At 40.7% G+C, this 63,199-nt stretch overlaps 1 protein-coding gene and 1 long non-coding RNA gene across 2 annotated transcripts; one reads left to right on the top strand and one right to left on the bottom strand.

Moving 5' to 3' along the window:
- Positions 1–5,013: 5,013 nt before the first annotated feature.
- LOC126957097 (uncharacterized) lies at positions 5,014–6,210 on the bottom strand. Its single transcript, XR_007726643.1, has 2 exons — positions 6,087–6,210; positions 5,014–5,273 (listed from the first exon to the last, which is right to left on the bottom strand). It is a non-coding gene; the product is annotated as an uncharacterized LOC126957097 (long non-coding RNA).
- A 137-nt stretch (positions 6,211–6,347) lies between these two features.
- Positions 6,348–42,898, top strand: CAPSL (calcyphosine like). The gene is made up of 5 exons (XM_050794529.1): positions 6,348–6,470; positions 29,803–29,939; positions 36,721–36,898; positions 37,193–37,402; positions 42,614–42,898. The coding sequence occupies exons 2-5, from the start codon at positions 29,803–29,805 to the stop codon at positions 42,713–42,715; spliced, it is 627 nt and encodes a 208-aa protein (XP_050650486.1). The 5' UTR covers positions 6,348–6,470; the 3' UTR covers positions 42,716–42,898.
- Positions 42,899–63,199: the final 20,301 nt, after the last annotated feature.

Below are 63,199 nucleotides of genomic sequence, written 5' to 3'. Positions count from 1 at the left end.
TTTGACTTCTTCTTTTCCTAACTGAATACCCTTGATTTCTTTCTCTTGCCTGATTGCCCTAGCCAGAACTTCCAACACTATGTTGAATAGGAGTGGTGAGAGAGGGCATCCCTGTCTTGTGCCAGTTTTCAAAGGGAATTTTTCCAGTTTTTGCCCATTCAGTATGATATTGGCTGTGGGTTTCTCATAAATAGCTCTTATGATTTTGAGGTACGTTCCATCAATACCGAATTTATTGAGCGTTTTTAGCATGAAGGGCTGTTGAATTTTGTCAAAAGCCTTTTCTGCATCAATTGAGATAATCATGTGGTTCTTGTCTTTGGTTCTGTTTATATGCTGGATTATGTTTATTGATTTGCGAATGTTGAACCAGCCTTGCATCCCAGAGATGAAGCCCACTTGATCATGGTGGATAAGCTTTTTGATGTGTTGCTGAATCCGGTTTGCCAGTATTTTATTGAGGATTTTTGCATCGATGTTCATCAGGGATATTGGTCTATAATTCTCTTTTTTTGTTGTGGCCTTGCCAGGCTTTGGTATCAGGATGATATTGGCCTCATAAAATGAGTTAGGGAGGATTCCCTCTTTTTCTATTGATTGGAATAGTTTCAGAAGGAATGGTACCAACTCCTCCTTGTACCTCTGGTAGAATTCAGCTGTGAATCCATCTGGTCCTGGACTTTTTTTGGTTGGTAGGCTATTAATTGTTGCCTCAATTTCAGAGCCTGCTATTGGTCTATTCAGGGATTCAACTTCTTCCTGGTTTAGTCTTGGAAGAGTGTAAGTGTCCAGGAAATTATCCATTTCTTCTAGATTTTCCAGTTTATTTGCGTAGAGGTGTTTATAGTATTCTCTGATGGTAGTTTGTATTTCTGTGGGGTCGGTGGTGATATCCCCTTTATCATTTTTAATTGCGTCGATTTGATTCTTCTCTCTTTTCTTCTTTATTAGTCTGGCTAGTGGTCTGTCAATTTTGTTGATCTTTTCAAAAAACCAACTCCTGGATTCATTGATTTTTTGGAGGGTTTTTTGTGTCTCTATCTCCTTCAGTTCTGCTCTGATCTTAGTTATTTCTTGCCTTCTGCTAGCTTTCGAATGTGTTTGCTCTTGCTTCTCTAGTTCTTTTAATTGCGATGTTAGAGTGTCAATTTTAGATCTTTCCTGCTTTCTCTTGTGGGCATTTAGTGCTATAAATTTCCCTCTACACACTGCTTTAAATGTGTCCCAGAGATTCTGGTATGTTGTATCTTTGTTCTCATTGGTTTCAAAGAACATCTTTATTTCTGCCTTCATTTCGTTATGTACCCAGTAGTCATTCAGGAGCAGGTTGTTCAGTTTCCATGTAGTTGAGCGGTTTTGAGTGAGTTTCTTAGTCCTGAGTTCTAGTTTGATTGCACTGTGGTCTGAGAGACAGTTTGTTATAATTTCTGTTCTTGTACATTTGCTGAGGAGTGCTTTACTTCCAATTACGTGGTCAATTTTGGAGTAAGTATGATGTGGTGCTGAGAAGAATGTATATTCTGTTGATTTGGGGTGGAGAGTTCTATAGATGTCTATTAGGTCTGCTTGCTGCAGAGATGAGTTCAATTCCTGGATATCCTTGTTAACTTTCTGTCTCGTTGATCTGTCTAATGTTGACAGTGGAGTGTTGAAGTCTCCCATTATTATTGTATGGGAGTCTAAGTCTCTTTGTAAGTCTCTAAGGACTTGCTTTATGAATCTGGGTGCTCCTGTATTGGGTGCATATATATTTAGGATAGTTAGCTCTTCCTGTTGAATTGATCCCTTTACCATTATGTAATGGCCTTCTTTGTCTCTTTTGATCTTTGATGGTTTAAAGTCTGTTTTATCAGAGACTAGTATTGCAACCCCTGCTTTTTTTTGTTCTCCATTTGCTTGGTAAATCTTCCTCCATCCCTTTATTTTGAGCCTATGTATGTCTCTGCATGTGAGATGGGTCTCCTGAATACAGCAGACTGATGGGTCTTGACTCTTTATCCAGTTTGCCAGTCTGTGTCTTTTAATTGGAGCATTTAGTCCATTTACATTGAAGTTTAATATTGTTATGTGTGAACTTGATCCTGCCATTATGATATTAACTGGTTATTTTGCTCATTAGTTGATGCAGTTTCTTCCTAGCCTCAATGGTCTTTACATTTTGGCATGTTTTTGCAATGGCTGGTACCGGTTGTTCCTTTCCATGTTGAGTGCTTCCTTCAGGGTCTCTTGTAAGGCAGGCCTAGTGGTGACAAAATCTCTAAGCATTTGCTTATCTGTAAAGGATTTTATTTCTCCTTCACTTATGAAACTTAGTTTGGCTGGATATGAAATTCTGGGTTTAAAATTCTTTTCTTTAAGAATGTTGAATATTGGCCCCCACTCTCTTCTGGCTTGGAGAGTTTCTGCCAAGAGATCTGCTGTTAGTCTGATGGGCTTCCCTTTGTGGGTAACACGACCTTTCTCTCTGGCTGCCCTTAAGATTTTTTCCTTCATTTCAACTTTGGTGAATCTGGCAATTACGTGTCTTAGAGTTGCTCTTCTTGAGGAGTATCTTTGTGGCGTTCTCTGTATTTCCTGGATTTGAATGTTGGCCTGCCCTACTAGGTTGGGGAAGTTCTCCTGGATGATATCCTGAAGAGTGTTTTCCAACTTGGTTCCATTTTCCCCTCACTTTCAGGCACCCCAATCAGACGTAGATTTGGTCTTTTTACATAATCCCATACTTCTTGCAGGCTTTGTTCATTTCTTTTTCTTCTTTTTTCTTTTGGTTTCTCTTCTCGCTTCATTTCATTCATTTGATCCTCAATCACAGATACTCTTTCTTCCAGTTGATCGAGTCGGTTACTGAAGCTTGTGCATTTGTCACGTATTTCTCGTGTCATGGTTTTCATCTCTTTCATTTCGTTTAGGACCTTCTCTGCATTAATTACTCTAGCCATCAATTCTTCCACTTTTTTTTCAAGATTTTTAGTTTCTTTGCGCTGGCTACGTAATTCCTCCTTTAGCTCTGAGAAATTTGATGGACTGAAGCCTTCTTCTCTCATCTCGTCAAAGTCATTCTCCGTCCAGCTTTGATCCGTTGGTGGCGATGAGCTGCGCTCCTTTGCCGGGTGAGATGTGCTCTTATTTTTTGAATTTCCAGCTTTTCTGCCCTGCTTTTTCCCCATCTTTGTGGTTTTATCTGCCTCTGGTCTTTGATGATGGTGATGTACTGATGGGGTTTTGGTGGAGGTGTCCTTCCTGTTTGATAGTTTTCCTTCTAACAGTCAGGACCCTCAGCTGTAGGTCTGTTGGAGATTGCTTGAGGTCCACTCCAGACCGTGTTTGCCTGGGTATCAGCAGCAGAGGCTGCAGAAGATAGAATATTTCTGAACAGCGAGTGTACCTGTCTGATTCTTGCTTTGGAAGCTTCCTCTCAGGGGTGTACTCCTCCTTGTGAGGTGTGGGGTGTCAGACTGCCCCTAGTGGGGGATGTCTCCCAGTTAGGCTACTCAGGGGTCAGGGACCCACTTGAGCAGGGAGTCTGTCCCTTCTCAGATCTCAACCTCCGTGTTGGGAGATCCACTGCTCTCTTCAAAGCTGTCAGACAGAGTCGTTTGCGTGTGTGCAGAGGTGTCTGTGTGTCTTAGTTTACTGTGCCCTGTCCCCAGAGGTGGAGTCTACAGAGACAGGCAGGTTTCCTTGAGCTGCTGTGAGCTCCACCCAGTTCGAGCTTCCCAGCAGCTTTGTTTACCTACTTAAGCCTCAGCAATGGCGGGCGCCCCTCCCCCAGCCTCGCTGCTGCCTTGCCGGTAGATCACAGACTGCTGCGCTAGCAATGAGGGAGGCTCCGTGGGTGTGGGACCCTCCCGGCCAGGTGTGGGATATGATCTCCTGTTGTGCCTGTTTCCTAAAGCGCAGTATTGGGGTGGGAGTTACCCGATTTTCCAGGTGTTGTGTGTCTCAGTTCCCCTGGCTGGGAAAAGGGACTCCCTTCCCCCTTGCGCTTCCCAGGTGAGGCAATGCCTCGCCCTGCTTCAGCTCTCGCTGGTCAGGCTGCAGCAGCTGACCAGCACCGATCGTCCGGCACTCCCCAGTGAGATGAACCCAGTACCTCAGTTGAAAATGCAGAAATCAACGGTCTTCTGTGTCGCTCGCGCTGGGAGTTGGAGACTGGAGCTGCTCCTATTCGGCCATCTTGCTCCGCCCCGGTGGAAGTAGATTCTGAGGATAATCAGCAGTGTCTTCCAATTAAAATACTTCAGAGGTGCTAGTACACTTTCCTTTGAAAAATCAGGATGAACCTTCTCAGACATGAATAGCAGGGTTGCTCCTACTGGCAAAGAAGATGCAGGAGAATTCAGAGGTTAAGTATCCTCAGCTTCATCAGGATCTACCCTACATGTTTCATTCCAATTTTCAGAATCTCATTCCTTCCCAATCAATTCCCTCAGTTTAGCAGAAGATACTTTGCCTGTTTGGGAATTCAATTTGCACTGTAATTCTGCCACTCTCAGGATGAGACTCTAGATTTGATTCTCTGAAACCTCAGGCTGATGACAATGGGAGATAAATACATTCCTCTGGGAAGACATAGAAGGTTTCAGATCATTTATGTGGAACTTGAACTTGGAATTTCAAGCCCTGAGTTCATCCTTTTTCTTTACTTCGTCTACCACAGTTAGGAGCAGTCATCCTCATTACATTTATTAGTTTGACTAAAATATTTTAAGGTATCACAATTACTCAGAGATTTGCCTTTTATGAATATTTGATTAGGAATCCAGTAGTAATATTTTACAAATCTTTTTACCACATTGCACCATAGACTATCATTGTCTTCTTTACCACTGGAAAGAATACTTATGCCTTAAAATATAATCAATCATGTCAGAAACCCAATACCACAAACCCAGATCTAGTTTTTTGAACTGGATCTAGTAGATACTATCTCTACACATGGTGAAACCCTTGGAATTACACCAGTTGCTAGCAGTAGAAACAAGCAAAAACGTTGCTTAAGTACTCCAGAGATTTTGTTCTTTTTACTTTATTTGACAGCCTAGAGGCAGACTATTGAGGGCTTGCACGATGGCTCCATAATACTGTCCGTCGTCCCCATTTTCCTGTTTCTTTTTTATCTTTATTGCCCCAAACTTGCTCTCTGGTAGGTGGCTTTCAAGAAAAACTTAATATTTAAATGTTTGTACCCTCATATTTGCTTTTGCATTCGCAGATGGAATTAAGTTTCTTCTTAAAAGTTTAAAATGCACGATATCTTGTGGGTTAAACCACTGAAAAGAAAACATTAGATATCTGAGGTCACCCTGGAGGAACCATAGTTCTAATTGCTTAATTCTGGGACAATTCTTCAGACAATTCAGATAAAAGGATGAAATAGCTACTATGCATACTCCCTGCAGATACAGGAAAGGACCCAGACCCTTGTCAAATCCGTGAAAGAACTTGCCTGGTAGTCTGTAGAGCTGGGTGCCTGGCATCTACTCAGTTCTGTGAGTTCTCATACTGCAAGGATGCTGCACACAGCCAGGATTATGTTATATACAGAGGGGTGTGTGTGTGTGTGTGTGTGTGTGTGTGTGACAGAGAGAGAGAGAGAGAGAGAGAGAAAGAGAGAGAGAAAGAGAGAAGTGTAAGGTCTGAATCACCAGTAATTATACCTGCCTGCTCCTGAGAGCAGGATGTGCAGGAGTGGGAATGGCAAGGATAGGGTGGATGTCATAGACACACAATGAAAGAGAGCATAATGTAGATATTTTCCTCTAACTAAGCCACAAGGTTTCTTCTTATCTGGCAAAGTAACTGCTAGGGAACATGTGAAAAACAGAAGTAAAAAGAGACAAAAAGAGAAAAGAAGAGAATAAACCAAGGATGAAAACAGCAGAAATGTCATCCTCTGCAAATGCAGAGAAGGAGGGAGAACCTTGAATCACCTATAATTACTCCTGCCTGCTCCCAAGAGTTGTGGTTTTAAGTTTCACCTAGTAATGAGGCACCCTAGCAGTAAGGTTTCTGGGGACAACAGAAGGACAGGTCTTCTTTCTTTTAGCTGCCTAAAAGAAAGAAGACCATGTGCTGAATACTACCTTACAAAACATGGGAGACAAGTTTTGATGCTGTTCTAGAAACCAAACTATTGCCAGCAAAACTTCCTGCTTGCTTCTCTCCCAGTGCAAATGGCTTGAGCTTTCACAGTCACTGAGATTTCCTAGGCAACAGGAGTGTAAACTTGAGAAAAGGCAGAACCAGAGTAGAGATTGACAGTGAGCTGAGCCAATCAGGCTGTGAGTCTGCAGCAGTGATCCCAGGCCGTCCAATTAATACTAAGAGATTGGACCAGGGCCTCTGAGGAAGACAGGTAAGAGGGAGGAGGCTAAGGTGGCTTGGGAGGAACCAGTTTTCCTAGATGCAGGAGAGAGCGTCCATAGTTTCAGTTTGAAGCAACTGGTGGCAAAAGGTTAGCATTTAAGGTAAATCAATTTTTTTAAAAATCTATTCTGTGATTTGATGTTTGGTTTATTTCTTCTTGGTGTGTCTTAGCCAAGAAAAGAAGACAGTAGATGTTACTCTCTAAAAAGAAAACCTAAAAGTCTTTGAGAGTTCTTGGACTAACGAAGCCATCACTAGGCTGTCAGTGAAAACAGGAAAGAGCTTGGTACTGGGAAAGATTTTTGTAATCTTTGCAAAAAAATGCTTAGATAAACATGTACAAAAACCAATCTCATTCAGTAAAGGGGAAGGAAGTAGACATTACTGAGCAGTCACTAAGTACTAGGTATTTGAGCGTGAAGGGTTTGGGTGAATTGCTCTAACGATCCTGATGACCACTGATAAAACTGAGTTTCAGAGAGGTTCAGCATTTCCAAGGCACAGAACAATAAAACATTTCAACTTTCATTCAGACCTTGCTTTGTCTGATACTTAAACTTATGATATTTCTGCTATACACTGATAACTGAGAATCAGAATAAAAATTAGAATGCTTATTAAAGTGTACTTACATGGCTTGTTCAAAATTATATCAAATATTTTATTTGATTCATCAGAGACTTGAGTGGGTCCTTCTTTACGTTCTCAGTATAGGACACCACCAATGACCCAGGCAGCCATCTCTATTGCCTTCAGTCTGAGGAGTATTTAAGCCATATTAAGTAGATGAAATTCTTTCCTTTTTTTTTTTTGACTTATTTTTTCCTCAAACCCTACAACCACAAAAATCTATTTTGTTATTGAAAGTTTTAAATATTGAGATTTGAATTTCATGCATACATTTGTATTTACATTCTGATAGCAATTACCCAATAGTAATGGCGATGATAAATTCTGATAGCAATATAATAGCATCCTGCTAAGCCCTGATGATATGATGATAGGAAACACAAAGGATACAGCCCTTGCTCGTAAGGACCTTATAGTCTGTCTAGCAAGGCAAGCAATTCTGAAAACAAATTACATTGTCGTGCAATGTGAATGCTATTTGGACTTCACCACATGATTATGGAAGGATGGGTGGGACTTCTCTGGGCCAACAGGAAAAAGAAGGTGTACCTGAAAGTATGACAACATGTACAAAGGCACAGAGATATAGAATGCTATGGTGTGTTTGGGGAAAGTGAGTGAGTAGAGATGCAGGATAGATTTTGAATGGATGGAGAATTACTAGAAATGGCTAGAGACATAGGAAGGGTCATTGCATGAATTCAATGCTAAGAACTTTCATTTTACCTGTATACAATGTGGAACCATCAAAAAGTCTTAAACTAGATCGTGAAGTTCATGTTTTCATTTTCTAAAGATTGCTCAGTCTTCTGAAAGACAAAGCAGAGAGGGCAAAGCTAGGAGCAGGAAACCAGCTAGTAGACAGTTGCAATGGTGGAAATGAGAGGTTACCATGTCCTGGGCTGAGTCAGTATCCGTGGCAATGGAGGTGAAGGAATGGAAATGCAGGATGTGTCAAGGTAGTGAAACTCTATAGGACTTAGCTGCCAATTGGATGTAAAGGGAGAGGAAGAGTCTAGGATGATAGTCAGTTAGTGATCTGGGTAAATGGTATTGCTGTTTCCTGAAGCAAGGAGTAAGGAAGATAGGTAATGAATTTGGCTCTGGAACCTTAAACTGAAAGTGTCTGTAGGTCATCCAAGTGCACATGTTTTGTGAGAAATCTGGCTCCAGAGAGTGCCCACATTAGAATAAAGGTTTGGTAGTCATCATTTTATCAGGGGATATGGCTGAGATTGCCATAGGATAGTGGAATAGTGAGAAGAGAATAGATAACTGAAGCCTGAGAAACAGCACTTAAGAAGCAGGTGAAGACAAGGAAGAAACAAAAATAGGACAGATCCAAGAGGGAGGAGGAGAGACAGGAAATTAGATTTATAGCCATTGACAGAAAGGGTGTTAAAAAGGAAGAATGACCAATAGTCAACTCTTGGGAGACGTGAACTAAGGGCTAATGACTGTTGAAGTTGGCAAACAGTTTAGCAATGACTTATTGGAGAGTATATTTGTTGGAATGATAGAGTGAAGACCATACTGAAATGGACCGAAGTATGAATGGGGCATGAGAAAGTGGAAAGTCTGGACATTCTTTCAAATAGTTTGACTTTGAGGGGTGATAGCTAGAGGGAGTCCAGGATTGAGGGACAACAGCGGATTCATGAACTAAAGGAAGGAGCTGGTGGAGAGGAGGAAAAGGGCATAACTGATGGCTGAGAGTCTTAGAGGGTTAGGCTTCTGTGTTGCAGGTAGAGAGGGCATCCTTAGATGGGAGGAAGTTCAGAACTCTCTTGGGGGAGGGAGGATGAAGCCAGGATGCCCTAATAGCTCTATATTTTTTATAGATTTGGAGGAGGGTGATGTGAATTTGTTCATAACTTGTGGCTCCATTTTTTTTCTGGGTCTTTCAAGGCAAGGTCTGGAGTGGCAAAGATTTGGATTAGCCTTTGAGGAGACTGGAATAAGAACCTGACCAACATCATATAAAAGTAGAGTTGTGTGTTGCAGAAGGCCTAGCTGTGGTTAAGGAAGAATTGCAGTGACACCTGTCCCTGCTGGTATGTGGGTTTATTCAGCTACACTTCAGTCTGCCTTTAAGTACGTGGAGCATGGGCAAATTGAACCAAGTTAGCTATTATTTTGAGAGGGTGGGAGATTGACAAATGAGAGTCAAGAAGGAAGGCACTGGTACCGGATGGTCAGAAAGATGCACACAGTGTGTAAAATGGATAAGAAAGGAAGTGAATCCAGAAGAGAGAATGAGGTAGGTAATGTCTGGGGTGAAAATGTAGGGCCAAAAGACTGGAGGTCCCATAAGGTCAGAAGCAAGTTGGAGTAATGGAACTGAACAGTGCAGAGAAAGTCAATCTTGAATTTTGAACTTTCAGTCTGGGCATAGTGGCTTATATCTGTAATCTCAGCATTTTGGAAGGCCAAGTTGGGAGGATTACTTGAGCTTAGGAATTCAAGACCAGCCTGGGCAACATAGCAAGATCCTGTCTCTACTAAAAAGAAGAAAACATTAGTTGGGTGCTGTGGTGCACACCTGTAGTCCTAGCTACTTGGGAGGCTTTGGTGGGAGGATCACTTGTGCCCAGGAGATTGAGGCTGCAGTGAGCTACGATGGCACCACTGTGCTCCAGCCTGGGCTACAGAGTGAGATCCTGTCTCAAAAAAAAAAAAGAAAAAAAAAAAAGAATTTTGGACTTTCAGAGGAGACCAGATTTGGTTGAGAGAGAATGCTGAGACAACAAACAGATAGAGTTGAGTTGGTAGAAAGCAAGGAGCTCCAGGAACTTCATAGCTGCCTGTTGGATGGATTGCCTAGATGAGCTCCGGGTTTTCCCAGATTGATGACACCATTTGAAATGGAGAGGACATCTCTGAGGCAACATTCAAAGTCTCAGTGATTTATAAACTGACAGAACCAAAGAGGAATATAGGAAGTCTGTCCAGCTAGGCTGTGCTTCAAAGAAGGATGTGGGTATAGGTCATGACGTGGAGTTGACAGGCTGCATCTTAAAATTTGTGAGGTTCCTTAATACCTAGAATTTGGGGTAAGAGGTGCTTTCATCTGAGAAGACTGCAAGAGGGGTAGGGTTCCTTAGGCAAAATCAGATACCATCCAGGATAAAGACATTGTACCAATCAGTGTCTTGGCAGGAAATTGATGGCACATTCAAAAGTAGTAACAGAAAAGAGTTTAATGAAGGACAATTTACAGAAGTGTGGGTAGGGCTAAGCAATATAGAGAAAGCATAATGAGACACCCAGCAATGCCACAGTCAGAAGGGACAAGAAAGGTGTTATCCATAGCCCTAAGGGGGCAAAAGGAGGAGTGGTTTTCATATCTCAATCAAAGCATTTCTGTAGGGAGGGCTGCCTTTGGTGAAGGATATGGTCACTCAAAAACTGTGGCTTGGCAGAGTGGAAGTTGGGGAAATAAATACTCCAACCTCTATCTCCTCCTCTCCTCTGATCTGCTGATGTCTCCAAATGGTGGAACACAGCTGGAAGCCAGCGAGCAAGGAAGTGTGGTTAACACAGTTTATGGAGGTCAACCTCTTGTAGCACCGATGTGGGTAGGGAACGGATCAGGAGAAGCACACGGACAAACAATATTCATCTCGTCAGTGACGACTGCTGTTCAGAGGTTGATCAAGATGAGGAGGCTTATAATTGAATAAGGAATAGAGGAAAATCTGGGTGTCTCTGGATGGAAGGTGTGCTTGGTGCCAAGAGGGCCAATCTCTGCTCGTAACTTGTGGAGGTGGTGGTGAGGTGCTCGAGAGCAAGGAGTGGGAGTGTTTAGCTCGTAGAATAACACTTTTGGCTTCAACTGTTGCTTTAATCACTTGGTGAATGAAATAAGAATTTTCCTTGTAAAATGTTGCTCTTTATTCTGATATCAGACAGCTTTGTATAAAGAAAACATATCAAGGTTCAAAAGAGCAGTTTTCTGTATTTCAGAAATCAACAGATTGGCATTTGGGAGAAGATGGCATTACAAGACACTGAAATGTAGAAATGGCCACGAGTTGGCTTCTCACAGGGTTCCTAATGCCCATGAACATTTGTTCAATTAATGATATTCTTTGGAAAAGATTGTCTCCCACATTTTTAGCCATAATTCCATTGCCACTCAACATCTTGCTTTTCCTGCAGTCTGAGAATAATTTTAAAATTCTTGTATATTTTCTTCTAAACTGAAGTCAAATAGAATTAAAATTTCCCAAACTAAAAAGTACAGTTTGAGACAGCAGGACAGTCTTTGGTTGAGAGGTGGATGACAGCTCTTCTTACTTTCTTTGGAAGCTCTGCTTAGTGTGTGTCCCCTCTGCAGTTACCCCTCTAGCATAGACAGGAGTTCTTCACGCCTAGGGAGGAGCAGGCAAACACTCTTCAGTAACAAACAGCATCAGTCCTTCTTACTTAGTGTACTTTGGACTCAATATTGCTAATAAGCCTGACCCAGTTTTATAAATGAGTGCCCTGTGAGAAATGCAAATCAAAACCACAATGAGATACCATCTCACACCAGTTAGAATGGTGATCATAAAAAAGTCAGGAAACAATAGGTGCTGGAGAGGATGTGGAGAAATAGGAACACTTTTACACTGTTGGTGGGACTGTAAACTAGTTCAGCCATTGTGGAGGACGGTGTGGCGATTCCTTAAGGATCTAAAACTAGAAATACCATTTGACCCAGCCATCCCATTACTGGGTATATACGCAAAGGATTATAAATCATGCTGCTATAAAGACATATGCACACGTATGTTTACTGCGGCACTATTCACAATAGCAAAGACTTGGAACCAACCCAAATGTCCATCAATGATGGACTGGATTAAGAAAATGTGGCACATATACACCATGGAATACTATGCAGCCATAAAAAAGGATGAGCTCATGTCCTTTGTAGGGACATGGATGCAGCTGGAAACCATTGTTCTCAGCAAACTATCGCAAGGGCAGAAAGCCAAACACTGCATGTTCTCACTCATAGGTGGGAATTGAACAATGAGATCACTTGGACACAGGGTGGGGAACATCACACACCAGAGCCTGTCATGGGGTGGGGGTAGGGGGTAGGGATAGCATTAAGAGATATACCTAATGTAAATGACGAGTTAACGGGTGCAGCGCACCAACATGGCACATGCATACATACATATGTAACAAACCTGCACATTGTGCACATGTACCTTAGAACTTAAAGTATCATTTAAAAAAATGAGTGTCCTGTGGTGACTATAGGGGTTTCCTGTTTTAAAAAATGAACATTTTCTGAGATACACCAGGTCAGGGGCCAAATTTGGCCCACGGGGTGTGGTCTGATGTCCCGGGCCTAGATTATTTTAGATTATGTTTGCCTGCACTGACGACATCCTTCCTAACTGCCCATGCAAAAGTGAGTCTTATTTGCTTTGGGTGAACGGAGGTGAAAAGGGAGAAGTCATCAATGTGTTGATGTCTGCCCTTAGGGCTTTCCTTAGTCTTCTGCATCAGAGTGACCTGGTTGCTCCACATGTTTAGAAAGCTTCATGCTCCACACGGTTTTGTGAAATAAGCTGATTTAGACATGCTCGCACTCTTACTTTTTGGAATAACAATATTTCTTCTGGCAACTGAGGCAGAAACTGTAAGTTGCCTACTCAATAGCCACTGTCTTCTTTTTTATAAACAGAACCTTGTGGGTGGCAAAGTATCCAGTCAAAAATCAGGTTTCCCAGACTCATTTGGAGTGGCTGATGAGATTTACATAGAAGGAACTGGGCGAATCTTCTGGGAACCAGTTCAGAAAGGGCTGATTTCATTGAGAAGAGCATCCTTCTTGCCTTTTTTCCTTTTTCTTTTCTTTTGCTTGGAGTGTGGAGGTAATAGCTGGAGCTGCTATGGCTATTATGTATGAATATTATATACCTTTAGGCAACTTTGAGTATAAAAACTACGCTAGGGTAGAAAGATAGGAGAGTCTGGAAACATTGATGACGACTTGAAGCACTTCCAGACTTCTTTTACGTGAAAGTAAAGTAAATCTCTATCATTTTCAGAGACAGGACCTACTTCTATTATGAGTTGCTGGACACAATTCATAACTGATATGCTGATCTACACTGATGTTGGCACTATGACATTGGATTTCTTTTTTTTTTTTTTCTTTTTGGGACAGAGTTTCACTCTTGTTTCCCAGGCTGGAGTGCAATGTTGTGATCTCAGCTCACAGCAACCTCTGCCTCCCGGGTTCAAGCCATTCTCCTGCCTCAGCCTCTGGAGTAGATGGGATTACCGACATGCGCCACCATGCCCTGCTAATTTTGTATTTTTAGTAGAGATGAGTTTCTCCATGTTGGTCAGGCTGGTCTCAAACTCCGGACCTCAGGTGATCCACCCGCCTCAGCCTCCCAAAGGGCTGGGATTACAGGTGTGAGCCACCGCGCCTGACCTGACATTGGATTTTTATCCCTTAACACTTTTTGGTTTTCTAGAAGTATCAGTTAAGAACAACTAGGATACAAATAATTGACTAGATTTCTAAGTGGTCATAAAATAAACATTAAAATAGACAAATGACTCCAAAAGAAGCATTCATTCTAACGGACTGCAAGATAGTTACTAAGTGATTTTGATGACTAATGGCTGCAAAAGGGCAAATGTCCGCCAGAGCTGTGGCTTTACCTGCATCTAAAAGGGTGATAGAAGATGTACCAGTTGGGCTTTGTCCTTGCAGTGGGTTTGAAATAATTTTCTGAGGTCACGACTTCATAGCAAAAATGGAATATTTGAAAGTTACCTGGTTGATCTTAAGAGCATAACCATTGAAATCAACAGAAGTTTTATTTTTCTTTTGTCTTGGTTTTATTTATTTGTTTATTTATTTCTCTATTTTGCAATTCAGCTAAATCTTTGCTTACCTTCGCATAGTTTAGGTAGCTTCTTATTCTGTTTCTTTAAGATGTTGCATCGAGCAGGTTGACCTAACTCAGAATAGACTGTAAGCTATTTCTTGGTAAAAACCCTAGAGACTCAAGGCACAGCAAAGGGAAAAGCAAGATGGAGAAGACAGCAAGGAGAGAGCTATTAGGAGAGTGCATGCCCCTGACATTCCCAGTGGGTGCTTATTATGACAAGGACCCTGTAACCTTGGGGCCTCTGTATTTTATTAAACCTGGGTTTCTTTTTTTTTTTTTTTTTTTTTTTTAACCACATTGTGTCAGTTACATGGGTTCTTGAATATTATGCCAAGCTGTTTATTTTGTTCTCTTTCATAGTCAAAAGTGCTGGAGAGGCTGCTACTTGACAAAATTCTGCTGAGAGAAGTGGTTATAATGGAGTGACTTTCTCTCTCGTCATGATTCTCAGGGGTGAATCTCTTCTCACACTGGATTGCTAGTTATTTTACCCAGCTAAAGGTCACTATTTACGGTCAGTCCAAACATAGCAGGAATAAGCTTTTTGCCGTCTGTATCAGTTAGGAATAATTTGACTGCAAGTGACTGAAGACCTGACCAACAGCCTATTAAACAGATAATGCAAAGAGATTTATGTTTCTTACAAGACAGGAGTGTGAAGTCAAGAAATTGCCAACATTGGTGCAGCAGCTCGATGATGTCAGGGCTCTAAATTGGTATGGATATGATTCCCTTGGCCCTTCCCTCATGATTGCGTAGAGGCTGCCACAGTTCCAGACATTACATCCTCACTCAAGGCATGAGGAAAGCAAAAGAGATGAGAGAGATATTCCAGAGCTCTCAGCACTTTCCTTTGGGTCCCTTTGGCCAGAACTGGTTCCTATGCCTACCCAGTAGAAAGTGGAATACAGCAGAGAAAAAGGGGAATAGAATGACTTTCGCTCAGCCAGGTGGCAGTGTCTAAAAAACTAGCTGTAATTCAAATTTAATCAAGTTAAAACTACTTCTAGGAATGTAAACTTCCAAGGGTTGGAAGCTTGGCTGTCTCATCCATTCCTCTTGTATGGCACATAATAGGTGTTTAATAAACATGTGTTAATGCAGAACCAAGACTACAGTGAGGCAAGGTAGGTGTTTAGGGTGCACTATTTAAGGAGACACTCATTCTCAGGCTTGGGCAAGTGTATGGTTAACATTTGCATGATTCTGAGACTGTGTGCCTCTTTAAACATTATGCCTTTTTCTTACTTAGCCCTACCCCCAACCCTGGTTCAGTGAATAAAATGAAATACGAATATGTATGAAGTAAACACTTTATCACAATGATATTTATAAAATATTATTTTTAAAATGTACCATATCACAAACATTAAAATAAGGACTGAATTCACATCTCGAAGATCAATAGAAAGAAGTAAAGACTAGTTTACAATCCCACCAACAGTGTAAAAGTGTTCCTATTTCTCCACATCCTCTCCAGCACCTGTTGTTTCCTGACTTTTTAATGATCGCCATTCTAACTGGTGTGAGATGGTATCTCATTGTGGTTTTGATTTGCATTTCTCTGATGGCCAGTGACGATGAGCATTTTTTTGTGTCTGTTGGCTGTATGAATGTCTTCTTTTGAGAAATGTCTGCTCATATCCTTTGCCCACTTTTTGATGGGGTGGTTTGTTTTTTTCTTGTAAATTTGTTTGAGTTCTTTGTAGGTTCTGGATATTAGCCCTTTGTCAGATGAGTAGATTGCAAAAATTTTCTCCCATTCTGTAGGTTGCCTGTTCACTCTGATGGTAGTTTCTTTTATTCACAATAGCAAAGACTTGGAATCAACCCAAATGTCCATCAGTGACAGATTGGATTAAGAAAATGTGGCACATATACACCATGGAATACTATGCAGCCATCAAAAAGGATGAGTTTGTGTCCTTTGTAGAGACATGGATGCAGCTGGAAACCATCATTCTTAGCAAACTATCACAAGAACAGAAAACCAAACACCGCATGTTCTCACTCATAGGTGGGAACTGAACAATGAGATCACTTGGACTCAGAAAGGGGAACATCACACACCGGGGCCTATCATGGGGAGGGGGGCGGGGGGAGGGATTGCACTGGGAGTTATACCTGATGTAAATGATGAGTTGATGGGTGCAGCACACCAACATGGCACAAGTATACATATGTAACAAACCTGCACGTTATGCACATGTACCCGACAACTTAAAGTATAATAATAATAAATAAATTTAAAAAAAAAAAAAAAGAAAGAAGTAAAGACTGGTTTAGCATAAATGGGCTCTACACAAACCTGCCTATTGAGAGTGGCTGCAACATGCATTTTAAGCATTTTGAGAAAATTTATTTTGATGCACAGAAAAACTGGTAAGATGCCAGACCTCAGTGACATCTTATTTCCACAGTATGCTATTTCACTTAAGTATAGATGAAATGCCGTCATACTTTATGTGGTATGTGGAAGTTGGCAATCCAAACAAAAACCAGATGTTTCATATATTCATACATTTTAGAAAAAATTTTAAAAATAAATTGTGGGAAAATAGTAAATGATATGAAGGTAATCAGTGCAGAAGTTTTGAGTTTGATTTAAAAATCCTCACACATCTTTTTTTTTTCTTTTTTATTGTACTTTAAGTTCTAGGGTACATGTGCACAACATGCAGGTTTGTTACATATGTATACATGCGCCATGTTGGTGTCCTGCACCCATTAACTCATCCTTTACATTAGGTATATCTCCTAATGTTATCCCTCCCCCCTCCCCCCATCCCACAACAGGCCCCAGTGTGTGATGTTCCCCACCCTGTGTCCAGGTGTTCTCATTGTTCAATTCCCACCTATGAGTGAGAATATGTGGTGTTTGGTTTTCTGCCCTTGCGATAGTTTGCTGGGAATGATGGTTTCCAGCTGCATCCATGCCCCTACAAAGGGCATGAACTTATCCTTTTTTATGGCTGCATAATATTCCATGGTGTATATATGCCACATTTTCTTAATCCAGTCTGTCATTGATGAACATTTAGATTGGTTCCAAGTCTTTGCTATTGTGAATAGTGCCGCAATAAACATATGTGTGCATGTGTCTTTATAGCAGCATGATTTATAATCCTTTGCATATACACCCAGTAAGGGGATGGCTGGGTCAAATGGTATTTCTAGTTCTAGATCCTTGAGGAATTGCCACACTGTCTTCCACAATGGTTGAACTAGTTTACAGTTCCACCAATAGTGTAAAAGTGTTTCTATTTCTCCACATCCTCTCCAGCACCTGCTGTTTCCTGACTTTTTAATGATCACCATTCTAACTGGTGTGAGAGGGTATTTCATTGTGGTTTTGATTTGCATTTCTCTGATGGCTAGTGATGATGAGCATTTTTTCATGTGTCTGTTGGCTGCATAAACGTCTTCTTTTGAGAAGTGCCTGTTCATATCCTTTGCTCACTTTTTGATGGGGTTGTTTGTTTTTTTCTTGTAAATTTGTTTGAGTCCTTTGTAGGTTCTGGATATTAGCCCTTTGTCAGAAGAGTAGATTGCAAAAATTTTCTCCCATTCTGTAGGTTGCCTGTTCACTCTGATGGTAGTTTCTTTTGCTGTGCAGAAGCTCTTTAGTTTAATTAGATCCCATTTGTCAATTTTGGCTTTTGTTGCCATTGCTTTTGGTATTTTAGACATGAAATCCTTGCCCATGCCTATGTCCTGAATGGTATTCCCTAGGTTTTCTTCTAGGGTTTTTATGGTTTTAGGTCTAACATTTAAGTCTCTAATCCATCTTGAATTAATTTTTATGTAAAGTGTAAGGAAGGGATCCAGTTTCAACTTTCTACTTATGGCTAGCCAGTTTTCCCAGCACCATTTATTAAATAGGGAATCCTTTCCCCATTTCTTGTTTTTGTCAGGTTTGTCAAAGATCAGATGGCTGTAGATGTGTGGTATTATTTCTGAGGGCTCTGTTCTGTTCCATTGGTCTATATTTCTGTTTTGGTACCAGTACCATGCTGTTTTGGTTAGCGTAGCCTTGTAGTACAGTTTGAAGTCAGGTAGTGTGATGCCTCAAGCTTTGTTTGGCTTAGGACTGTCTTGGCAATGCAGGCTCTTTTTTGGTTCCATATGAACTTTAAATTAGTTTTTTCCAATTCTGTGAAGAAAGTCATTGGTAGCTTAATGGGGATGACATTGAATCTATAAATTACCTTGGGCAGTATGGCCATTTTCACGATATTGATTCTTCCTATCCATAAGTATGGAATGTTCTTACATTTATTTGTGTCCTCTTTTATTTCACTGATCAGTGGTTTGTAGTTCTCCTTGAAGACGTCCTTCATATCCCTTGTAAGGGATTCACTGATTTTTTGTAGGGTTTTTTGTGTCTCTATCTCCTTCAGTTCTGCTCTGATCTTAGTTATTTCTCGCCTTCTGTTAGCTTTTGAATGTGTTTGCTCTTGCTTCTCTAGTTCTTTTAATTGTGATGTTAGGGTGTGAATTTTAGATCTTTCCTGCTTTCTCTTGTGGGCATTTAGTGCTATAAATTTCCCTCTACTTTAAATGTGTCCCAGAGATTCTGGTATGTTGTATCTTTTTCTCTTGGTTTCAAAGAACATCTTTATTTCTGCCTTCATTTTGTTATGTACCCAGTAGTCAGGTTGTTCAGTTTCCATGTAGTTGAGCAGTTTTGATTGAGTTTCTTAATCCTGAGTTCTAGTTTGATTACACTGTGGTCTGAGAGACAGTTTGTTATAATTTCTGTTCTTTTGCGTTTGCTGAGGAGTGCTTTACTTCCGACTATGTGGTCAATTTTGGAATAAGTGTGATGTGGTGCTGAGAAGAATGTATATTCTGTTGATTTGGGGTGGAAAGTTCTGTAGATGTCTATTAGATCTGCTTTGTGCAGAGTTGAGTTCAATTCTTGGATATCCTTGTTAACTTTCTGTCTCGTTGATCTGTCTAATGTTGACAGTGGGGTGTTAAAGTCTCCCATTATTATTGTGTGGGAGTCGAAGTCTCTTTGTCAGTCTCTAAGTACTTGCTTTATGAATCTAGGTGGTCCTGTATTGGGTGCATATATATTTAGGATAGTTAGCTCTTCTTGTTGAATTGATCCCTTTACCATTATATAATGGCCTTCTTTGTCTCTTTTGATCTTTGTTCGTTTAAACTCTGTTTTATCAGAGACTAGGGATTGCAACACCTGCCTTTTTTTGTTTTCCATTTGTTTGGTAGATCTTCCTCCATCCCTTTATTTTGAGCCTATGTGTGTCTCTGCATGTGAGATGGGTCTCCTGGATACAGGAAATTGATAGGACTTGACTCTTTATTCAATTTTGCCAGCCTGTGTCTTTTAATTGGAGCATTTAGTCCATTTACATTTAAGGTTAATATTGTTATGTGTGAACTTGATCCTGTCATTATGATGTTAGCTGGTTATTTTACTTGTTAGTTGATGCAGTTTCTTCCTAGCATTGATGGTCTTTACAATTTGGCATGTTTTTGCAGTGGCTGGTTCCTGTTATTCCTTTCCATGTGTAGTACTTCCTTCAGGAGCTCTTGTAGGGCAGGCCTGGTGGTGACAAAATCTCACAGCATTTGCTTGTCCGTAAAGGATTTTATTTGTCCTTCACTTATGAAACTTAGTTTGGCTGGCTATGAAATTCTGGGTTGAAAATTTTTTTCTTTATGAATGTTGAATATTGGACCCCACTCTCTTCTGGCTTGTAGAGTTTCTGCTGAGAGATCTGCTGTTAGTCTGATGGGCTTCCCTTTGTGGGTAACCCGACCTTTCTCTCTGGCTGCCCTTAACATTTTTTCCTTCATTTCAACTTTGGTGAATCTGACAATTTTGTGTCTTAGAGTTGCTCTTCTCAAGGAATGTCTTTGTGGCGTTCTCTGTATTTCCTGAATTTGAATGTTGGCCTGCCTTGCTAGGTTGGGGAAGTTCTCCTGGATAATATCCTGCAGAGTGTTTTCCAACTTGGTTCCATTCTCCCCATCACTTTCAGGTACACCAATCAGATGTAGATTTGTTCTTTTCACATAGTCCCATATTTCTTGGAGGCTTTGTTCATTTCATTTTACTCTTTTTTCTCTAAACTTCTCTTCTCATTTCATTTCATTCATTTGACCTTCAATCACTGATACCCTTTCTTCCAGTTGATCGAGTCAGTTACTGAATCTTGTGCATTTGTCATGTAGTTCTTGTGTCATGGTTTTCATCTCTATCAGTTCGTTTAAGGACTTCTCTACATTGGTTTTTCTAGTTAGCCATTCATCAAATTTTTTTCCAAGGTTTTTAGTTTCTTTGCACTGGGTTCATAATTCCTCCTTTAGCTTGGAGAAGTTGGATTGTCTGAAGTCTTCTCTCAACTCGTCAAAGTCATTCTCCATCCAGTTTTGTTCTGTTGCTGGCAAGGACCTGCATTCCTTTGGAGGGTAAGAGTCTCTCTGATTTTTAGAATTTCCGGCTTTTCCATACTGTTTTTTCCCCATCTTTGTGGTTTTATCTACCTTTGGTCTTTGATGATGCTGATGTACAGATGAGGTTTTGATGTGGATGTCCTTTCTCTTTGTTATTTTTCCTTCTAACAGTCAGGACCTTCAGCTGCAGGTCTGTTGGAGTTTGCTCGAGGTCCACTCCAGACCCTGTTTGCCTGGCTATTCGCAGCGGAGGCTGCAGAAGAGTGAATATTGCTGAACAGAAAATGTTGCTGTCTGATCGTTCCTCTGGAAGCTTTGTCTCAGAGGTGTACCCGGCCATGTGAGGTGTGAGGTGTCAGTGTGCCCCTAGTGGGGGATGTCTCCCAGTTAGGCTACTCGGGGGTCAGGGACCCACTTGAGCAGACAGTCTGTCCATTCTCAGATCTCCAACTGCATGCTGGGAAAACCACTACTCTCTTCAATGCTACATCTGCAGAGGTTTCTGCTGTCTTTTGTTTGGCTATGCCCTGTTCCCAGAGGTCAAGTCTACAGAGGCAGGCAGGTCTCCTTGAGTTGCGGTGGGTTCCACCCAGTTTGAGCTCCACCCAGTTTGGCTACTTTGTTTACCTACTTAAACCTCAGCAATGGCGGGCGCCCCTCCCCGAGCCTCACTGCCCCCTTGCAGTTAGATCTCAGACTGCTGTGCTAGCAATGAGGGAGGCTTCATGGGTGTGGGACCCTCCGAGCCAGGCACGGGATATAATCTCCTGGTGTTCCATTTGCTAAGACCCTTGGTAAAGCACAGTATTAGGGTGGGAGTGACCCAATTTTCCAGGTGTTGTGTGTCATGGTTTCCGTTGGCTAGGAAAGGGAATTCCTTTCCCCCTTGCGCTTCGCGGGTGAGGTGATGCTTCGCCCTGCTTCGGCTCTTGCTCGTTGGGCTGCACCCACTGTCCTGCACCCACTGTCCGACATGCCCCAGTGAGATGAACCCGGTACCTCAGTTGGAAATGCAGAAATCACCTGTCTTCTGTGTCGCTCACGCTGGTAGCAGGAGGCTAGAGCTGTTCCTATTCGTCTATGTTGGAGCCTAATCCCATACATCATTTTAATTAAAACAAACAGAGAAAAAAATAGCTGCTGCAACAGGAAGAGGCTAAGTAAAACTTTTCATCTTAACCAGAAGGGATTTACACTGAGCCTTAAGGACTTGAAAACCCAAGCAAGGACTTGAGATGGGAGAAGGGGTCATGTTTAGGGACTGTGAGTGGCCCAGCTTTGCTCTGTACTGCCATCCTCACTCTCTGCTGGTATGAAATCCAGCAGCACTCCAAAGCATTCTTTTCCCTGAAGTTTTTCTTTTCCTGCATCTCTTATTTCAGGAACCTTCTCTGAGTCCCCAAAGCAATTAATCAGTTTTAAGCAACATCATGGTGTAGCTGTTGCATGAAGTGACTTAGAACTGTTTTCAAGGCCGGGCATGGTGGCTCACGCCCATAATCCCAGCACGGGGGGGCCAAGGTGGGTGGATCACAAGGTCAGGAGTTCGAGACCAGCCTGGCCAACATGGTGAAACCCTGTCTTTTCTAAAAATACAAAAATTAGCTGGGCATGGTGGCAGGCATCTGTAATCCCAGCTACTTGGGGGGCTGAGGCAAGAGAATCACTTGAACCCAGGAGGTGGAGGTTGCAGTGAGCTGAGAACACACCACTGCACTCCAGCCTGGGGGACAGAGCAAGACTCTGTCTCAGGAAAAAAAAAACAAAAAAAAACAAAAAAAAAAAAAAACAAAAACAAAAACAACTGTTTTCAGCCCTGGCTCTGCTACTCCCTAGTGACACATTCTCAGACAAGTGACCTGGGTTCTTCAGGTCTCTGCTGACTTCCTGTAATAGGGCAGCAGTATTTGATAGAATCCACCACATGAGGCAATATGTGGATGTATGTAAAGTCCTTAGCCAAGGGCTTGGCCCCCAGCATAGTTACAACTGTATTACTACATGTTCTCTTCATGCCTTTATCTTGCCCTGTGTTGTGTTATAATAAGGCTTTACTCCTCTTACTAGAGGGTGACCTTGTAATTCCTATAGCTTATGTTCTCAAATTTAGGGATACATAAAAACCAACTAAAAACAATAAAATGCCCAGCCACAGCATCTATACCAAGAGAGTCTAATTTACTGCACTTGGTGAGTGCTGTGGGCATCTTTGTTTTTCAACAGCACCCACAGTGGTCCCAGGTCTTTCCCTATTGCAGGACTTCTCAACATCAGTACTGCGGACATCTCTGACTGGTAATTCTTTGTTGCTAGGGGCCATCTTGTGTATCTTGTGTAGGATGTGTAGCAGCATCCCTGGCCTCCACCCATTAGATGCCAATACACTCTACCCTACTTCCATTGCAACAACCAAAAATGTCTTGCAGGAGGCATTATCAAATGTCTCCTGGGGTTGGGGAGGCATCATACCCAGTTGAGAAGCACTTCTCTATAATTATCGCCTGAAGAGTTAGCACAGTGTCTTGCATAGCTAGTGGTGCTAAGGGTATGTTCAGTTGATTCAAACTCAAATGGGCTCCGTGAAGTAACTCTCACGATGTCAACAACACTGACAAACATTCTTGTCTGAGGCTTCTGTGTACTGCAAAAGCCACGTATTCAAACTGTCAGAGTCTTCAATTTCAGTCTCTTTGGGAGGACATCACTATTTATTCCTTTCCTAGCCACCTACTAGGCTATACTCAACACCTAGTGCTATGATTTGAATGTTTGAAATTCATGTTAAAACTGAATCCCCAATACAATAGTATTAAGTGGTGTGGTCTTTAGGAGTTGGTTAGGTCACAAGAACCCCTCCCTCATGATTATAAAAGTGACTTTGCAAATTGTTCAGCCCTTTTTTGCCCTTCTGTCTCTTCTGCCATGTGAAGACACAGCATTTGTCCCCTCTGGAGGACCCCGAGTTCAAGGCACCATCTTAAAGGCAGAGAGAATAGTCCTTGCCAGGCACTAAATCTGCTGATACCTTGATCTTGAACTTTCCAGCCTCCAAAACTAAGAAATAAATTTCTCTTGTTTATAAATTACCCAGTCTATGGTATTTTGTTCTAGCAGCACAACTGTACTAAGACATCTGAAATGCAATATATATTTCAGAAGGGCATTTTCTAAGGGGAAACTTATTGAGGAACTATGGGTTTTTGCCATCTACCATGTAGTAATATCTAGTTTATTGAATAGACTAAAGTCAGTGCAGATGGTTTAATTTTTTTCCGTTAATTGCCTTCAGACATGGTCTGTTGTATCTCTCTTCTCATACTGAGATGACGTTTCAAGTATTGAAAGGTCCACTGAGTCTTAATCAAAATTTCACCCTTATACTCAGTTTCCAAGTACAGAGAGAAAGAGCAAAAACCATATCAAGTTCCCCATCTCTGTGGGGGACTAGTCTCAGTGCTCAGGATCAAGCCTGAGCTAGCAGAAATAGGAAATGTTTTGTCTTGGATGAGAATTTAAAAGAAGGCAAATGTTTTCCACCTTCTCGGAACTAGCTTGATGCCCTACAAGCTTCATCAGTAGCTGCTTACTGTATACATTTCTCCTTTCTTCTCTTCTCATCGTAGAATGTTTTAAAAGCACATGGAACCATTGTAGCAACCCCAGGTTCCTTGCTATTGAAAATAGCTAATGTACTTGCACAGGCATCTAACCATTACAGAAATGCCTACAAATGTTCGTAAGGCAAAAATAATGACATGGCCTGGCTGTGGGGAAAACGGGCTCAACAGCATCAAGAGGTGGGACAGGTGCTGGGAACAATTGGACTGCAGATGGCTGCTGTTGTCACAAGGTTGGACCTGCAGGACTTCCTCAACAGGACAGCTTCCTCACAGTACCTGCTGTTCCAAGCAGTGGGGTGCAAAAGAAGACTGTCCAGGAAACATATGGTCCAGCCATCACAACTGCACATCCCTGTCAGCGGGGAAGCCTCCTTTTCCTCCTCAAACACATCTCGCCTCTGTCCCCTACACCACATTTACTGTCCCTTTCTATTTATCTAATTCTGTCCCTCCCTCTCCACTTTAAGACAGGTTAACCCTGCTCTTCTCTAAAGTTCATCCGAGCTGACTAAACCTGCTTCAGTTCCCTTTCAAGGAACTATATTTCCCTGTAAAAGGAAAACCAGGAATGTACTGTCAGAGAAGTCAAAGGAGGGAGGGTTTCTTGAGGGTGAGGTGAGAATTTTCCATTGGATTTTGCAACAAAGAGGATGTAAAAGCCTTGGTGTCTTATGGTGTCTGGATCAATGATCTCTAGGGTTGCCTCTTTAGCAATAAGATCCCCTTCTGTGTTTGCAGGTGGAGAGGAACAGAGAAAGAGGGAGAGAGAGATGTAATTCAGCTTACTGCCACCAGGGAGCACCGAAGACAAGTCAATAGATGCGGGCTAGGGCTAGAGCGGTTCCCTCTTCTAAGGGTCCACTTCAATCTGTCTCCGAACCTTATAGAGGGAACCGTGAAGATATAGACCCCACGCATTTTCCGCTTTCCACATCCTTCCTACAATAATTCGCAAAATCCAGGCCGACAGAGAGTTTGGCGTGGCAGTCGGTTGTGCACCGGGAGAGTGGAATGAGATAGCCTTAATGGGACCACTGCTACTGTGGCTCCACTCTGCCTCTGCCCCAAATCTCCAGGCTTCTGTGAATATCCTCCCTTGCCACCAGCCACTGGAGGGTGGAGGTGGAGAGTGCAAGCAACAGCTCTGGATGCCAGCCCCGAGTCCGCCCTCTCCCTCAAACTGCACGTTCTGCCACTGGCCATCTTGTATCTCTTCCTCTCTCTCCATCCACACCGTCCAGGCAGCATAGCTGGAAACAACAGTCTCCCACTGGCTAGCCTTATGTCCCACCTTCCTATCCATTCTTTTCACTGTACAATGCAAACGGCCTTTCCCTTTTTAAGAAGACTTTGTGGTTTCCTGTTGCTCTCAGGACAAAGTCCAAACCTCACCCTGGCACCCCAGGCTCTTTGGGATCTGATGGCTGCCCGCCTGCTCAGTGTCATCTTTACCCCAAATTCCTCCGAATCTCCACGACTGTTCATCTCCCCCTGCCACCCATACATCTATTCTCCAACCATACTGAAATACTTGTACTTTCCTAATTATATTGGTTTCCCTCTTACCTTGGTCTAACAGTTGGTACACCTGCTCTCTAAAATATCCTTCTATCCCCACGTCCCCAGCCTCGATAACTACCACCTTCCATTAGGATGAAAGCTCAGACATCACCTCCTCTGAGAGGTCCTCAAAAAGCCCCACTCCCAGGCCAGGTAAGCAGCCCTCCCTCTTGTGATTGCATTCTCCACTCAACCCCCAGGCTGTAAGCGTTGTCTTGGTCCCGCTTTCATACTACCCCTGGCACACTGCGTGGCGCTTCCTGAGCTCTTAGTAGACCTGCGTGGAAGGCAGACTGAACCGCACGCCTGGCCGGGGGACTGCGCAGACGCCTGAGAACACGTGGTGGCGCTGCGGCCAAGTGGGTCGGGAGTGCAACCTCTTCTCCGCCTTGCACAGGGATGCGCTCTGTTGTCACCACGCCGGATCTTTAAGGTTCAGTCTTCTGCAGGCAGGGACACTTTATGTACTGCTGTGAAGTCGGTGACATATGTTTGGATACTGACTCTTGGCCTGGTGCCTGGCGCCTTTATTGAAACTTCAACGCTGAGGAGCTCCCTTCTTCACTTGAGATCCTGTGCAATCCTGCCTTCCTTAAAAGCCCCGGTGCTTAATAAACTTTTTGTTTTCCGTTCTGGTTAAATATAGGAGATCAGGATTCAAACTAATGAAGACTCTAGGCTATTCAAGGGCTTGGTTCTCTGAATAATTCCTCACACTCCCGCACTCTGTTCCTGCATAGTGCCTTGAAAAAGTACACAATACAATTAGCTAGTGGTTGGTGAACTGGGTGATTCAATGATTAAAAAGGATTGTTACTATGGGCATTTCAAGCTTCATGGTAGGATAGTAGGAGAGAATGGACTTTTTTTTCCCCTTGAATTTATTAAAGACTCCAGATAAAAACTGCCCACGTCATCCCTGGGTAGGGTCAGCCACAAGAGGTGGGACAGCCTGGAGTACTGGGCTGGCTGTTTCTTGCCTTCCTGGACTTGATCCCACTTTCCTATGAGAAAGCACCATCAAACTGTGCTTTGAGATCCTTATATTTTATTTCATAAACCACAAACATGATGAAGCAGAAAGAGCCCTGCTTGGGAATCAGAAGCCCTCTGTTTTGGTCTTGGTCAGGACTTTTGAGCAAGTCACTTTGCCAACCCAAGCCTTCGTTTCCAAGTTTGCAAAATGAGGTTGCACCAGAGGATCTTCAAGGGTCATACAATTCTAACAGCGTGTGGATTACTGTGAGCCACGTTTCCGTGTGACTTGGGCAAGTTACCTGATTTCTCTACATCCTAATTTCTTTATCTGTGAAATACCAATAATAGTAGTAACTAGCTCATGGGCTTGTTTTACTTTTTTAACTTTCGCTAATTTACCAAGATGACCACATGCCCAGCACACTTTAAAATTTATTTTTTAAATTGACAGATAAAGTTGTATTTACCTTGTATAACATGATGTTTTGAAGTATGTATAATTGTGAAATGACTAAATCAAACTAGTAACATCTGTGCTTGGGTTTTATTTTATTGAGATGAATACACATAACATAAATTAGCAATTTTAAAGTGTATATTACATTCACAATGTTGACAAACCACCATCTATATCAAGTTCCAAAACATTTTTATTACCCCTGAAGGAAACTTTACACTCATTAAGCAGTCACTCCCCACTGGCCTTCTCACCCCAGCCCCTTGCAACCACTAATTTGCTTTCTGTCTCTATGAATTTGCCTATTCTGAATATTTCACATAAATTAAATCGTACAATGTGTGACATTTTGGGTCTGGCTTCTTGTACTTAGCATAATGTGGCCAAGGTTTATCCACATTGTGGCATCTGTCGGTACTGTGTTCCTTTTTATGGCTGAAGAGTGTTTCATTGTATGGCTACACCACAATTTGTTTATCCACTTATCCATGGATGGACATTTGGTTTGTGTCTACCTTTTGGCTGTTGTGAATAATGCTGCTATAAACATGGGTATATGTGCACTGGTTTGAGTTCCTGTTTTCAGTTCGGCTCACGGGGTTGTTGTGGGAACTGGACACATGGTTACTACCTAGTCGGGGCATGGGGGCACCACTGATGCCTTTAATATTATTCTGAAGGTGTGCAAAGAGGGTCCTACTGGGGATCTGTCCCAGATCCAGGAGCCAGATTGCACTTTCTCTCCATGACTGGTTTTTAGTCTCTGTTTCTCTTCATTCTCACTTACTGTCATGGATGGCAGAGAAAAACCAGAGCAAAATGAATAAACTGGACAAGGTAGGGGAGATGTCATGGGAAATGAGAATGGGAGGTGTATGGCTGGGGACAGCCATTGGGAAAGTATCATGAAGCAAGGTCGAGGGTCAGGAAAGATGGTGGTGGTCCTGGGAAGGATCAAGACTCTGAGATGGGTTTGGAGAATGAGAAGTGCATGTTGTCGACACCTGTTCCTGCTTCCATAGGGGTTGGGGTGGGGATGGGGCACATGCCACTGGCAGAATATGGTCAGGGCAAGGGAATGGCTCAGGCAAGGATGAGTAAGGCAGCAGAAGATTGCTAGATGAGTGAATTGGTGGTTTTGTCCGTGACTCAGGATTCTGGCTGTTAATGAGGGGAGAGTTAGTGCTGAAGCTGGGAATGAGCTCTGGGAATTGTCAGCGTGAGGTCGGGTGACAAAATAGTAATAAGCAAACACCAGTTATTAGAAAGCTAAAGCTGCCAGGAAGGGCATGGTCTTAGCTGCAGGTGTCCCTGTTGGATGAGAATTGGAACATGCTCCTTGTGTGTGCCTGGCAAGAACGGAAGCCTCTAAGCGCAGGGTGTGCCACCGTCTTGAGTTCCAGGGAAACTCTGCTTAGGTGCCAGAGGAAGCAGAGGAAGACTGTGTAGCTTTAGACAAAGCAAGTTTTTCCTAACGTGGAGTAAAGCAGCTGAGACCTAGATAGGTTTCCTTCTTGACCCGAGGTTCAAGAGAACTGAAAGGAATTGCTCCCATCTTCACCCACATACTGGGAATCTGGATACAGGGCAAGAAGGTGGGATCCTGTACGTTGGTTCAGTTGAGGCTGCAAGAAAGTGGCCATGTCAAGTGTGTGCATCCCTGAATTGTCTATTCTGGCCTCAGTTATTGGTTTGATGAGATTCCCTTTCCCAAAAGTCAAATAAGGAGTACCCTGTGTGGGAGACCTTTCAGGGTGTATAGGAGAACAACAGTCTTGGCATAGACGAGGTTGTGAATCTGCAGGTTGCTCTCTTTGATGAAACTAATTCCGTCCTAACGTAGCACTTAGGGGAAGTGCCAGAATTTGACTAGGCAGGGAGCCTTGAAGCCAGGGCGGAACCACATTCTAATACTATTTTTTTTCTGCACATTGCATGCTGTCCTTTGCACATCCTTCAAGACTCTTGCCTCTCATTCTTTTTATTTCACAACTCACAAGTAACTTATAGAGCCTCCTGAGAGCACCCATGAGAATTAGTGTTTTTTGAAGCTGGAATGGAATTTAAAGACCATCTTATCCAATCCTCCCATTTAACAGAGGAGGAAACACAGGCTGTGAGATTCACTCACAGGGAGGTTACCAGGCAGATGGGGGTGAGGAGTAGGGGGAGTTGTGGGGTGGGGATTGAAGAGTTAGGACTATAACCCAGGTCTCCAGGCTCCCAGCCCAGTGCTCTTCCCACTGTTGTGCAAGCTTTGAGAGCTCATGTGTGGTTACAGGAGTTTGTACGTCCCTTGGGGACCACTCAGGAGACAGCACTTCACTGCACCCATCCTAAGAACCTTGTTAGGTGTTAGTGGACACTAACTTGTGAATCAAGGAGACCACACCCATTACTAGTAAGAATCATTAAGGATCAAGTGCTGAAAATCACATTCAAGACAGAAGCAACAAAATCGGAGGAGAACATTAAATGTCAGGGTCAAGGGAATATGGAAAATTCTACATAAAATAATGTGGCATATAAGGTTGGTTCAAAAAAGAGTATAGAGAAACTGGACTTCTTTTATGGATGGAGGAGGGCCTCAGAAAGACCACAGCATCTTGGGAAATGGTGATATATTTAAGATTATTGTCTGGGCTGGAGAAACCAGATGTCCTCAGGACTAGATAAGTAAGTTATAAATATGCCAGGCACACAGTTGGCATAGAGAAAAATGGGAAATTTTGAGAGGTTTCCTGACAGAGAAGGCTGTAGATTTCCTTCTCAGTGAGGCTGCTGTCACCCTGCCCAGCCAGAGGCAGTGGCAAGGCCTGGACTCTGCTAACATGCTATGGCTTCCCCTCAGATGGCAGGGACAGCGCGCCATGACCGAGAGATGGCAATCCAGGCCAAGAAAAAGCTCACCACGGCCACCGACCCCATTGAAAGACTCCGACTGCAGTGCCTGGCCAGGGGCTCTGCTGGGATCAAAGGACTTGGCAGGTAGGACTCAGCTACGGGTAGCAGGGAATGGAGTGGGAAGGAACGACTCGGCGAGGTGAGGCTAATGTTGGCCACGTGGTCTTGGGCAAGTCATTTCCTTCTAGGGCTCAGTTCCTTATTTGTAAAATGTGGAGTGTAGAAGAGTTGATCTATGAAGTCCCTCATAGTTTTTGGATCTTAGTCCCAGATTCAGCAAGACTCATATCTGCTACAAGACAGTGCAGCTCTGGGAAAATATGAGGTACGGAGATGCCTACCAGGACAATGAAAGGAACTCTCTCTGCAGCTGTGATAATAAAGTCCAGGGTGGAAGAGGGAGGAAGGAACAGCCATTTAGCCCTAATTGCAGAATTTGGAGTTTTGCTCTCAGGCAATCATTTCTCCATCACTTCGAGGGACACTGGTATTGCTTGTCAGATAACTGACGGCTCACTGCCAATGAGGTTCTATCAGCTGGGTAGCTCCTGTTCTCCCACCCTCTGTCCTCTGAGTGTGAATAGTTTTAAGGACTGAGAAACCCAAGGGGAAAGAAGATTGTGAGCCTCCTGAGGGCAGGTCCTGTGCATCATAACAAACTCCATCAAGAGCCTGCCATGGGCCAGGCATTGGACACATCTCAGGGACCCTTGGGTGAACAAGGCTTCTTAAGCCCCCATGGAGGACTAAGACTATGGAGTACATGAGTGATCTAAATGTATCTCAGTGGTGTGAGAAGTTGTATATTAGAGAGTACAGGATGCCAATGGGAGGGAAATCCAGCCTTGCACCCAGATGATGTGAAAGGCTTCACTTCCAGCAAGGTACTGAGTGTCTGGGAGACAACTCTGAACAGTCCCAAGTCTCAGACTAAGCCCAGATCTGTCAGAAGGCCAGGCAGTGGGGATATGGACCCTGGTGGCCAGGCTGCCCCAGTCCAATGGGAAGACCAGTCCCCATGCCCTCAATATTGTGTCACTTCAACCTCTACCCTGTTCATAATGGGTCCACATCATTGTCCTTAGTGCAAACCCTTGAGGAATCCCCTCTTCCACTCTCTGGTTCACTCAGTGGAATCCCTCCTGCTGCCTGTGCAGTCTTCATCCCATACCCACACTGCACACTGTGTCTCTACCAGCCTTTCCACTGGGAACCAGTCTACGGTGAACAGACACCATTCCATCCTAGGCCTTTTGCAGAATGTGCCGTCTGCCTGCCTTACTGACTTTGGCCTTCTCTAAGTACCTCCTAACTCAAGTGGAAGCTGCCCCTTCTCCTCCACTCCTACCTTAGGATCAGTTGAAGACTAAATACTCTCCTTCAGTCTAACTCCAAATCCCAGGTCATATTCACCCCTTTGTTCATTTATTTCTTTCCCATAAATCCTGTCTCAGAAGGGCATCTCTTCAGGTTAGACTCTGCCATCTTCCCACCTGCACAACATTTAGCATTCTGTGAAGTGTTGGCTCCTGGCACCATCTTTCCACCCTGTCTGAGTCTTTACCCTGACCAAGATCAAGATGACTTTATCATTTATAACCTTGACACCTTCATTTTTTGACATGAAATTCTCGTGGTTTTCAACAGTATATGTTCTTTCTTAGTAATTTCCAATTGCTTGTAAATGTAGATACTTCTCTAGTATCTAAATTTTCAAGACTCTTTTGCCAGTATCCTTAATTTATCAGACACCTTGGCTACTCCTGAGTTAGCACATCTCTACTCTGGCCCCTTGCCACATTCTTGGAATGATATCCGTTCCTGAGATACAAACTAATTTCACCATATATATATATATATACACATATACATGTGTGTGTGTATATATATATAAAATCAGGAAAGATATAGCTAATTAGCCAACTAACCAGTGAATATCTCTGTGTGGTTGCCTTACAGAGTATCTAATCCAAACAAAACAAAAGTCTTTTTTTTTTTTTTTTTTTTTTTTTTTTTTTGCAAATACAGCTTCTTCTGCAGCCCCTGCTGTCTTCGTGGTATTACTACTCTTCCAGGTCCTTGGGTTGAAAACTTTAGAATTACCTTCATTAGCCCACCATATTGACTCCTTTATTTTTATAATATCTTGAAATCTTTCTTTTTTAATTTTCATTCCAATTGCTCAAGTATAGACACTCAACATTTTTTCACTGGACTCTTACGATAGTATTCTTACTGGTTCCTTTGCTTCTAAGTTTTCAGTCCTCCAATTCATTCAACCCACTGTTGCTAGAGTTCTCTTAGTTCTCCTATTGCTAAAGTTCTCATTATTTTGATAATGTCACTTCAAGTCAACCATTTAATGACTTTAAAAATGACTTGCTAATAAAGTTCAAACTTTTTAGCATGTAAGGACATTTAAAAGTCTTTAGATTCTGATTACTTCAACTTTCCATCTTTTAAAAAGATTATTCTTTAATTGCTGGGATACATGGGCAGAATGTGCAGGTTTGTTACATAGGTATATACGTGCCATGGTGGTTTGCCACACCCATCAACCTGTCATCTACATTAGGTATTTCTCCTAATGCTATCCCTCCCCTAGTCCCCCACCCCTGACGTTCGTGTTCCCATGTGTGATGTTCCCCTCCCTGTGTCCATGTGATCTCATTGTTCAACGATCATGTGATGTTTGGTTTTCTGTTCCTGTATTACTTTGCTGAGAATGATGGTCTTTTAATTGGGGCATTTAGCCCATTTACATTTAAGGTTAATATGATTACATGTGAATTTGATCCTGTCATTATGCTGCTAGCAGGTTATTTTGGCCGTTAGTTGATGCAGTTTCTTCATAGTGTCGATGGTCTTTACAATTTGGTATGTTTTTGCAGTGGCTGGTACCAGTTTTTCCTATCCATGTTTAGTGCTTCCTTCAGAAGTTCTTGTAAGGCAGGCCTGGTGGTGACAAAATCTCTCAGCGTTTGCTTGTCTGTAAAGGATTTTATTTCTCCTTCGCTTATGAAGCTTAGTTTGGCTGGATATGAAATTCTGGGTTGAAAATTCTTTTCTTTAAGAATATTGAATATTGGCCCTCATTCTCTTCTGGCTTGTAGGGTTTCTGCAGAGAGATCCACTGTTAGTCTCATGGGCTTCCCATGGTGGGTAACCCAAACTTTCTCTCTGGCTGCCCTTAACATTTTTTCCTTCATTTGAACCTTGGTGAATCTGATGATTATGTGTCTTTGGGTTGCTTTTCTTGAGGAGTTTCATTGTGGTGTTCTCTGTATTTCCTGATTTTGAATGTTGGCCTGTCTTGCTACATTGGGGAAGTTCTCCTGGATAATATCCTGAAGAGTGTTTTCCAGCTTGGTTCCATTCTCCCTGTCATTTTCAGGTACACCCATCAAATGTAGGTTTGGTCTTTTCACATAGTTCTATATTTTTTGGAGGTTTTGTTCGTGATTTTTTATTCTTTTTCTCTAATCTTATCTTCACGCTTTATTTCATTAAGTTGATCTTCAATCTCTTATATCCTTTCTTCCACTTGATCGAATCAGCTATTGATAGTTGTGTATGCTTCACGAAGTTCTCATGCTGTGTTTCTCAGCTCCATCAGGTCATTTATGTTCTTCTCTAAACTGGTTATTCTAGTTAGTAATTCCTCTAACCTTTTTTCAAGGTTCTTAGCTTCCTTGCGTTAGGTTAGTACATACTCTGTTAGCTCAGAGGAGTTTGTTATTATCCACCTTCTGAAGCCTACTTCTGTCAATTTGTCAAACTCATTCTCCATCCAGTTTTGTTCCCTTGCTGGCAAGGATTTGTGATCCTTTGGAGGAGAAGAGACATTCTGGTTTTTGGAATTTTCAGCCTTTTTGTGCTGGTTTTTCCTCATCTTTGTGGATTTATCTACCTTTGGTCTTTGATGTTAGTGACCTTTGGATGGGGTTTTTGTGTAGACGTCATTTTTGTTGATGTTGGTGCTATTCCTTTCTGTTTGTTAGTTTTCCTTCTAACTCTCTGCTGCAGGTGTGCTGGAGTTTGCTGGAGGTCCACTCCAGACCCTGTTTGCCTGGGTATCCCCAGTGGAGGGTGCAGAACAGCAAATATTGCTCCCTGTTCCTTCCTCTGGAAGCTTCATCCCAGAAGGGCACCCACCAGATGCCAGCTAGAGCTCTCCTGTATGAGGTGTCTGTTTACCCCTGCTGGGAGGTGTCTCTCAGTCAGTATGCATGGGGTTCAGGGACCCACTTGAGGAGACAGCCTTTCCTTTAGCAGAGCTTGAGCACTGTGCTGGGAGATCCGCTGCTGTCTTCAGAGCCAGCAGGCAGGAACTTTTAAGTCTACTGAAGCTGTGCCCACAGCCGCCCCTTCCCCAGGTGCTCTGTCCCAGGGAGATGGGAGTTTTATCTATAAGCCCCTGACTGGGGCTGCTGCCTTTCTTTCAGAGATGCCCTGCCCAGAGAGGAGGAATCAAGAGGGGCAGTCTGGCTACAGTGGCTTTGCTGAACTGCACTGGGCTCCACACAGTTCAAACTTCCTGGTGGCTTTGTTTACACTATGAGGGGAAAACTGTCTACTCAAACCTCAGTAATGGTGGCCCCCCTCCCTTCACCAAGCTCGAGCATCCCAGATCAATTTCAGACTGCTGTGCTGGCAGCAAGAATTTCAAGCCATTGGATCTTAGATTGCTGGGCTCTGTGGGAGTGGGATCCACTGAGCTAGACCACTTGGCTCCCTGGCTTTAGCACCCTTTCCAGGGGAGTGAAGTGTTCTGTCTCACTGGCCTTCCAGGTGCCACTGGGGTATGAAAAAAAACTCCTGTAGCTTTTTTTTTGGTGTCTCCCCAAGTGGCCACCCAGTTTTGTGCTTGAAACCCAGGTCTCTGGGCATGTAGGCACCTGAAGGAATCTCCTGGTCTGTGGGTTGCAAAGACCATGGGAAAAGCATAGTATCTGGGCCAGAATGCACCATTCCTCATGGCACAGTCCCTCACAGCTTCCCTTGGCTAGGGCAGGGAGTTCCCCAACCCTCTGTGCTTACCGGGTGAGGTGATGCCCCACCCTGCTTCTGGTCACCCTCCATGGGCTGCACCCACTGTCTAACCAGTTTCAGTGAGATGAGCCTTGTACCTCAGTTGCAGATGAAGAAATCACCTGCCTTCTGCGTTGATCTTGCTGGGAGCTGCAGACCGGAGCTGTTCCTATTGGCCATCTTGCTCAGATCACCCAACTTTCTATCTTAATTTCATTATTTCTTCCTTCAGAGCTGTCCTCTAGCTTTCTGAGATGCCCCAAGAATACTCTAGAAACAGCCATTGCTCTGAAATGCATCCTTTCTCCCTTCACTTAAAACCACTAATTGTCCTTTTTAGTGTTTCTCTTTCAATAACTTCTTACGACCAGAGACTGCATCTCGTTCACCTTTTTATTCCTCTTTACAGGGCTTAGTGCAAAGTTTCATGCATTATAAATTCCTAAGCAGCGAATTTTATTGAATAACACATGGTGGCTTAATAATACATAATTAATTTCAGATTTATTTATGTTTTACAAAGAAACTGATAAGTTCACTTTCTGTAGCACTGCTGTCTGTTCATTAATTAGTTATATGTGCTTATTGTTACTGGAACATTATTATTTCTAGGTCTTCTTGGCTGACAAAACAAAGAAATATGTGTGTGTATAGTAATCTGCATATAAACATTTTTTGTTTATTTGTTTATTTTTAAAAGACAGAGTCTTGCTCTGTCACCCAGGCTGGAGTGCAGTGGTGTGATCTTGGCTCACTGCAACCTCTGCCTCCCAGGTTCTAGCGATTCTCCTGCCTCAGCCTCCTGAGTAGCTGGGATTATAGAAGCATGCCCATGCCTGGCTGATTTATTGTATTTTAGTAGAGATGGAGTTTCACTGTGTTGCCCAGGCTGGCCTCGAACACCTCAGCTCAGGCATTCTATCTGCCTCGGCCTCCCAAAGTGCTAGGATTACAGGCATGAGCCACCACGCTTGGCCTAAATATTTTCATATGTAATGATTTATGTCTATATTAAGCTAAACATGAGTTCACACTGATGTCTCCAACTCTAATCCATGCCTGTTTTCCTATCTTATCTCTAAATTCTCACTTCCACTTTGAGAAACCTGGCTTCCATCTTTGTTATCCATTTACTTGATGGTTCAACTTCAGTATACATGTATATCAGTGTCAGAATTGTTAACCTGTATCCCTGTGGGAAACAACTTTATCAACTAGAGTACAGTAAATTGTGTGCAGTTCCTGTGTTCTTACAGACTCTACTCATTTTCAAAATACTTAAATCAGCACCTTTCTCTCTTATCCCTTTACCCCTTTTGGGGATGTTTTGTTCTTTCGTAATACAGTGAGATTTTCTTGTCACAGTTTGCATTCCTTCCTGTGATTTTCTGACTTCCTAAATCATTTTTTTAAAAATTCATATGCATTAAGGTTTACGCCTTGTTTTATAAAGTTCTATGGGTTTTAACAAATGCATAATGTCATGTATCCACCATCATAGTATTATAAAGGATAGTTTCATTGACCTAAAAATCCCATGTTTCACCAATTCAATTATTTCCTCTCCCTTTCATCTTTTTACTGTCTCCACAGTTTTGTCTTTTTCAGAATGTCATGTAATTAGAATTATACTTTGTGTATGTGTGCGTGTGTGTGGGGGGTGGGGTGGGAAGAGGATCTTTAGTTTTGGAAGGGAGGGTGCAGAGAAGAATTTAAGACTTTTGTATTTTTATTTGACGAAACTCTGAGTGTGGATTTTTTTTTTAAAAAAATCTTTACACTTACACCTGTTCTTTGTAAAATTCTTCTTAATTTTTGTGTGTATTTTCTTCAGAGTGTTTAGAATTATGGATGACGATAATAATCGAACCCTTGATTTTAAAGAATTTATGAAAGGGTTAAATGATTATGCTGTGGTAATGGAAAGGGAAGAGGTGGAAGAGCTTTTCCGGAGGTTTGATAAAGATGGAAATGGAACAATAGACTTCAATGAATTTCTTCTCACATTAAGAGTAAGTGGCCCCATTAATCAGTATATCTGGTGAGTTTGGCTTTCACGTGGTTTGGGTTGGCTACCTTGAGGTTTTGTTTTCACAAGTTGTTAGTACACTGTGGGGAGGGGGATGAGCAGAAGACTGTGAACAGACTTAAGAACTTTTTGGAGCAATCATAGTGCTGCTTATTATATAATAGCACACAAATACTATTTCACATCATTGAGGGGAATAAGATATTTTGTCACATAGGATACCAAAAAATCTCATTTGCTTATGTATGTCTCTGCATGTATTCTTCTATTTTTGTAGCCTCCAATGTCCAGAGCCAGAAAAGAGGTAATCATGCAAGCTTTTAGAAAGTTAGACAAGACTGGAGATGGCGTTATAACAATCGAAGACCTTCGTGAGGTGTATAATGCAAAACACCATCCAAAGTACCAGAATGGGGAATGGAGTGAGGAGCAAGTATTTAGGAAATTTCTGGATAACTTTGATTCACCCTATGACAAAGATGGATTGGTAAGTAAAACAGTCTAATCCAGGGGAAATTTCTTCAATTTGAAATTGTAAGTGGGAAATAGGTTCAAACCCTTAAAAATTTTAACACGTGGATATATATTTGTAGTAAATAGAAGTAAACTATTTCCCTAGGAACCATCTAGAAACTTCCCCATTGCCAGAGGAAACTTTCATGTTACTTCAGTTGAAAACTAATATATGTATGTGCACACACACACTCATAGACATATATTGACATATATTGGTAAGGGATCCACATAAGTGATGACCTGTCATCTGGGGAATGTGATGTTTTGATTAAACATGCCATTTTATGGTTATTATATTTATCATACTCAGCTAGTTGCATTCCAATGAACTATAATAAAACATTTAACTTTGAAATGAGATCGTAATTTAATTTTGGGAAACAGATTTACAAGGCTTTTCAGGATGTTTTAGTGCCTTCACACTCATCCTTATGAGCCTTATTTGTCATCACACTTTGTTATGTGGAAATGCCATTTGAAGGTAGTTTTTGGTAAAGGGGATGTCAAATAACAGAATTTACTCTGATTTATTCTTTAGTGTGCTTTGAGATTAACTTACATTTCTAAACTGCACTGAATTTGAAAACAAAATCAACCGCCCCATCTCCATTAACTTTTATCTTCAAGTTACAAATGCATAGCTTGGTAGGGTAAGGAATTATATAGCTCCATGACTGTGTCTAGGCTGAAATGAAAATGTCATCTGTCCTTTATCAACAGCCATAAATGGACTTTTTAGAAAAAAAAAAAAAAAAAAACCAGAGCCAGTTCTGTTCTTAGGTGACCTAAGGATTTTGGTGATAAGGAAAGGGGGTTATCCCCTGGATAACAGTCAGCAGCAGCACAACCCCAGGGTTCATTGTCTCTTAAGCCCTTTACAGCACAGGAAAAGATTAGTGGCCCAGTGGACAAGAAGACGGTGGTTAAGGGAAGAAGAAATAAACCTTCCTCTTCTGAAGTGAATGTCCTCCAACTTTTTAAATGAAACTTTGTGATGAGTCTCATTAGCAAGGGGTGGGGGATAGGAAAGTGACCTTTCTGTCCTTCCTGCTGCCATTTCCCAGTCAGGGATGGAGATATACCCTCTATTTCAGGCTGAGGATTGTGGAGACAGGTTTACAAAAGGGCCAAAATTCAATAGGGCAGCCAAAATCTTAGGGACAGAAATAAAAACTATATGTTTTCTTCCAGTATTGCTGGCCTTGATCAGTGAGATGTCAGTGGAAAAATAGCCAACTGCCATTTCCCCAAATTAGCCCACCCCTTTGTGGAACCCAGAGTGTGTCTGCTTCCTCTCTGCAGGTGGTTCCTTCTCATTGCCAGGGGAAACCTCAGCTACCCTTTTCTCAACAAAAGTCAAAATCGCCAGTTGTGATTCGGCTGATTCAAGTCTGCACACAACCCTTTTTGATATTTATCTTAAGAAGCCACATTAAGCTCTCAAAAGCTCATAAAGGTTATTGAGGTTTTTAGCAGTTATAGCACTTGATGTCATCTGAATGCTACAGACCCTGTATTGATACCCAACTCTGGCTGTTCATAATCATCACCAAGAGGGTTTATTAATAATGTAGATTGCTAGCTGTACTGCAGAACCACAGAATCTGATTTTTTGGAGGGTGGAGTCCAAGGCTTCACATTTTAATGTGTATCAGATGACTCTTACACTCATGCGTATTTGTGATCCTTAGCTCTAAAAGGTTCAGAAATGACTGTTTTAAAATTACTAAATATAATATGCACATGATACCATTTAGCATAATAATGAATCTGGGCAACATTTTTGAGCACATATCAACTGGACATTTGCTAACGGCTTACCAGGGATACCTCATTTAATAGACATAATAAAAGTTTTCTGAGAAGTGATGTGTAATTCAAACTTTTGCACGCTGAATTGTATTTTAAATGCACAAGAAATTGTTGATGTAGAGGAACTCCATGGTAAAGTCTTTTATGAGGAGAATAATTAGCTTCTAATTTACCTCTTGCAAGTTGAATTATTTTGCATATGAAGATTTTTTGTGTTGAAGCATAGCTCTACTTGAAGCCAGTGTGCTCATTTATGGTTAAAAACATCCCATATGAGGCAAAATTTAAAATAATGCAAAAAATTCAGCATAGCTCCTAGTTAAGGATATTGTTTAAACCTGATAATCTAGGCTAAACTCTCAAATACCCAAAAAGGTTGCTGGAGTTTGCAGCAGTCATGGAATTTGATGTCATAAATCTTGCACTAATACCCTACTGGACTCCCATAGCAGCTGGAAGCCATTTGGATGGAGGTGTGAAGCAATCAGATAACCTGTGAAACAAACTTTCCTTACCCCTTTTCTATCACTAAACCCCACCCCAATTTGGTGAGACATTTACTTCTTATTTTTTAATATCTAAGTTTTGAATTCTTCATGTGTATATATGACTTTATAATCACCATATTTTTAAAAAGCCTCTTAGGACTTAAGCCCTTCAGGGAATATCAGTCTATTACCTCATCCATCTCATAAAAATTTTTTAAATAATTAAAAACATGTTAGGTCTATTACTGAGTGTATGTATTAATAGTAACCTAGATTTGTTTTAGGATTTTTCTGATGAATTTAGAGCTGAGGAAAAGGGATTGTATTGTGACTTCCATTATCCCCATCTGGGACCTTCCCCTGTATATATGATTTATACCTTGTCACATAAATGTAGCCTAGTCAAGAGGCCTGCTAAAAGTGGGAGTGCCCAGTCTCTCATTTTTTCTAATATCAAATAAAATGAATAAGGATAGTAATTATTGCTAACCAGCAATTTACTGTGATGAGGGCAAATTTACAGGAGATTAGAGAATTTGCGATTCAGGCCATTCCCAATATAAGTTGAGTCTCAGAAAACAAGCAAACACCTAGCCAAGAGTAACTGATGGCTTTTTCTGAAATGATCAAATACATTAGCTCTGACCTCTGGTTTGACGTCATCTGACTTCCAAGTGAGATTTAATGCTTCCTTTATCTTTTGCTCATCTTGGATTCCTTCTCCATTCTCCATCAGAGCCAGCTCAACTCAGGTCACCCCATCCCATTGGGGGAGTTTGGGATGGAAGCATGGGGGTTTCGATACCAGTCTCAATCATGTATTGGTGTTTCAGTTAGGGTTTGCTTTCAATCCAAGAAATAGGAAATCTTATTAAACATTGGAATACACAAAGTAGGTTTTTTTAAATTCTACTTGATGTTCTCGCTTAAGTGGCTTAAAGAGAACACAGCTGAGGTCTTTGTGATTTTCCTGGCCTTTCCTTCATGATCTCAAGATGGTTGCCTAACTTCAGCCAGCACATCTGAGTTTCAGGCAGCAGGACAAAGGAGGGAGAAGGAGGGAATGAGAAAGGGCTAGAGCCTGCATAAGGAAAGCAAAAGCTTCCCTAGAAATTCATGTCAGATTTCTGTTGTATCTTATTGGTGAGAACTCTATCACTTGGCCATCCCAAACTGCAGCTGCAGGGGAGTCTGGGAAAGTGAGTTTTGAGTCCTTCAACTTTCATGGGAGAGAAAAGCTAGGGACAGGAGTATTACAGTGGATTTGGAGGGAGTCTCACTCAATGGCTGTCACCCCTGGTCGACCAATAGACAATAGAAACAACAAAGTAAAAATATTAGGAGTTTGGTAATTTTAATTAAAAAATAATTAGCTGTAAAAATGTTCCTCAAACTGTCACAGTAAAGTGCACAGTCAAAATGGCTCAGGGTCTCGTGTATAACGCTTATACTTTACTTGCTATTTGCTGTTAAAATGATCCAGTTACTTTGTTGGAGTATTTCACCCCTGAGGCCTTTTTGAGGACTAAGACTTTGTCTTAATTATCTTTGATATTCCCTGTTAAATTATTGTAGTGTGCACAACAATTAACTGGGATGTTTAGATTTTTAAGTAGTAAATTCCACAACCACTTGCTTCCGAGATTCTGATTTAGCAGGTCCATGTAGGGTAGAGCCTGGGGACCTAGGCTTATGACAGGCACCCCAGGTGGTCCTGATGTAGGTGGTATGTATCCACACTGATAAACATTTCCCTGGAACCTCACAGAACATGAGAAAGATAGAGAGAGGGCAATAATGATGTGTGAAACTAAATGTAATCCCTTAATGAGGGAATTGAAAACAGAGGCTGAGGAATCCAAAGGAGGAGAGGAATAAAGAAGTTCAAGAAAGGGGGACGCAAATGGTATCCTAATTTTGACAGAGGCTGTATGCATGTATTGTAGATGTGTATTTACAGTTCAACTATGAGTTGAGTTCAAATGCCTTTCTTTCTACTGCCCTTCCTTATGTTTTTAGTGGGAAGGGGTGGTATGAGAGAGAATTATGGATCCTGTGACTTTTCTTTCTGTTCACTTATAATTTCAGCAAACAGGAGAAGGGGGTCAGTCGTCTCTTATGATTCCTGGAAGGCATAAGTATGTCCCCAACTCATCATGTCAACCGACATGGTTAGAGTGTACATATTATCTAGACCTGTCAAAAATAAGACTAATAACTGTTTTTTCTTCTTCTCCAAAGGAAAGTAATATAAAATCCCAGCATAGATAAACACATTAGTCGATATTTCAAAGAGATGGTCATGGGTGTAGAGTGGAGAGAAGCCAGGATGGGTGGGAGGCATGAAGCAGGCGTAAGCTTTTTAGTCACCCTGGGCCTTGAATGAGTTATTTATGTGTTAGAAAAGCTTGCAACCCAGGAGTGTTTAACTAGAAATCTGTTTCTTCACCCACAGGAGAGAACTCCATTTCTGGAAAGGAAAACATCGCTTATCCTGACACAAGGACATGAAATGTTATTTCTGACGTGTCACAGAAAGACAGAAATAACTACAGTTGCAGAGCACTTCCTTCTTACTCTGAGTTTCAGTCTCCCTTATCTGAACTGAGGGCTCCCATCCTTAGAGAAAAGATGACAACCTGCGTCACTTTCCATTTAGGTTGGCTTAGAAACTTTCAAGACTTTCTTTCTCTCTTCCTAGGTGCTGTTCTCACACCATCCTCAACTTCACTTGTTCTTTTGTTTTAGATCAGTTCCTCAGCCATGATCACACACACAAAGAAATCCTCTATTTCTCTTCTATTTACAGGTGCACAAGGTGGGCCCCCATTGACAGAGTGAGAAGCAAAGTTTTGTTTTTGTTTCTAACTTTTCCACTGCAGGTGACCCCCGAAGAGTTCATGAACTACTATGCAGGCGTGAGCGCATCCATTGACACTGATGTGTACTTCATCGTCATGATGAGAACCGCCTGGAAGCTTTAAGCACGTGACCTGGGGACCAGGCCTTGGGACAGCCATGTGGCTCCAAATGACTAAACCTCAGTTCAAAAACCAGAATCATATTTGATTTCACACTCATCCTAATGTTTTTTTCTGTGTCAAAATACTGCATTTTCTGGGGCCAAAACCAGGCAGAAATAAAAGACATCGAGTAGCCAACTGTGAGCTTGCCTTCCCTGAGACTGTTTCCTTTGCTCTAAAATAGAACTTAAATAAAATGAGCTCTGTAAATCTCCTAGTGCTGTGCTGATACATGCAGGTGCCTAATCAACTTTAGGTTTTATCCCTTGGCTATTAATGAAAGCTTGAGTATTTTAATTAAAACGCTCACCCATGGACCCATAGTTTTTTTTTTTTTTTTACCTCTTTTGAGATGATCCGTTTCTAGGTGAGATGACAATTTATCTCTTTTTATGACTGATTGAAAGTCTTTAAGTGTTTCAGTGTCATTTGGGGACCAGAAGAAGACCACGTGTTAGCCTCAATTTCTACAAGAAAATCTTGAGTTTCACTGCCTAGGGTTTAGGGAAGCCACAGTTTGACAAATAGATTTAAAATGATTTATTTAAATAGTCATTTTAAAGACTAGTGTGAGAGAGGAGGCCATTTCTTTGAGCAGTAGATCCACGACTGTTCACAGTACTCCTGTGGCTAAAGTTTTGAAACTGGACTGGGCGCCCAGATTTTATGTGGGACATCTTGCCCTGTGTGTGGGCAGGCTATCCCAGAAAGCCTTCACCTGGTGGAATGTTTACCTCTTCTCTCTCTGCTTTCTGCCAATTATGTTGAAATTCCCACCAGCGAGGGCTGGGTGCAGTGGCTCATGCCTGCAATCCCAGCACTTTGGGAGGCTGAGGCGAGTAGATCACCTGAGGTCAGGAATTCGAGGCCAGCCTGTGCAACATGGTGAAAACACTGTCTCTACTAAAAATAAAAAAAATTAGCTGGGCTTGGTGGCACATGCCCGTAACCCCAGCTACTCCAGAGGCTGAGACATGAGAATTGCTTGAACCCGGGAGGCAGGAGCTGCAGTGAACTGAGATCATGCCAATGCACTCCAACCTAGAGCAAGACCCTGTCTCAAAAAAAAAAAAAAAAAATTCCCACTAGCAAAAGGAGATTGCGTGTGACACAGACTAGGATCACAATAATATTCCAAAGCAGGTTTTCCATCTTGACGCTTCACAGCTTAACGCCTCCTCCTCCCAGCACTAAGCTTTGGCTTCATATCGTTAATGTGTAGGACTCTGTCCATGAAAGGCTACTAGAAGCAAAGACAGCCCAGAGGCTGGAAAATAGATAAGGAAACTACAGCTCTCCTTCTGTGTATTCTGCATCTGGGGCCAGAGATAAAAGCACAGTGACTGGTCTCTGGTTATGGTGCTAGAGACAATGTCCACCCACCTTGCTGCTAGGTGAAATACCTCCTTTTGCCTCTGTCCTTAGCTGTACTCATCCCCCAGTTTGGAGACATAGACTGGGTTAATAGTCCTCTTTAAGATCTTATATATTTAATTGGCTCTGGATTCAGGGTTTGAACACACTTGCCATATTTTGTATCAATTCACTGTTTAGGTTTTATTTCATAGGCTTGGAAGTTGAGATTCGGATATGTATTGATTTAAAACATGTGAAAACCAGTGTTGCTACATAAGCATTATAGCAGTTATTAAATAACTTGCTGAGATGCTCAACTTCTTCTTGAGGATGGGTGCATCCCTGTATTACCAGAAACTAGTTTTTTTTTTTCTTGATTGCACAAGTCTAATTTTGTATTGGATTTATTATCTCTGCTCATAGAGAGATTGGTTGGGCCAAAGATATCAAGTGTTATGAAGAAATGTGTAGAATTATGGAGAAAAGCAGAAGAAATGGTGAAGAAATGTATAGAAAAAAAATCCATGTATTTTTGCAGCCTGCACCTTGCAGATTGTGGCTAAGGAGAGGTCCCCTGTTTCCTGGGGATGGTGGGTTTCAAGCCTTTTGCTCTAGAAAGATTCTTGTCTTTGATTCTGGGTATGACTCATGCCTCAGCTTAACTGGGGCTATAGAGTGAGCATGTGATTCTGAGCAAGGACTAGGTTGCAGCTATCAGCTTAGCCTTCTCCGGTGATACTTTGCTTCCTGTCTAATGGGGGCACAGGGCACAGCTATCCAATTTCAGAAAACCCCTACCTCATAGTGTATTTGGTCACATTTAGTTGCTTCTCTTCTAGCGCTTTGGGTTCTGGGCCCATGAGCAAGGTTCCACCAAGGCCCTTTCGCCCTCTGGAAACAAAGTCTGCTAATAACCTAATGGTCAAGGGTCACTGCACTCCAATTCTCATTCTCCTCTATGGCTTCTGGCACAGTCAGGAATTGTGCATTATTTAGCTCTACTCCTAGTAGAAGTGGGAGGAACATAGAAGAGACATTTAAAGAAATCATTTGCTAACACTCTTCTGGATATATTTTTGGTTATTTAACTTACAGATTTTAAAGCTTACTCTGTTTACAATTTTAAAAATAAGCCCTTAGTTCAGAAGATAAAACACAATAAAAAATTGTCAAAACATCCCCCAGGAAAACCTCACCTGTTGGATCTGGTCCTCAGATGGAAAATTAAACAAGCCAAAGAAAAGAGAATGAAATTAGCGACTTTTTATGAGACAAGAATGATGTATGCAAACATTCTGAGCATGAGAGTTTGTCAGAACAAGCCACCCATAACAATACTGAATTTGGATTTCTAACTCTAACAAAGGCAAACCCATGCAACAATGGCCAGAGACTGACTCTCTGCTGCTGTGCACATCGTACCTGGATTCCATTCACAGTGCAAATGAGAAACCCAGAATGTACAAGCTGTGCAAGCTAAAGTGTAGACTGAGGCGGAATTCTTTCTGCTGGTCTGTGGGACTGGTTTTCACAGTGATATAAACTGTGATAGGATCTTCTGAGGCACAGATGGCACTTTGGAGGACCATGTACTTCTTCTGTGTGGTTTGGCAGCAGGCATGGAGTCACATTTCATACCCTAATCATGCTTTTCAAAGTCAGAGCTGGGTGTTCTCCAAGTAGGCTGCAGATTGACTTGGCATACATCATGGCTTGCAGGGGGAAATACATCCCATCAATAAATATTTTTTGAGATACATGCTTTTTTCTGGGCTGTGGGGACAGAGCAGTGAACTAGAATAATTGCAAGCAAAACCTCTGGCTTTCAAACCAAACTAACAACCCACAGTTGTTAAGAGATCAAAGAGGGTAGAGAGGGAAGAGAAGAACAGGCAACCAAATTCCCCTCCCAGAATCTCATTCAGCCTCTGAAGCAAGTACAGTTGGAGCCCTTTCTATGGCACTGTGTTGGGGAGTGATGTAATCAATTTCATGAACACAGACAGCCTATCAAGACAATGCAAGGAAAATCCCTCTCTATATTTGGAGGCAGATAATTGTCTTGGCTCTTTAATTCTCTTGGCCAAAGTAGATTGTCTCACTGAGCCATGAGAGGACAAGTAGGTAATAATTCCACTCTCACTAAACTACCTGCAGATGCAGTCTATGTTGAAGTTTAATCAAATGGAGAGAGATAATTTACCAGATGTATTCATAGATGGTGTGTGGGGGCCCTTCTACCTCTGCTTCCTGCAATTCTATTAACCTTCTCTGAGTAGTATACCTTTTTTGGATTTACGCATATTTATTTTGTTATTGTTTTTATTTATTTTTTTTTGATATGGAGTCTCGCTCTGTCGTCCAGGCTGGAGTGCAGTGGTGCCATCTTGGCTCACTGCAACTTCCATCTCCCAGGTTCAAACGATTCTCCTGTCTCAGCCTCCAAGTAACTGGGATTGCAGGTACCTGCCACTACACCCAGATAATTTTTTTGTATTTTTAGGAGACAGGATTTCACCATGTTGGCCAGGCCAGTCTCAAATCCCTGACCTCAGGTGATCTGCCCGCCTCAGCCTCCCAAAGTGTTGGATTACAGGCGCGAGTCATCACTCCCGACCATGTGTATCTATTTTGAATACAGATATGAAGAACCTCATATTTTCCAATTTTCCAAATTGGTCAACAAACTTGCTTTCCTGGAGATTATTGATTGTTCTTTTAAATTAAGATCCTGTTGAATGAAGCAGCAAAGTTTTAAATCCTAGAAATGCTTATGACTCAAAGAAAAAACAACGGCATCAGGGGTCTGACAGATCGCCATATAATGTTGTTGAGTTTCGTGTAACTGATCCTTTTGAAAGCCAATATTTCTCAGCATGATTTTACTCCTCCAAGTCACTTACACGAAAACTATGTAACTTTGATAGAGGTAACTGGTTCTTTTATTCTGAAAAAATTAAACCCACCTAGTTAACCCCTAAAATTATATATTCTAAAACAGATGATGGGTGAGATCTGTTGAAAGAAACATAAACAAATGATTGATGGGGTTCTGAGAACATTGCTGTGTGAGAAGAATTCTTTTTGCCATTTCAGCTGGTGTGGTGAGAGGTTGTGGTGAAACAGCTCTTCCTCTCTGAGAATAGCATGACCTTCTTGTTTAATTCTCACACCTGCCTCGCCAAAGCCATATCTTTTCCCCTGAGCAAAGTATAGTGGAAGAACCTCTTCAGGAGTGAAACTCACTGAAAATACGAGCAGTCAACCAGTAAACAAGGTTTTAACACGGACCTTGCAATGACCAGAAAGGTAGAGTTCATCGGGGAAAAAAAGTCTCAACACGTAATAGCCTTTTTAAAAAATTTTGTATTAGATTCTTCTTTTGATTCTTCCTAATGGAATTTATTTATTGTTTCTCTGGGATATTTCAAAAATCCTAGCAGCCACTGAACATTGTTGATGCCATGTGAGTTTCACGAAAGTCCCCGTGAGCACCACGGGCTTCCAGCTCCGTCTCCCGACACTAGAAGTGTGACACTCAGCTCAAAAACTCCAAGGATCACATCCAGCTTTACATTATGCCACCATATAACTGTTACTCATTTCCAATTTTGTTCTGCTCTAGACCCTGTAATAAATGTACCAGGGACCTTGTGACTCAGAGCTCAAGCACTTTAAATTTGAAGAAAGAACTGAATATATAGTAGTTTATTATCCTGTACTCAAAGACTTGAGTAACTTTTTCTTTTCTGACCTGAATACTTGGCATTCAGAGCCTGCTGTTGACTTGGGAACATCTTGATCTTAAGCTTGAAAGGTTTGAGTTGCTGAACTCCTGGAAACACTTAGGCGACATGTGGAACTAATGACAATCCGCAACCCTAGAGAGACTTAGAACAGGATGAGGACCTGGAATTGAGAGAAAATGACAAATGCAGGAAGGACTTGCTCCTTCCAGTTATAGTGAGTCTCAGAGTACTTCCTGTTGATGGGATAAAGTGCTACACAATCGGAGGTTATTATCAAACGTTAGCCATTACCTTACTAACTGGCTCGCTCCTTTTGTTTCCAAGGGAACTGGGAAATAATGTACCATTCCACAAATGTCATACTTAGTTATGCTTAAAATCTCATTTAGCAATATTACTCAAAATCCATTTATTTAAGTTTATTATTGAAGTGGCTAAGTGTGTTTAGCAAATCACTGTGAATTCAGCCTCTACTAACTGAGGTCATTTAGACAGGGTTTGAGTGGAAGTTTACTCCTATTTTATCTGTACCAGAAAAAAGAGAGAATGGAGGTTGTTAAGCAAGTCAGCAATGCAAAGACTGTAAGGGCTGTGCCTACATAGGCCAAGTACCTGTAAAACATATATACATTCATATAAATATATTTCCATATATTCATATATGTTTTACAAGTACTTGGAGCTATCTATTTGCATATAAATATAATTAGTACGCTAGTCATAAAATGTTTTCACATATCTTTTAAAATAGTCCTAGGTTAATTGTTAATTGGCAACAGTTTATTGGACAACTATAGCTCAAGCTGTTTTCTAGATAGTGAAATGTTTCTATTATGTAAATCCTATCTTGATAATATTTTTAAATAGAAATTGAATAGACATTGAAGCTGAAAACAACATTCTGCTTTATAAGGAAAAATTTTCATGATATTTATGGTGTAAATTTTTATATATTTTATTTGAAAAGCTACAGGTGTTTCTAGTGGTAAGCTATACATGCATTGAAAGCAAGAACTTGGCTTAATAAAAAGAGCTGAAATATCATTTCTAGCAATGAAAAATTGAGCAGTTCTTGAGTTACAAAGTTAGATATGATTTAATTTATAATACCAGCTTTGTCATTTTTTTACATTATCAGACTGCACTTTGCCATTAACTTGGTTCTAATTTAATATCATCTCTTCAATTTAAGGTTTGAAGCATTAGCAACTATTGCAACAAAAGACTACATCTGGCTGCGCGCAGTGGCTCGTGCATACAATCCCCCCACTTTGGGAGGCCCAGGTGGGTGGATCACTTGAGGTCAGGAGTTCAAGACCATCCTGATCAGTGAAACCCCGTCTCTACTAAAAATACAAAATTAGCTGGACGTGTTGGTGCATCCCTGTAATCCCAGCTACTTGGGAGGCTGAGAGGCAGGATTGAACCCAGGAGGCATAGATTGCAGTGAGCCAAGATCGCGCCATTGCACTTCAGCCTAGGCAACAAGAGTGAAACTCCATCTCAAAACAGCAACAACAAAAACCCCCAAAACACATCTAGTTCTGTATTTCAGTTTTTTTTTTTTTAATTTATTTTTTCCTTTTGTTATTTCCATAGGTCTTTAGGGAACAGGTGGCGTTTGGTTACATGAGTAGATTATTTAGTTATGATTTGTGAGATTTGGGTGCACTCATCACCCGAGCAGTCTACACTGTACCCAATTGGTACTCTTTTATCCCTCACCTCCCTCCCACCTTTTTCCCTGAGTCCCCAAAGTCCGCTGTATCATTCTTATGTCTTTGCATCCTCATAGCTTAGCTCCCACTTATGAGTGAGAACATATGATGTTTGGTTTTCCATTCCTGAGTTACTTCACTTGGAATAATGGTCTCCAATTCCATCCAGGTTGCTGTGAATGCCATTATTTCATTCCCTTTTATGGCTGAATAGTATTCTGTGGTGTGTGTGTGTGTGTGTGTGTGTGTGTGTGTGTCCTTTATCCACTCATTAATCAATGGGCATTTGGGCTGGTTCCATATTTTTGCAGTTGTGAATTGTGCTGCTATAAACATGTGTGTGCATGTGTCTTTTTTGTATAATGACTTCTTTCCTCTGGGTAGATACCCAGTAGTGGGATTGCTGGATCAAATGGTAATTCTACTTTCAGTTCTTTAAGGAATTTCCATAGTGTTTTCCATAGTGATTGTACTAGTTTACATTCCCACTAGCAGTGTAAAAATGTGCCCCTTTCACTGTATCCCCGCCAACATCTATTTTTTTTTTTTCATTTTTTGATTATGGCCATTCTTGCAGCAGTAAGGTGGTATGTCATTGTGGTTTTGATTTGTATTTCAGTTTTAAAGTGTTTCCAAAAAATATTTCTTCTTATTAGCAAACACATAACGTATCATACTTCTTTAAAAGTATTATATTTCCTTGACAGTGCTTTTGGATCATTTAAAAACGTTATTTGTGTGATATTTCAGTTACAGGTGATGACATTTCTTCTTTGAAAATCATTCAGGCCTGTTCACATTCGCTCATGAGTTCACACTCGCTCATGTTCTTAAAAGAGCAAAACATAATTACTCATAAAACTATTATTTTGACAGCCAAGAATGAAAGTTTGAACACTTGATGTTAATATTACTTTCTTGCAGGGATGAACTACTTCCATCTAGCAGACCGAGCAAGTTTCCAGAATGCCCAGTCTTTGAGTGGTGCTTCTAGGACTGTAGGAATAGTATGACTGTATATACTGGTATTAAGGAATTGGGGAGGTTAAGAGGGAGGAGAGAGAGATGGAATTTAGAGGCTGATTCCTACTCTTTGCATCTTTGCTCTTAACTTCATTGCCCAGCATAGGAAGCACAAGTCCAACCATAAAATGTTAACATGCATCCTGGCCAATTGAGAAGTGGGTAGAGTTGACCTTCCAGTGCCTCCTATAGGGCTAGTACCTCTGTACTCTGCCACTGAATGTCAGGCATCATGTACTTCTGGGTGCACAAGGATTCTGGGAGTACCCATTCTCTAGTTCTATTCCTACCTGTGTGTTTTGTGTAGACTCCCTTTCACTAAAGCACTTTTTATCTGTTCATTTATGCTGTAAATTTCTACACCCTAAAATGCTATTAATAGTCATGAGAGTGGTTATACAATGTCCATTCTAGAGCACTACTGTCCCACAGAACTTTCTAAAATGGTGGAATTGTTCTATATCTGTGCTCTCCAATATGACAGCCACTAGCCACATATGGCTAGTGCAACTGAGAAGCTGAATTTTTCATTATATTTTATGAATACATTCACATTCATATTCATTTTATGAATGTATTCATAAAATATAAAATATGAATACATTCATAAAATATAAATATGTTCATAATATCAATTATAAAATATACTAATATTTAAATTTAATAAATAATTATTAATTTGATAATCATTAAATAAATAATTTAATTAATATATTAATTAGTATGTTAATATTAATATAAAATATATTTTATGATCTATATTATGAATATATTCATAAAACATATATTATAAAATATATATTGGTAAATGTGTATATTTTAATCAGTGTAAATTTAAATAGCCACATGCGGCCAGTGGCTACCATATTGGATAGTACAGTAGAGATCTAGAAATCTTATCTTAATGTACAAAGTGATGGCCATGAGGGAACTGTATGTGGCCAGTGAGCAGGTGAATCTTTGGCTACCCTTGCACATGTCCCATCTCAGTGAGCCATCTCAGCAGGGACAGGCAAGCCAGGCTCTCCTTGCCTAACTCGAACCTGCTTGATTGACAGTGGCAAATGACACTCAATAGAAGATATCTTGGAGAATGTAAAATGCTCTTTCATGACTCACATATTTTGACACCATTTCCTTCTTTCTTTTCTTGCCTTTTTCTTTTCTTCAGGTTTCAAAAGAAGACTTTGTGAATTATTATGCAGGTGTCAGTGCTTCTGTTGACACTGATGCCTATTTCATTTTGATGATGACAAAATCTTGGAGATTATAACTTTTGCCTATTAATTCTTTTGGAAATCAGGGACTCCCAGAGTGGAATGAGTTTGAAAGAATTCTAAGCTATGGATTTGGATCAGGTGTAAACTAAATTTCCTAAAAGATCTGGAATTTTAAAAGCAATAAATAGATCTTTGGTCATCTTAATTATCTGGAATGTGTTCATTTTTATAAATGTCTGAGATTATATTTTTAAGTCATGAAGGAAGGAAGAAGGGAGAAAGGAAGGAGAGAGAAAGGAAGGAAGAAAACCATGAAGTGATATTGGGAAGTGGCTCCCAGGTAAAACAATCTGCTTGTTGTTATAGATGTTCCTCTTATAGGTGTAAATGTAGCTGCTTCCTCACACTTTCACTTTACAGTCTTGGAACTCCATAGCAGAAGGTGATAATACAGGGATTAGAAGAACCTCTAACTGTGTAAAATGTCCTGAACTTATTTATTTTAATCTTGGTGAATACAAATAAAAGAACATTTATTTTATTCTGAAATGTATGAGTCTTTTTTGATTTTCAGATTTTAATGCAAATTTCCACACATGCTTAAACAGGGGACATAAGTGCCTCTGGTAGGAAAAGGAAGGTGAGCTCAGCTGGCCCACTTGGTTGAAGGCTGGGCTTTCATGGAGTGATCTCACTTACTGGGTCAACCTATTAGGAGGAAAAAGAGTGCAAGGGAAAAAGGAAGTGCCTATTGCAAACTTCAGAGGCTTTTTGGAGCTTTAGGTTAGATTGGAGAGGAGGACTTTAAGCCTGTTTTGGGGAATTCATCTTTTTGAACCCACTTTTAGGCTCCTTCGCCAGACAGGTGATGTCAGGTTTTTTTTTGACTGATTTCTCTCCTCCATTAATGGCTTCTTAGGTAGCAAAAGCAGCTCTGAGTGGATTGCACACACCTATAAACCCTTCACCTTGGAAAAGGGGTAGAAGTATGGGAAAAGGGTTGGAAGGGGAAACCTGTGCTTCTCAGGCTTTAATGAGCACATAGATCACCTGGGGGTCTTGTTACCCTGCCCATTGTTTTTTAGAAGTCTGCGTGGGGGACTGAACTTTTGCCTCTAAGAAACTTATTTTTTTTATTTTATTTTTTTGAGATGTAGTCTCGCTCTGTCACCCAGGCTGGAGTGCAGTGATGCGATCTCCACTCACTGCAAGCTCTGCCTCCTGGGTTCACACCATTCTCCTGCCTCAGCCTCCCAAATAGCTGGGACTACAGGTGCCCACTACCATGCCTGGCTAATTTTTTTTTATGTATATTTAGTAGAAATGGGGTTTCACCGTGTTAGCCAGGATAGTCTCGATCTCCTGACCTTGTGATCCACCTGCCTCTGCCTCTCAAAGTGCTGGGATTACAGACATGAGTCACCATGCCCGGCCAACCTCTAACAAACTTCTCTATGATGTTGATGCCTTTGGTCTTCAGAAAACACTTTTGAGTAGTGAGGGGAACAGTGTATATTTCCAGTGTGTTTTTCTTATTATTTGCCCACCTTTGGTTGGCCATAATAGTTTGTGCTTTTTGACTGCTGGGCTATCCCTTTGTCTTTAAAGTTAGGAACTTATGAAAGAAATAGAAAAAAAAAAAAAAGTACCTCCCAGGTATGTGTAGGAGGGAAATGAGAGATAACATTTGCAGTTGAAGAATTTCTCATAGTCTAGGATGGAGTCCTGCAGTTTTCCAGCATCAAAGATTCGAATCTGTCAGTCATCCAAGAGTAGATCATCTCTTTAAGACCTACATTGAGCAAGCTCATAGCAATTTATGCAAAAACTAGAATGCCAAGCCACTGATCAACTATAATGAGGATATACTTCTCACGTTTGCTGATAAGATCAAAGAATTTCATCTGGATTGAGGATGTGAGAGAATGACAGCATAGCTCTCAGTTCAGGGATGCTTTTAATAGTTTATTCTCAGATACTACAAAGCAGTACAGAGGATATATTCATGGTATGTTAGAGTAATGCTATGGCTATAACAAATAAATATTTCAATTTATAAAAGTTCAAACACAATATATATTTATTTTTCATTCATAAAACAGTACCTCTGTGCAGTGGTTTTCAGTTCCAGGCTTTCTCCATCTTGTGATTCTGTTGTTTTCTAGGACCTTATAGTAACTGAGTCCATGTGACTGAGGAGGAACAGGGAGTTGAGAATGCTGAAAAGCTTTCTGAAAAGCTTTGACCTGGAAGTGACACACGTCACTTATGCTTGAATTTCATTTGATGGTAGCTAGTCACATGATTACATCTAACTGTGGGGGTCGGGGAAGGGGTGGCTAAGAAATAGTCCTTGCAGGAAAACTTCTTGCCAGAGAAAATGTACTTCATGCAAAGAAAGTACTATTTTGGTCAACATCTAGCTATCTCTGCCACTTGAAGTAGTAGTCTTCACTGCCTATAGTTCATGTTTGGTGATCTCAGTAGTTCATGTGGAGTGAGATATTTGTCAGTTTGGAGGAGTGAAAAACAAGTCTCTCCATCCTCAGCCATGTTAGCAACCAAGAAAATAACTTATATAACCATATAAAGTAACAACTCTCCAATCAGAAACCCTGTCACCTGGGCCTCAAGACTTTATTGAAGGCCTTGAAATTTATGCTACAACACAAAGGCAACTCGTCCTTTATTGCCTCTATAATATGGGTCCTAGGAATTTTCTACCTATGTCCACATAAAGGCTTTCTGGGGGGAGTTGAAGCTATGTCTTATTGTACAAGTCAGGACTAAGTTATTTATTCACATGGTAAATGATAACATTTTTGTCCCACAGGGAGACCTCTTCTTGGAAGACAAGTTATAGTTATGAGGTTCTTTGGTCATTGGAATCATAACAAGGGGTATGAAGACTAAATATTTAATGAAACTAGACAGACAGTTTAATGCATTCATCTTGCCAGTGAGACCATAACACTCTTTTCACGAAATTCCTAGAGGGGACTAATAAACATGTCCTCCCTGACCTTTCTTTTTCAATATTTCAAAGCTGAGTAACTACCTGTGGGAGGGACACTTTACTTTAGATTCATTGATTATACATATTAATCAAATCAGTATGTTACCAGTGGAAGGTATCCGAGTCACCTGTGGCGAATCCTTAGGGGTCTGTAGCAACTTCAGTTCTTGCCTCCTTAGGAGGTGGAACTCAACCGAGGGGCGTAAGGCAGAAAAAGAGACCAAGACAAGTTTCAGAGCAGGAGTGGAAGTTTATTTAGAAAGTCTTTAGAACAGGAAAGAAAGGAAAGTTCACTTGGAAGAGATCCAAGTAGGTACCTAAAGGTCAAGTACTGTGTTTAACCTTGATCCTAGGACTTTGCAGGCTGGCCTCTTTCCCACGAGTCTTCCCTTAGGATGGGCTGCCCACAAACACAGTGCCCTTCTTACCCTTGGGAGCTGAGCACGCACAGTGTGTTTAGGAAGTTGTACGCATGACCATCTGAGGCTTTCTTCCCTTTTCTGGTGGTGTGCCCCTGGAATGTCATACTCCACCATTTTGTCTCTTACTGTGCAAGCCCAGGAAGTTGCTTCTCCTTGGTGTCTGCATTCAATTAACACTTTAGAGCAACGGGTGTAAACTATCAGGAAATGACCTCTCCCTGATGCCAGCTCTCAATTTATCACTTTCAAAGAGGCAACGTGATAATTGCCAAACTATCACCTGATGTTTCTACTGGGTGAGGGACAGTCCTCTCCTGCCCTACTCATGCCTGTCAAACTACCTGTAACAACTCAGGATCTGGCCTGTCTTGCCTGCCTAAGGGTGATGTTTGTCTCCTTAGGTGGTTTTATATACCTCTTGCTATGGTTGAAATGTTTGTTTCCCCACAAAACTTAATATGATAAACTCCTAACCTCCAAGGTTATAGTATTAAGAGGTGGGGCCTTTGAGGATGTGATTAGGTGATGAGGGCAGAGCCCTCATTAATAGGATTAGTACCTTTATAAAATATGCCCAAAGGAACTTGTTGCATCATGTTGAGGACACAGCAAGAAAGTGTCAAGAAGGAAACAGGCCTTTGCTAGACACCAAATCTACCAATTCCTTGATCGCGGATTTTCCAGCCTCCAAATTGTGAAAAATAAATTTCTATTGTTTGTAAACCACTCATCCTGTGATATTTTATTATAGCAGCTGGACAGACTAAGACAGTTCTATTCTAATTTATCATATACAAATTATGACAATAATTTTAATGTTTTTCTAGGGCCATGTTATTTCCATGTTATTAATATTTGGAGTAAACTTAATGTAGCACCACTCAACTGACTGCAGAAATCAAATGCTTTCACATTGCCATAGTAGTGGGAAAAAGTAACTAATCAATAGGATTTCATAAGGCACTAGAGGCATAGGCTTCCACACATAGTAAACTGATCATTAAAGTTAAATATAATTAAAGGTGGAAACTGTAGGGAAAAATTTAGAATCAAGTTGAGTAAAAAATCAGATCATTAAGATATTAGATCTAACACTAAATATCGGTTACCAAAAATGTAGCATGGAAGAGCTTACTTTCCTTGGTTGTAGAAGCCCAGACAAGAGACATTTGTATATGTTGGTCAGTTTCACTTAAATTTAGCACAGCCAAAATAAAAGTCATCATTCTTTTCTCTCTACTAACCCTATCCTATTTTCCACTTATGCCCAGCATACTTCTAGGTCTGAGTATCTAAGAACTACTCTTTGAACTGCCCAGGCTTGTAACCCAAGGACCTTTGTTCCCTAATGGTTAAGGGTAGAGATGCTGAAGCCAGTCTGCCTAGATTCTTGTGTGACCTTGGGCAAATTACTTGCCTTCTTAAGTCTCAGTTTTTTATCTGTTAACTGGAGATAATAGTGACTACCTTATAGGATGAGGGTTGAAAAAGTTAATATATGAAAAGTTTTTAGAATTTTACCTGGAGCCAAATAAGCTCTGTGGAAGTGATTGTTCTTATTTACTGTCATTTTCTGGAGTCATTTTTAAATGTCATTTTATTGAGTAAGCTTTTTATCTCTTCCCATTGTACAGATTCAGTTTATCTTACCTCAAATACAGAAAGAGTCCCCGTATACTTTCCCTGACTAGAGTCATACCTTTATATCCATCTCTCACTCTAATTCCAGAATGACTTTTCCTAAGCCTCAACTCTACACATATTATTTCATTTCCTGAGGACATTCAATTGCCTCCTAACCCTCATTAAAATATTCAGACATCTTAGTATGGCATTCATGTCATCCATAATTTTCCCTGATCTTTCTTTCTATATAATTTTGCATGACATTCTTTACATTCTCTTGCTTCAGCTATATGAGAATGATGTGATAAACAATCTGTCATGTCTTCATCCTCAGTTCCTGATGCAGACCTTCTAAAACTCTCTTATTTCTTTAGTAATAAGAGTGTCTTTTTTATACAAATGAGATGCCTCAAGGTAAGCACCTAGATAGGTTTTGAATGTGTGGCTGGTCACCAGAAAGACCAACCATGTTATTAGAAGGTTATAATAACCATGTTGTTAGAAGGTTAGGCCAGCCAACCTCTGGGGAGAGGAGCAGTGTGGAAGATTGAGTTCAGTCACATAGACAACCTTTTAATCATTTGTAACTATGCAATGAAACTGTAATAAAAACTATGAACATTGAGGCTAAGTGTCACTTCTTGGTTGGTGAACACATTGACATGCTGGGAGTGTGACATGCCTTGATTCCATGAGGGGAGAGCACTATGTATTGCTTCTTAAACTTCACTTATATGTCTCTTTATTGGTTTGATCTTCCTGTTTTATATCCTTCAAATAAAGCCATAATTTTAAGTATAGCATTTTCCTGAATTCTATGAGTTGTTCTAGCAAATTACTGAACATGAGGGGGTTGTAAGAACCTGTACTTCTTACTAACTGGTTCTAAATTCAAGACTGCAATATAGAAACCCCACCAGAGTTTCCAGCTTGCCTGGCATGCTCTGCAGAATTTGGACTCAAAACTGCAACATTAGCTCTTACCTGAATTTCCAGCTGGCCGACTTGCTCTACAGATCTCAGACTTGCCAGCCCTCACAATCACATGAGCCAATTTGTTAAAATAAATATCTCTTTCTCTCCCCTACTACACACATACTCTGGATTCTACTTCTCTGCAGAACACTGACTAATGTAGATGAAGTATAGATAGCCTGGGGAATCCCAACGTAAGAGGAAAGTTTCTAAAGTAATAATAGTCTTGTTGGGTATTATTTTCTTTAACTTGTAAGAGTGTTGCTAACTCTGGGTGGTGAGTGCCAGGACTGAATTGCAGTACACCTAGCTGGGGCTGAAATAGAATAACAAGCTAAGTCACTATTTGCTAAACTGGCTCATATTTCAAGGTCCTATTGAAAAGTTAAAGCCTTTACAAAGCTTACCTTGACGTTTCAGCAAAATTGACTTGCTCTTTCATTTCTGTGCCTCTTTTGTTGAGTGTATATGCATCTTTATATCACAGTCCATCGTCAGATAAGAAATACTACTTTATTTTCTCTGACATTCAAATTTTGCAGTCTTCTCCCATTCAAGCTTGCTGGCAGAAACGTAGGCTGTCTTTCTTGGGATTCCAACTTAAGTCTGTGCTGTTGTTCTTGGACATGAAGCAAAGCCAATGCAGAAGGAGTGGGAAGTATGTAACCTCAGTTCACACAGGTTGTTCTTCTTTTCAGAGTCCCTTAATTCCACTGAATTTTGGGAACTTCTCTACCACACCTGGAAAATGGCAACTTTGAAAAGCTGCCAGTGGGGTAGGTGAAGAGCTCAGTTTTGAGATATCTGTGGTCTAAGTCAGAAATCCAATAGGCAGTTGGATTCATTGAATATATATATATATATATATATCTCAAATGTTAGGTCCTACCAGTGAGTACTTCTTTAAGCACTGGGGATCTAGCCTTGAATACATAAATATAGCATACTTCTTCATGGACGTTCAATCTAGCAGACATGATTCTGAAGTTTAGGTCTGGATGGAATGGAAAAACCTTGAAGGTAAAAAGCCAATAAACAGAACTATAGAAGCAAAGAAATAAGAGAGATCAAATGACTGATGAAGCAAGATTCTGGAGGAAGAGAGACGGATAGAGTTAAGGGTATGAATGGTTGGTTTGGTCTTCTACAGATGAAGGGTTAGCTTATTCTTAGACTAGCGGAATAGCAGGCAGGAATTTACCCAGTTTTGGAGTTTGCAGATGGAGATAGGAAATAGAGTGGAAACATGAGTTATGGTCCACATTTTTTCAAGGTATAGGCAAACTTATTTTCTGAGAATGAGAAAGGCCAAAGTTCATCGGAGGAATTAAAGTAAAAGATGGAGTGTATTTGACAATAGTCATCAAGGGCATTGGAAAAGAATGCTGTCAAGCACAAATAAAGGAAAACACATTTATATGGATCCCATTTGGCAGCATTGTGTGATTTTTCACTAAGACAGTTTAGCAGATAAAGCGCAGAAGCAGAGACGTGACTTGTAGGAACACGTTGTATCATCTTGTTCCATAGCAGTTGTCACTGCAATTTGTATAATAAGAAGTGCTTGATAAACTGTGATGAAATTTATTGATTACTTAAAACACTGAAGGATAAGAAATCTTGAAATATACTGTTGTATTATCCATCTCACAAGGGACAAATCAGATTATGATTCTAGAATAGAAAATTTTGCAGTCAAGGTTATTATAGTCTAGATTTTAGAGAAAAAAATGAGAATATTAATTATAAGAGTTATATTAATAAATAACTTATACTTTTATTTTATATAATATATACATGCATATATGTATGTATATTCCCATATATGTATCTACGTATATATACATATGTATGTAGATATGTATACACTCATATATATGTATGTATATATGTATACATATGTATGTATATATGTATACATATGTATGTATGTATATATGTATGTATACATATATATACCTCTATATACTCCCCCCCTCAAAAAAAATGACAAAAGAAATAAGTGGAAGTTTCCAACTTTCATGCATCCACTACCATCCCATTCTTTTCCCCAATAACCACTGAAAACATTTTGGAGCACTGGCTTCCAAACTTTTTTCTAAGCATATTCTCATTCTAATATTCCCTCTTTTTCTCTCTAATTAAAAAAAAAACCTCTTCTTCTGATAGTAGACATTCTTGTTTTCTTCTCCAACATTCTTAATTTCTTCCTTCTTTGTCACGCCTATTTTGACCAGGTACCCATCTCATTCTCAGTTCTGGAAAAGGTGAGCTATTCCCAAGCCAATAAGTTCATGACATTTTCCTAGTGACTCTTATTGGCACAAAGATGTGCATATGATTTCAACTGGATCAATCATATTAAAGGGAAAAGCTCCCATTTCATGCTTAAGAGAGGAGTATTCTTTTAACGTTAACAATTTCAATAAGAAATGATTATATTTTTTGCTATTAGATTAAGATATCCATGAATATTGAAGTCCTTGCATGACCCAAATACTTTTTCTTCCCTAAAGTTTTTCAATATGCATATAGACAAAACTTATTTCACAAAGTAATGGAAAGCATGTGGCTGTGGTCTGCTGCAATATGGATGAGATAAGAAGAGCTTCCTCAAATAAGAGATGACATTTGTGTCTTTCTGTAAATGTAACCCAGGCTGTCCTCATGTACGACTGTAGGATATTGCATTAATGGCTTGACTCTTCACTCCTTCCCCTATCCACCTATTTTGCCATGTGATTTGAGGTTTCTACCCAAGGGGAAATAGATTTCTTCACTCCCTGATTCTGGGTTTGGTCATGTGACCTTCTTTGCCAATAAAATGAAGTGGAATTGATGGGTAGGCCAGCCTTGCATTTTTCTGCTTGCCGTCTTATGTCCCTGCTGTAAAAAGAGACAGCTGGGTTAGCCTGCTTGTCTCAGGAGAAAGATGGGAAACTTATGGAATAGAGGCATTCCCAACTGAACCCAGCCAACTTTCCTTAAGTTTCACATTCCTGAGTCATCCTAGCGGATAATGGTACCATAGAACCACCCAGCAGAGCCCAATCTAGATCATTCAACCCTCACACAATTTGTGAAAATAAATATTGCTTAAAGCCTCTGAGTTTTGGCGTGATTTGTTGTTGAGCATCAATGTAGCAACAGCTGATAGATACACTGCACATTTCAGAATTTTCATGGAAATGATAGGGGAAGGAGTAAGAGAAAGAGGGAGACTTTTGGAGAGTTTTCTCTTCCTAGAAGCTTTTGACAAAATAACATAGACATTTTTCTTTATCAGCATATGTAGCACTACCATGCTAGTTTTAGAATGCTGGTAATTTCTTTACTAAATTTTAAAAAGTCACAAGAAAAACAAAAGATAAAAATACACTGGAAAAAGATAGTAATATTATGACAAGCAAAGTTCTGTTATCCTTAAAACTCGGAGTCTTATAAGTCAGGAAGCAAAAGATGAAGAGTCTAAGAAGGAAATGTATTTTTTTACATTAAAATAATTTTTTAATGGTTTTGTTAGTATTCCATAGTATGAATATACTACAGTTTTTTTAGATCTACAATTCTTCTTAGTTATGAGAAGTAATATATATATATTTTATACATAGAATTTCTAGGTATATACATTACAATTTTTGTTATATATTTCCAAATTGTCCTCTTAAATGTACTAATTTACATTTCTATTAACAGTATATGAGAAAGCCTATTTTCCTATGCCCTTCTCAGCACTGAAATTTAGTGATCTTTATAATTTTCACAATTTAATGGGCAAAGCATTTATCTCATTCATTTTATCAGCATTGTTTATTTTGAATGAGATTGAGCACATTTTCCTACTTTTAAAGTTTGTTTTATTTCTTCTGTGAGCCTTCTGTTAATGTGCTGTGTTCATTTCCCTCTTGGACTCTTCATCTTTTGCTTGCTGACTTGTAAGACTCTGGGGTCTTATAAGGATAACAGAAGTTTGCTTGTCGTAGTGTTACTGTCTTTCTCCAGTTTATTTTTATCTTTCTTTTGGTCATGACTTTTTAAAATTAAGCAAAGAAATTACCAGCATTCTAAAGTTTATCTAGTCATACATATCACTCTTTTACTTTTATGGCTTTTTTATGTTTTATCTAGAAATGCTTTTTACATCCAAAAAATATGAAATGAGTCATCCATGTCTTCTAGCATTTGTTTTTATTTTAAAATTTATTTATATATTTGAGTTATAAGGAATTTGTTTTGAAATAATAAGTCAGTTACCTTTCTTCTTTGCTTGCAAATGGTTAGTGTGTTATTCCAATCTTATTTGCTAAATAATCCACTTTAACCCTATTGATTAGAAATGGATGAATTTTTTGTAATTACATAGATCTGGACTGACAGATTCTCTATTTTATGCCGTTGATTGTTCTGTGAATTCCTGCTGAAACAAATTTTAAAACCACGTGTATGGTTAGTCGATTCACAATTCTTTTCTTCTCTGGAATTGTGCAGGCTATTCTCCAACATTTATTTCTCTGCATGATATTTAGAATAATAGTGTATGCATAGAAGAGCATCTGGAAGCCTAAATGTCAGTTATTAAATATGATTATTCCTGAAGAGTGTGATTAGAAAGTGGCATCTTCAACTTGGTACATTACACGTCTATCTTTTTTGAATTTGGGGTGCAAGCAAATAATAATTGTAAAGATTCAATAAGGATTTAAATAAATAAATAAACATGAAAATATTGTAAGCAGAGACCTTAATAAAGTATCTGTGTCTTGTAGTGTCTTGATTCCCTTGTGTTTTCCATATGTACAATAATTTTATCTGCCAATAATGACGATTTAATTTTCTCCTATTCAATATTTACGCTTTTTACTTTGTTTTCTTGTTTAATTGTATTTCTTAGAATTTCTAGAACCATGTTAAATGAAGTGTCGATAGCATTTCTTTACTTGAGAAAATAAAACTTTAAAAAAATTAAGCTTGGCCAGGCGCGGTGGCTCAAGCCTGTAATCCCAGCACTTTGGGAGGCCGAGACGGGCGGATCACGAGGTCAGGAGATCGAGACCATCCTGGCTAACACGGTGAAACCCTGTCTCTACTAAAAAACACAAAAAACTAGCCTGGGGAGGTGGCGGGCACCTGTAGTCCCAGCTACTCGGGAGGCTGAGCCAGGAGAATGGCATAAACCCGGGAGGCGGAGCTTGCAGTGAACTGAGATCCGGCCACTGCACTCCAGGCTGGGCGACAGAGCGAGACTCTGTCTCCAAAAAAAAAAAAAAAAAAAAAAAAATTAAGCTTTAATTGAAAATAAAGCTTTTAATTCTACACTGGCAACTTCACACTTAAATTCAT

Source organism: Macaca thibetana, chromosome 6, assembly GCF_024542745.1.
Source record: "Macaca thibetana thibetana isolate TM-01 chromosome 6, ASM2454274v1, whole genome shotgun sequence".
In the NCBI taxonomy this organism is placed as follows: Eukaryota; Metazoa; Chordata; class Mammalia; order Primates; family Cercopithecidae; genus Macaca; species Macaca thibetana.
Note: the sequence above shows the minus strand (reverse complement) of the source record. Positions and strands in the feature narration are given on the sequence as shown.

What these genes read in the sequence shown, in the direction of transcription:
- CAPSL (XM_050794529.1), top strand. Translation starts at nt 29,803, where the DNA reads ATGGCAGGGACAGCGCGCCATGACCGAGAGATGGCAATCCAGGCCAAG. An exon ending in GGGATCAAAGGACTTGGCAG is followed by an intron (nt 29,940 to 36,720) that starts GTAGGACTCAGC and finishes TATTTTCTTCAG; the next exon opens with AGTGTTTAGAATTATGGATG. An exon ending in CCTATGACAAAGATGGATTG is followed by an intron (nt 37,403 to 42,613) that starts GTAAGTAAAACA and finishes TTTCCACTGCAG; the next exon opens with GTGACCCCCGAAGAGTTCAT.